Source organism: Abramis brama, assembly GCF_963993115.1.
Source record: "Abramis brama genome assembly, chromosome: 20".
Classification (NCBI taxonomy): domain Eukaryota; kingdom Metazoa; phylum Chordata; class Actinopteri; order Cypriniformes; family Leuciscidae; genus Abramis; species Abramis brama.
Genome location: NC_139982.1, coordinates 8,110,862 through 8,171,809, shown reverse-complemented (window position 1 = coordinate 8,171,809; position 60,948 = coordinate 8,110,862). Strand labels below are relative to the sequence as shown.

Genomic DNA, 60,948 nt, shown 5'->3' with positions numbered 1-60,948 from the left:
AATACATACATTTAAAGTCTTGCACAGTAGAATCACATCACAAGAGTGAACCCAATTTTTTGTCTCCAATACTTTTTTGACACAAGCTTCTAAACTCTATTGTCAGTTGTCACATCACTATTGTGCTGTAACTTCAAGTGGCATGTGCCACCTGCAAATGCCTCAAAACTTAGATTTGAGTAGGCTTAATAAGGTTATTCTTCAATAAAGAACACAGCATGTAAACTCTGTCATGAAAATGCTGTTGCTGTTCTCAGCGAAATCATTGTGCTGCCCAACTAATTTTCTTGATTTTCTGTAACGTATTACAGCAGGAGTTGTTTTGTCACTAGATATGTAGATGTCACCAGAATGTTTCAGGAAGGAAGGACAGTCTCAGATATTGCAAAATTTTAATCAAAACTTTAAAGAGATTGTGAAACATGAAAGAGATATACACTTGTAATCACTGGATATAGAGTTAAGATTAACATGTTGATTGCTTTATCACAGGCAAGTGAATATAGATACAATCTGTGTAAAAAGCTTAATTAAATGCACATTCATTGGTTTCAACAGGGTTCGTACGGGTGCTTGAAATCCTTGAAAGTGCTTGAATTTTGATGTTGTGTTTTCAAGGTTTGAAAAGTGCTTGAATTTTGGATAAAATGCTTGAAAATGCTTGAATTTGTAACTGTATTTCTTTCACAAGAAATATCTTTCTGACGAAATAGTTCTTTATTAAATGGAGAAAAAAAATTAGCCCTTCAGAATCAGATACAGATTGATTTGCGTTACGCTGGCCAGAGCAAAAGTAGGCGGAGTTTTCATTTTGATATCCGCGGTTGTTTGGATGCACCGTTTTTATTGGCCATGCAGCGGCAACTGTTCAACTATTTTAAACTTTGACCGCGGCGTGCGCGCGAGCTCGCTTGAGCTCCGCTTTGGTCCCAGTCGCGCGGCGCAAGCCATTGAAATATATCGGTTTCATTTCATAGCGCAGCGCGATCCGCGTCCTATCTGAAAGGGCCATTAGTGACTGAGAGTACTTGGTGTGATAATGTGATGTAAGTATTGCATGTCCGTTATGTCACGTTCATTTGTGGAATATGCAGTGAACATTGCCAAAATTACAGAACTGTAACGTGCAAATTAACCTGCAAACGTTAGTCCAGTGCATAACAACAGTCGTTGATTGCTGAACTGAAATCAGTCAGTGTCATAAGAAGTATACTGTTACTGTAAGGTTTAGGATGGCCCTATGCAATATTTACACTGCTCTATTCCAGTAACTTAAATGTATTAGCTAACGTTATGTCTTGGCCCAAGACATCTTGGCAATGAAATACATTTATCAGGCAGGTGCCTGTGCACTCAGATATTGTTCAAACCTTGTCTATATCAAGAATGTGTCCCAAAACGGAAAGGCCTGTCAAATATTTCTGAATATTTCTAAGTCTTCATATTTGAAATTAATTCAGTTTTACAGCCTATAAATCACATTATCTGGTAAGCAATATTTGGACATTAATATAAGGAAAAGTATATTATTCATATACTTAGTGATACATTTTGAAGAATAACACTTGTGATTGGCTTAAATATTAGGGCTGCACAATATATCGAAATATTGCAAATGTATATATTACAATATGCATAATTGCATATCGCAAAGGCTTGCAATAACTGGGGTCATGAACAAAAGACAAAGAAAATCACTCACTGCTTTTGGCTGAATAGGCTAACATTTGTAGCTTTAATAAGAATCAGTATATTTAATTCATGCAGTGAAAACTAAGCAGTGTTTATTTTTACATTTGATTAATCAGTTTCTGTTGTTAAATAAACCTAATGTAGGATAACCTGAACCCCTAAACCCCAGTGATGTTAAAATAACACTTCTTATGCTACAGAACACTGATGTTCACTGTCAGAAGTTGTAGGGATATTTTCTTATCACAAAAAGAATGTGAAACACGTATGTGTAAGTTATATAATTTTAAAGATATTTTAAAGATAATTTAAGTTAATTTGACACACTTTAAGCATTATCGTATCGCATATTGAATATCGCATTATTTAATGAGTTATCGCATATCTAATTTTTCTTCAATATCGTGCAGCTCTGCTATTATGAAACATTTGGCTGTTTATCTCTTTTGATGTGATAAAAACACTAAATAATAATTTTAACTATGTATTGGTATGTAATTTACGGTAGTGTAAGGTGCTGGAAAAAGATTTAAAATGGACCTGGAAAGTGCTTGAAAAGTGCTTGAATTTGACCTTGGAAAAAGTGTACGAACCCTGTTTCAAGCACAGGAACATATTCTTTCCATCTTAGCATGGGTTTCCTCTGGGTGTTCAGGTTTTCTCCACAAGACCTCTAGCATTCGTGAATGGGAGACTATAAATTGTCCAAAGGCATGGGTGAAAGAGTGAATGCGTGTGTTAGCCCTGTGATGGACTAGCCATCCATCCAGTGTTTTTCTCTACTTATGACCTGAGATGCTGGGATGAGCTTTAAAGGGATAGGCCATGCAATCCTGAAATGGACAAGTGCCTCAGAAAATGGATGGATGGATTTAATGGAATCATACTCAGAAGGCTGAAGATAGATGCAGTGCTCTGACAATGACTATAACTCTTGTGTAGTCAGACACTGGGTAGTGATTAATAGTGGCTTCTCATGTTTAATTCACCAGGAAAATGAAGCAAAACACCAAAAGGATCATAGAAGAAACAGTCTTGGCACTGGAGTTGCAAAATATGTCCAGACATTCACTAAAAGTAGAGAGAAATACAGATGTGATGATAAATACGATAAATTGAAAACTCTGCCTACACAATGGCCCCTAAATGGAAAACATTAATTTCATCACATTTTTGGAGTGTTCATGCAACGGTTTCATTTTAATAAATGTATCATTATAAAATGGTCCTGGGTTCAAAGCAGTGTGCTGAAATCTACAATACTGCAGCAGCAACTATGATGCAAAACACTTATTCACTATATCACCATTATTAGCCGATTTTTTTTAATTTTTTTATTTATTAGTTATGTTATTTTTGGGGACTGTGGCTGAATTAAGAATAACATACTAGCATACCAATCACTATAAAGATATTGCAGAAAAAGTGAGAGAAGTGTGGTAGTGGGGTATACTACACATTATAGCACAGCCTCCCAATTCTTATTGCTTAAGAATTCAAGTCAAACTAAAGCAGATATTGATAATAGTTGATAATGATAATGAAGTTTTTTTTTCAACATTTTCCATCCACATAACAAATCTGACCATACAGCAAGAGGTTGTGGCTTACCCCTCAGTAGGTTTTGGTGTAGTTGTTGTTGAACTTGTCTGATGAGGTGTGGGAAGAGCTCTAGAAGGGAATATACTGTTAGTGTATCCAATTTCCTTCAGAAAAGTGTTTCTATTCAAGCAACAATTTCCTAAGAATAACAGTTAATGAATTTGATTAATTAATAATAATTGTTTTAAAAGGTATGCTACTGTATGTCTCTTTTTGAAATTTATTTAAAATGCCCCCAAAAAAATTACCCCTTACCAGTCACCCCCAATATTGGCAAGTGATGCATACATGACATACCCAAAATAAAAAGGTTGCTGCTCATAAGTCATTCTGAATAGACACATAATACACACATATTTAGAAAGCCAACCCTTGAGAGTTTATAGTTCAAGACTCAAAATTAACCAAACTGTTATTAATATTGAGATATATAAGCTCAAACATAAAAACAAAAACAACAAATATTAAAAATATATGTATTAAATGTATAAAAATCTGATTTGAATTTAGGATAGCAACTTATAACCACAACTAAAGTGTAGCCACAACTGTGGTCATGCTTCATTTCAAGTCTGAGGATGATATCTCTAAAATTATGCATTTTATGAAGCCTATTGTAAGACCATGTCAGGGGAGGATTTCAGAGAAGTTTTTTTAGAAGGCTACAAGTTTCTCATCACATAGTTTATTGCCCTCTAAACACCCATTTACAGTCTCTGACTAATGTCTGGCGAGGAGAACTGCCCCATTCATGTTCTATTCATTTAAATCGACTAACCTTTCACACCTTCATTATTCTTTTATCCTTATTCTTTTGTTTGAATTCAGCCATTACAGCCTTTCTTCTGGCATAATGCTTGGCCATCGACAGCTATGTAAATCCCACTATACATGAATAATCCACTTATTATCTTAAGTCTTGTTAGAAAACAAACAATAAAAAACTATTATTGAAACTTTAAATGCGAATTATTTTTAAAAAATGATTGTATGGAATAGACAGCTCCTGCAGCAGGTGCATTAGCACAACAGGTAGCCTCAAGCTACATGACACAATTTAATTTATTAATATTACACTTTTATTAAGAGCTCACTTTAAAACACCATCGAGTATTTGTATCATATTCCGGTCGCGGTTTATTATGGTTTCCATTAAAAAAACGATTTTGAAATATGTTATATTTAGCATTTTATGTGAAGCTATGGGCTATGTTTACCTATACCTTTATTCTTTATTCATATAAAAACACCCCGAATCGCACGGAAATCAAACAAAAAACACACATACTTAAATCTTGCGTTTATTATCTTCTAGTTTCAGGTGAAGAGATGTCACTTTCGCTATGTTATCATGGATGTCCAGAATGAGGAAGTGTGGACATGACGCGTCATACAGAAGAGGTCACGATGAACATGCACATGCTGTACAGCTAATCATACTCATTCGAGGTCAAATCTGACGCGAATCAGGAAGAAGAGACACACATCTCGCTGTGTTCGCTGTTTGAGCTCTTCAGATCGCATAATTCAGTGGAAAATGAATAGAAATGTTTTTCTGTATGGCGAAATAATTTACTAACATGTGATAATTAATATTTATTTCTCCAAATATGCGCACTATTGGACTAATAGCCCTGTCGTATGCTGTATATTATAACGTTATGTATTTGAACACAAATAAACCGGAGAAGACGAGAATGAATGTTGTGTGAGTGATTATTTCTATTAAAAATAACGATCGTTACAGATGAATTATTTTGCACTCCTGGCATAAATTAAGAAATTAATGTCACTGCAAACCACTTGAATCATAAACAGTGGTCAAATATCGAAGCTGGAGTCTTAAATCTTTCTTATAATGCTGAGTTTGTCCAGATCAAGTAAGAGTGTGATGTTTTAAAGAGTAATGAATTTTGAACAACAATAATGCGGGATCACCGGTGATCCCTGACGAGCAAGGGTTTTTTTTGCAAGAAAGTGCAAAAAACATCTTCCAAACTATGTCTTTACTTTATACACTATAATACACTTTGATAAAAGAGACATAGTGGTGGAAAGAAAATAGGATAGGAGGAAAAAGTATTTTACAAAGCTTTTGAGTTTGCTCGCAAAACTTTTCTGTTCTCTTGCTAAACCTGTTGTGTTCTCTCATGAAATGTGTGTTCTCATGAGAGACTTCTTTGCGGTGCTTCGTGCTTGTGTTTGCACAGCATCACTTGAGTGATCTACGGAGCCCCTAAAAATATAAGATTGTGAAGAAAAAAAATATGACATTTACGTTCACCTATGAACACCTTTGTGTTCATTTGCAAAAACGTTTGCGTTCCCCAGAGAAACTTTACGTTCGCTCCCAAAACCTTTGTGTCCCCTCGCAAAAACTTTTGGGTTCCCCCCAAAAACATTGCGTTTCTCAAAAGATTTGCGAGTGAATGCAAAGTTTATCGGGGGAATCATTTTATTTTTGATTATTATTTTGATTATATTTTCTCCCATCTAATTCTATATTTTTTTTCAACCACTATGTGCCTTAGGGGCTCTGTACTACGAAACGTCTCGGTTACGTATGTAACCCTCGTTCCCTGAGTAGGGAACGGAGACGTTACGTCGGATGACGACGAATGGGGTTTCGCTTAGAAAGCCTCTCACCTTCGAGTATATAAAACGAGCCAATGGCAATGAAATGCCATGGGTCTGCGGAATTTGCATAGCGTATCTCCGCCCCACGCCGGGGGTATATAAGGAAGTACGCTGGCAACACGCAGATATGTCTTCGCTGAGGAGCCGAGACTGAACTCAGGCGTTCCAGCCGTACAGCGGAAGTGGCAGGGAGACGTAACGTCTCCGTTCCATACTCAGGGAACGAGGGTTGCATACGTAACCGAGATGTTCCCTTTCGTAGTCACTCCGAGTTACGTCGGATGATGACGAATGGGGTTCCCAGTGTAATCACGCCACCTCTCGACTGTCTTCCAGTGCCCTGCGTAAGTCTGAGCTCCCTGTCGTGAGACTGGCACAGACGAAGGACTCCTACTTAACACAGGAATACCAAGGTACACTGGGAAGCATATCTCAATGGAAATATGCAATCATGCCCCATTATTAGCAGATTTTTTTATTTTTTTATTTATTAGTTATGTTATTTTTGGGGACTGTGGCTGAATTAAGAATAACATACTAGCATACCAATCACTATAAAGATATTGCAGAAATAGTGAGAGTAGTGTGGTAGTATGCTATTTTGAATTCAGCGTATGTCTAGCAGAATAATGCAACCATAAATTTGCTTATTAAAATATTTTAGTAAAAATAAGTTTTAACATGTGGTCTCTCTTTAACTTGTGAATGTATGCTACTGTGCATCACTCCTCACAACTCTTTATTCATGATGATATTATATATGACTACTACACATTATAGCACAGCCTCCCTAAACTTATTGCTTAAGAATTGCAGTCAAACTAAAGCAGATATTGATAATGTAGTTGATAATGATAATGGAGGTTTTTTTCAACATTTTCCATCCACATAAAAAATCTGACCATACAGCAAGAGGTTGTGGCTTACCCCTCAGTAGGTTTTGGTGTAGTTGTTGTTGAACTTGTCTGATGAGGTGTGGGAAGAGCTCTAGAAGGGAACATACTGTTAGTGTATCCAATTTCCTTCAGAAAAGTGTTTCTATTCAAGCAACAATTTCCTAAGAATAACATTTAATGAATTTGATTAATTAATAATAATTGTTTTAAAAGGTATGCTACTGTATGTCTCTTTTTGAAATTTATTTAAAATGCCCCAAAAAATATTACCCCTTACCAGTCACCCCCAATTTTGGCAAGTGATGCATACATGACATACCCAAAATAAAAAGGTTGCTGCTCATAAGTCATTCTGAATAGACACATAATACACACATATTTAGAAAGCCAACCCTTGAGAGTTTATAGTTCAAGACTCAAAATTAACCAGACTGTTATTAATATTGAGATATATAAGCTCAAACATAAAACAAAAACAACAAATATTACGAATATATTTATTAAATGTATAAAAATCTGATTTGAATTTAGGATAGCAACTTATAACCACAACTAAAGTATAGCCACAATTGTGGTCATGCTTCATTTCAAGTCTGAGGATGATATCTCGAAAATTATGCATTTTATGAAGCCTATTGTAAGACCATGTCAGGGGAGGATTACAGATAAGTTTTTTTAGAAGGCTACAAGTTTCTCATCACATAGTTTATTGCCCTCTAAACACCCATTTACAGTCTCTGACTAATGTCTGGCGAGGAGAACTGCCCCATTCATATTCTATTCATTTAAATCGACTAACCTTTCACACCTTCATTATTCTTTTATCCTTATTCTTTTGTTTGAATTCAGCCATTACAGCCTTTCTTCTGGCATAATGCTTGGCCATCGACAGCTATGTAAATCCCACTATACATGAATAATCCACTTATTATCTTAAGTCTTGTTAGAAAACAAACAATAAAAAACTATTATTGAAACTTTAAATGCGAATTATTTAAAAAAAAAATGATTGTATGGAATAGAAAGCTCCTGCAGCAGGTGCATTAGCACAACAGGTAGCCTCAAGCTACATGACACAATTTAATTTATTAATATTACACTTTTATTAAGAGCTCACTTTAAAACACCATCGAGTATACATCATATTCCGGTCGCGGTTTATTATGGTTTCCATTAAAAAAACGATTTTGAAATATGTTATATTTAGGATTTTATGTGAAGCTATGGGCTATGTTTACCTATACCTTTATTCTTTATTCATATAAAAACACCCCGAATCGCACGGAAATCGAACAAAAAACACACATACTTAAATCTTGCGTTTATTATCTTCTAGTTTCAGGTGAAGAGATGTCACTTTCGCTATGTTATCATGGATGTCCAGAATGAGGAAGTGTGGACATGACGCGTCATACAGAAGAGGTCACGATGAACATGCACATGCTGTACAGCTAATCATAATCATTCGAGGTCAAATCTGATGCGAATCAGGAAGAAGAGACACACATCTCGCTGTGTTCGCTGTTTGAGCTCTTCAGATCGCATAATTCAGTGGAAAATGAATAGAAATGTTTTTCTGTATGGCGAAATAATTTACTAACATGTGATAATTAATATTTATTTCTCCAAATATGCGCACTATTGGACTAATAGCCCTGTCGTATTGTGGGATTGCAAATTTATTAAAATGTTTAATTTAGGTTTACATTGAATTTAGCATGTTAAGGTTAGGTATAAATTATGATTATCAGAGTTTTCTAGCAAAAGACTCTGGTCAGTCCTGTTTTACTGAAACTCTTGGAGTTTGTGTTTTAGCAAGAAAGTCCAGCCAGTCCTGTACTCGGGTCTCAGCGTTTGAATAGATATGCTGAGTGGATTAGGGTGTTCAATGCTCTCAGTCTAGAACCAGTTCCTAAACCTGTCTTTTTCGGTTCCTGCCCCTAAATGTACAGCGGGGGAAATAAGTATTGAACACGTCACCATTTTTCTCAGTAAATATATTTCCAAAGGTGCTATTGACATGAAATTTTCACCAGATGTTGATAACAACCCAAGGAATCCGTACATACAACGAAACCAAAAAAAAATAAGTTCAGAAATTAAGTTATATGTAATAATGTGAAATGACACAGGGAAAAAGTATTGAACACATGAAGAAAGGGAGGTGCAAAAAGGCATGAAAAGCCAAGACAACAGCTTAAAACTATTAGTAATTAAAAAGCAATCCAGCCCCCTGTCCGTGCAAATTAACAGCTGGTTCAGTCCCAACGGATGGCCTACATGGTCTCATTGCCAAGGTGTCACACAAGACACATCTCATGATGGGTAAAAGCGAAGAGCTGTCTCAAGACCTTCGCAACCTAATTGTTCCAACACATAATGATGGCATTGGTTATAGGCGCCATTCTAAGCTTCTGAATGTTCCAGTGAGCGCTGTTGGGGCCATAATACGGAAGTGGAAAGACAATCATTTCAACACAAATTTGCCTCGACCAGTGTTCCTCGCAAGATTTCTGATAGAGGAGTGAAAAGAATAATCAGAAGAGTTGTCCAAGAGCCAAGGATCACTTGTGGAGAGCTTCAAAAAGACCTGCAGATAGCAGGTACTGTTGTCTCAAGGAAAACAGTAAGTAATGCACTTCACCTTTCATGGCCTGTATGCACGCTCACCACACAAGACTCCATTACTGAAGAAAAAAAGCATGTTGAAGCTCGTTTAAAGTTTGCTGCACAACATTTGGAAAAGCCAGTGAAATACTGGGAGAATTTAGTGTGGTCACATGAGAGCAAAATTGAACTGTTTGGATGCCATAATACACACCATGTTTGGAGGAGAAATGGCATTGCACATTACCCTAAAAACGCCATTACACCTTGGTGTTGGCTCTTGGACAACTCTTCTGATTATTCTTTTCACTCCTCTATCAGAAATCTTGCGAGGAGCACCTGGTCGAGGCAAATTTATGGTGAAATGATTGTCTTTCCACTTCCGTATTATGGCCCCAAAAGTGCTCACTGGAAAATTTAGAAGCTTAGAATGGCGCCTATAACCAATGCCATCATTATGTTTTGCAACAATTAGGTTGCCAAGGTCTTGAGACAGCTCTTTGCTTTTACCCATCATGAGATGTGTCTTGTGTGACACCTTGGCAATGAGACCTTTTCGTAGGCCATCCGTTGGGACTGAACCAGCTGTTATTAATTTGCACGGACAAGGGGCTGGATTGCTTTTTAATTACTGTAAGTTTTCAGCAGTTGTCTTGGCTTTCAATGCCTTTTTGCACCTCCCTTTCTTCATGTGTTCAATACTTTTTCCCTGTGTCATTTCACATTATTACACATAACTTAATTTCTGAACTTATTTTTGTTTCTACGGATTCCTTGGGTTGTTATCAACATCTGGTGAAAATTTCATGTCAATAGCACCTTTGGAAATATATTTACTGAGAAAAATGGTGACGTGTTCAATACTTATTTCACCCGCTGTATATAAACTGTAAGAGAACATTCACGTCAGACTTGGTGACTGCAGCTACCGACAGCTCGTGTTCTCAATAAAGAATCCTGCTGAAGAAACAACCAAGTCTCCTGGTCTTCGAGTCTAAGCTCACAACAACTTGGTGCCGTGAACCCGGATGGAGAAACTGAAACTCAACAAAGAATGAACTTTCCAGACGGAACCTTGAAACTTCAAGAAACAAAAAACGAACTTTTCCAGATCTGAAGATTGAAACTTCAAGCCCAACAAAGATCTCAACAAAGAATGAACTTTCCAGACGGAACCTTGAAAACTTCAAGCTCAAAGATCTCAACAAAGAATGAACTTTTCTGACTGAGTTCCAGACTAAATTTTTCTGTACAACCAACGATTCGGTGAGTTTCACTCCATTCAAAGAACCGCTACAGACCAGTATATGTGTTTTATCCTCTGCACCGTTCAGAGAAGAGTTAACAGACAGCTGCAGGGTTTTGTTAATTAAGTTATCCTCTAAAAAAAAATATTTTAGAGATGAAATTTATCCTCTGTTGTTCAGGCAGGGAAGATTAACATTACATGTTAATATTGTTTATCCTCTGCTTTGCCAGGGAAGTGTTTATCCTTTGCTTTAGGCAGAGAAGAATTAGCTTTACGTGCTAGTTATTTCTGTTTATCCTCTGTTCTTGCAGGCAGGGAAGTTAAGTGTGAAGTGTTGGTCATTTGGAGAGTTAACAATAGCTGATGTGTTAACAAGTGTACCCTCTGTGTAGACACTAGCAGGGGTGCAAACACATGTATGGTCAAAAAAGAGAGAGGTAATCGAAGCCCTCGTCCCGTGGCAAATATCCAGATACTACATTGCCACCATCCCCAACCCACCCCTATAGGCACATAGAGTCAAATGAAATTTAGAAAAACTATCTTGCACTTCTTCTTCTTGCTTTACTGCTACGTCCTGAAAACAATTTCACCTGATGATTTGAATAGCTCTTTTTGTAAAGAATGAATAATTCTAGGATGATTGGGGTAATTGTGTAGGGTAGGCCTAGTGCATTTGCATAGAAACTAATAAACAAAATACAAATATAAATACAATAAAACACAAATACACGAGAAATAAAGCAGTGCTTTATGTTTTTCAGGTAAATTAACTATTAAGTATTAATACAGTTTATCTTTTGACAAAACGTGATTTTTCTCTTTCTCTTTTGTTGTTTGATTAACTTTGGTGACACAAACAGCTGCAGGTATATTGGGTGCTGTCCCTTTAAGACGAATGCACGTATCTAATACCGGTAATGACACGCATCCGTTTTATTTTGACTGCGTTTACGGGGAAACTCGTTGAGACGGACACTGGCTTATTTTTTCGTGCACATGTCTGTTCAAACACAAATAGATAAGAAAGAAAAGGGAATTCGGTGTTCACGAACTTCACGTGCTGTCTGCGACTGCGTGGCTCTGTGCGCCGACAGACCATCTACATTTGGATGTTAAACATAATATGTATAGCCTGATACAGCAAAGACAACGTCGGCAGTATTGACGGCAAAATAGGCTACAGAATATTTCGTTCTGTAGGCCTACAAGGGCAATATTTGAAAATCGATAATTAGGCCTATTTTTTAAATTACAATTATATATGCATTTGTCAAAAACCGAGAGACTTTCAATCATCAAAATGTTATTTATTAATATGTATTTGCGCCTTCTATTTTGTCTGAAAACTTCCAACACTCTTGCGTGTCGCGTGAAAAATAGGCGTCGGTTGCGGTTCTATTTCTAGCACGCGGTTTCGGCGCGGCTCGAGAAGTGTGTGTGTCACGCAGGCATTGTGCTCTAACACAAGCTCTAACCAGTTAACATGAGAGCCGACATAAAAACGGACACTCCACGCCACGCAGAGAGAAATGTGATGCAGTGGCAGATCCAGACTTCCAGAGTGAGAGTGAGACAGAAACACTAGTGGTTCACGCTTGCGCACATACTGCTGGTTTGGCGCGCAGTGTTCTGATTCGCTTATTTCCTATTTACTTGTTGGTGGACGGCCGCGATCCAGAATTACTGTTGGTTAAATTATAATCAGACCCTCTCAAACCACACCCCCCCCCCCCTTCTTAAAAAAAAAACTCTTCGGATCTGCACGATTCACACAAGTCACCCAAACTGACGTGAAAAAAGCGGGAGGCGCCGAAAAGCGCGCTGTTTGCACCCCTGCACTAGAGAGAAGTTTTAGTGTTTTTGATTGTGTGGTAACAAAGAAAACTCACAAAAATGTTTAGGAAAAATGCTAGACTGATCCCCACTACTGAAAAAGATGGTCGTGCAACTCCTTTGAGGTTACAAAGTGAACTCAAAAAAATGTTACGAGAACAAATGGACCTAATAGTCACTGAAAAAGTTAGACAGGAACTAACTCAGAAATATGAAATTCACCCAGACAAAACTTGGTCAGTAGATGAGTGTAAAAAGGTGCTTGGAGCAAGCATCTGCAAAAACAATATGAAGGACATCATTTGTTGTCACAGAGAATTTGTTTTAGCAAAAGCTACAGAACAGTCTAAGCGCAACTCAGAGCTAGAGAAACAGATCAATGAGCTACGTGCTAGAATATCTTCGTTGACTAAGAAATTGAGCCACAACAAAGCTATAGAAAAAACTGATGTAGAAGTTAGTCAGCCAGATAACATTTACCCTGACTTACAAGCTTTCTTTGAAACAGATGTAGCGATCCAATCAGTAACTGATGAGCCTGTAGATTCAGTAAAGGTATGTGGCGCTAGGAGGAGGTCTCAGGGAATTGAGGGAACTGAAAGTGTTCCTCTCAACTCTTCTGTTGTCCAAATACAAACTGTTGCCAAAGCGCTAGGACCCAAAAATATCGAGAGACTATCCCAGAGTTTACCCTCAGCACGCACAAATTTTTTCTGAATTTAGAAGAGCATTGATCAGTAAAATGCGTCTTTACGACATGTTGTTGCCAGAAGTTACACAGCTGATGTCACAAATTCTAACTAAATCTGAATTCAACAATTTTGAGTCTGCTGTTACTTCTGAACTGCAACATGCCAGTAAAGGCGATTTGAGAGAAGGTGTTTTGAAAATCCTAAATAATCTCTTAGGACCTAAAATAGATTGGTCGAAAGTTACTAGATATGTACAAAAGAAAGGAGAGACTATAAGTGAATACACTGAAAGATGTTCTAAGGCAGCTGCAACGTACAGTGGAATAGTGGAGGATTCTGAAAGTGTACTAGATGATAGAGGAGTTTGGGCAGATGGTCTTATAGCTGAGTACAGATCAGCCTTGCCATTCCTACATGTTACGTGGGCTAACGGAACTCTCAGAAGTAACCTAGACAGGTTAGCTACATGGGAAAGAGATGCTGATGTTAAAACCCAAGTGAGAATAGCAGCAGCTACATTTAACCCAACAAAACAAGACAATAGATGGACTAAAAAAGAAAGTACATGCCACTACTGTGGAAAATTAGGGCATTGGGAGAAAGAGTGTAGGAAGAAGTTACAAGATAATAAAAGAAATAGAATGCATAATTCTGTTCCTTCTCAGCCTGCCTACAACCCGGACGTAGTTCCGCCAATGTCCACTGAAACTTTAGGACAGCTCGCTCAGGCTCTTCTAAGAGCACAAAAAGAACAGGAAAAAAACTAATTGTTGGGGCTGTGAGTAGCTACCTTTCCCCTGTAATCCATCATAATGACAAAATAATTTTTGTGAAAGGTAGCATAAAAGAGAAAGAGATTGATGTTTTGCTTGATACAGGTGCAGAGATTACAATAATTCCTACAAAATTGCCTAAAGGTTTAGACATCCCGTACAAGAAAACCAAACTTTCTTTAACTGGCGTAATAGGTAAAGATTCTGTTTTGTATGAAACCCCGCCCATAGAGGTACAATTTGGCCCGAAAACTCTGATGACAAAATTGCTATGTGCTCCATTGAATACAGGTGCAATTTTAGGCATGGATCTCCTGAGACAAGTACATCTAACTTTAGACATGTCCTCAGAATCTGCTAGCATTAAAATTTCCTCAGCACACGTTTCTACCAATAATGCAATCCCTCCAGAGTATGCTTTCTTACTGAATCATCCAATTTGGGCTAATGACAAGGATGATTGTGGTTTATTGACAGGTGTAGAACCAGTCAAACTGACAGGAACTCCACCTCCGGTTACCAAACAGTATCTGATCAGTAAGGAAGCCATACAGGGAATCAAACCTATTGTAGAAAAGTTGCTGACGCAAGGAGTGCTAGTTAAAACCAACAGTCCCTGTAACTCACCCATATGGCCCATCAAGAAATCCAATGGGACATGGAGACTCACCATAGACTACAGTGTAGCCAATAAAAACATTGATAAAATAATTGATATGTCTAATGGATTCTTTTCTGTACCATTGCACTCTGACAGCCAGCCATGGTTAGCTTTCACAGTTGACCATGAACAATATCAGTGGACCCGATTGGCTCAGGGATTTCAAAACTCCCCGACCATATACCATCAGGCTGTCAGACGTGATTTGTGTGACCCGGAATGTCCAGTAAAACAGTCCACTATGATCCAATATGTCGATGATATTTTGATTGCCTCAACAGATCACGAGGTACATCAAACTGAATTGGTAGCATTGTTGGACTATTTGCATAAAAAAGGACACAAATGCAGCTTTCACAAAAGCTCAAATTACTAAAAAGCAAGTCATATTTCTGGGTCAAACAATTGGTGCAGGAAATAGATCTATTACACAGGATCGAACGGCTTCAGTCAAAGCCATACCTCCGCCTACTACCATTAAAACACTACGCTCATTTTTAGGAACAGCAGGTTACTGTAGACCGTGGATTGAAGAATATGCCTCGATTGCTCAGCCTCTCTATGACTTGTTGAAAGGCCATGGTAAAGATTCAGATATTGTTTGTATGGAAGAACTTCACCTCATAGCATTCAATGATTTGAAGAGAGCACTATGTCAAGCACCAGCATTAGGAATTGCCCAATCTGATAGACCCTTTGTGCTTTATGTTCATGAACACTTGGGCTTTATGACTGCATGTCTAATGCAAGATCATGGGGGCAGTTTACGTCCAATTCATTACTATTCTGGTAAACTTGACATAGTAGCTCAAGGTATGGGACCATGCCTCAGAGCAGTACAGGCAGTTCATCTAGCGCTTCAGGCTTCATCAGTAATGGTGTTAGGTCAGACGGTAAATGTAAAATGCCCTCACGCAGTGTCCGCACTAATGAATCAAGCAAAAGTCACTTCTGTCACTTCCTCTCGTTGGGGAAATTGGTTAACTACTCTCACAGCCCCGAACATTGTTTTACAGCGTGCACCAGTCACGAACCCCTCATCATGTATGATGTCTGCAATGACTGAAGTTGTGTTAGAGGATGAAGGCGAAATGACTCATGATTGTGTTACGCTTACATACGCAGCGACAAGTGAAATAGCAGAAACTCCCATAGAAAATTCAGAATTTGAGTTGTTTGTTGATGGTTCAGCTCAAGTAATTGAAGGGAACAGACGAGCAGGTTATGCAGTATCGTCCACCACTGAGGTGGTAGCTTCAGGTCGTCTTCCAGATCATTTTTCAGCTCAGGCTGCAGAACGGGTAGCTTTAACTAGAGCATGCACACTAGCTTCAGGATCAGTTGCACATATCTACACAGATTCCAGGTATGCTTTTGGGGTTATTCATGATTTTGGTGTCATTTGGCAAACCAGACAGTTTCTAGCATGCTGAATTAGTGAAAGATCTTATGTTTGCCATGAAACTTCCAAAGAAATTAGCGGTGATCAAAGTGAAGGCACATCTCACAACTAACACTACAGAAGCTAAAGGTAATGCTCTTGCAGATGTAGCAGCTAAACAGGCGTGTTCCTATGTAACTGTACAAGTGTGTTCAGGTAGTACAGCACAGAAGACAATTCTGCCTCCTGAATCTATCATTGATTTGTACAAAGATGTTCCTCTATATGAAGCATGGACATGGTTAGACAAAGGAGCCACCGTAGATTCATCTGGCTGCTGGACCAAAGGGGGGAAGTATGTAGCTCCCGAATCACTGCTGCCATATTTGGCTCAACAAATACACAATTTGGGTCACAGTGGTCCAGCAACGATGAATCACAGGTTCTCAAATCAATGGTGGAATCCAAAATTCAGAAATGTAGCCACCGAAACAGCCAAGAGGTGTGTTACATGTCAGAAAAATGATGATGTACCAGCAGCCATTACACCAGCAGCACATACCCCAGCTCCACCAGGACCATTTCGTCACCTGCAAGTTGATTACATCTCGTTGCCTCATTGTAAGGGAAAAACTGACGTTTTGGTAATAATAGACAAATTCTCAAGATGGGTAGAAGCTTATCCAACAGGGTGTGCTACCGCTGCACATACTGCTAAATGTCTTGTCACTGATTTCATTCCCAGATGGGGATTACCAGATTGCATTGACTCAGATCAGGGTACGCACTTAACAGGACAGGTAGTTAAATAAGTGTCTAAAATGTTGAAGATTAAGTGGAATCTTCACTGCCCCTACAGGCCACAAGCATCAGGGCAGGCTGAAAGGGCAAACAGAACAATCAAAATCAGGCTAAGCAAAATGCATCAGGAAGGAGTGTCATGGGTTGAAGCATTGCCAGCTGTACTGTGTAGTATGAGAGCGTCACCTAACAGATCAGTAGGACTGAGCCCTCATAAGATTATTACAGGACGCCCAATGCAGATGCCAGGTGTGATTGACCTTAGAAATGCTGATGTTCACATTGCCTCAGATGCTCTGATCTTACTGTGAACACCTTACAAAGGCAGTACAGAGTGCCAGAGAGAGAGTTGAGTCATGTTGGCAGACTCCACCAGAGGGTGGACACACAATCATCCCAGGTCAGTGGGTCATGATACAATCATTCAGACACAAGCCGTTAGAACCTAAGTGGCATGGACCATATCAGGTAATGTTGATTACAGCAGCTGCAGTGTTGTGCCAGGGAAAGAAAACATGGACTCATGTGTCACATTGCAAAGTGGTTCCGCCCCCTACAGGGATAGGATAGGACACATGGACCAGTGAGGAGCCCAGGGAAGAACTGGAAGCAACAGGCTTTCGGGGGCCAACCCTGCGGTGAAGATTCCCTTATAGGCCCTTCCCAACCATAGTCCATCCTCACCTCACTGTTCCTTTTAGGTGTCTCATAAATTAAGAAGTAGGGAAAGAAGGAACCACAATTAGCAGACTCAGATTGAACAGAGGACACAACCCTAATGTTTGCAGTCTTTACAATGAATACTGGTCTGTTGCAGTTGTTTGTTTGTTTGTTTGTTTGTTTGTTTTTTTCTTTCTTAAACTCTGTGCCGACACCACTTGACGGTTAACCCGAGAACCATATGCACTGACCTACACACCTGCATATGAAGACCCAACTACCAGAAAACAACTAGACCAACTGCAGAGACTACAACCAACACAGAAGAAAAATACACAATGCAGAGACTAACGCAAGACTCACCTACGGGAACTTCAGTCATCCAGCAACATGATCAAGATTGCCTTAACCCATTTAAGCCCACCGGCAACTATAGTTGCCGCAGTACATAGTTGTCATTTTCCTTTTGTAAATATTTTTCTAGATGTTCTCCATGTTTTATTTCTCAATGAAATGCAAGCAAACAACCAAATAAAGGATTTCAAGAAAAAAAAAAAGGTATTCACTTCCTCCCTGTCACATGAGGCTGTCAACTTCCTACCCCTATTTCCAGGAAGCAGGGCGAAGGCAAACCCTCCCAAAGAAAAGTCATTTTCATGTTACTAATAAGTATTTTTTGTTGACATATATATATCTACATAATCATGAAGGTCTCTAGAAACAGCCAAACAAAACAAATCTTACAAGAGATATATAGTTTTTTGTATACTTAGTCAAAAGTCCAAGCGGCAACTATAGTTGCCGGTGGGCAAATGCCTTGTAAGTACATATATCATGGGAAAATGGGGTATACTGTGTTAATAGGTTAATAAATCAAGTTTATTGGTCTTGTTTAGTGCATAAACATAACTTAACCCTTTAAATGACATCTCTATATAGATATATTTTTTTCTTCATTCTATTTATTTGTATTTATTTATTTTCATTTACCTTTTTGATACACAATGCCCTGTTATGGCTGCACTTTGTTCTGTACTATGTTCCACAACTTTAACCCTTGTGCGCTGTTCGTTTGCGGTTTACAGTCAGGCTGTTTGGGGTCTGAGCGACCCCAGGCAACAAAATGTTATTTTGTAACAATATATATATTTGAAACAAATGTAATTTTACTCAGTTTATTAATGTTTTTACTCTACATTTGGACATTTTTACTCCACAAAATGTTCAAAAAAAAAGAAAAGAAAAATTAATACAAAATGTGCCTTATAAAATACCCACATTTCTAACTTTCATTAATGGGGATAACATGGATAATTTGACATGGTTTAGTGTAAGATTTTTGGCCAAATCTTGGAAAATGCAGTTTTAAAAGTAAAAAAATAAATAAATCACTTTAACCAGTAGATGGCTGCAGAGCTCTAAAAGTACTAAAAGTTTCAAACTAAAAGACATCTTTTCATAAGTTTTTCGGGTTAGATTCATATCTACATATAATGAAATCACAATTATAACAATAAAAGTTACTTTCTGTCAAAGTTTGGCAGTTTTTGTACTGAAAAAAATCAGTTTTTCAATAATGTTCCATTATGATTAGAATCAAACCTGATCAGGATGTTACAAAGAGAAAAGTTGGAGTTTTTAGAGTTTATCATTTATTTCAAACATCTGTTTTTCATATAATTCTACAAATTTAAAGTGTGCCACTTCATTTCTGTCTGTGTGTTCTGTGTTGTTTCTGATTTTGAGGATGGATTTTGTCCATTGATCAAATTCATTTGATTCTAATCATAATATAACACTACTGAAAAACAGATTTTTTTTTCAGTACAAAAAGTGCCTAAACTTTGACAAAAAGTAACTTTTATTATTATAATTGTGATTTCATTATATGTAGATATGGATACAACTGGAAAAACTTGTGAAAAGATGTCTTTCAGTTAGTCAAAAAGCAAATAGCAAATAGTGGTGCTCTGCAGCCATCTACTGGTTAAAGTGATAAATTGTTACTTTTAGAACAGCATTTTCCAAAAGATGGGCAAAAATCTTTTAAAAACACTTAACCATGTCAAATTATCCATGTTATCCCCATGAATGAAAGTCAGAAATGTGGGTCAAAAAGACCCTGAACAGCGCACAATGGTTAAGGCAAATGGATTTGTTGTTTGTTGTGTTTTCATATTCAAGAGATTATAAGCTAGATGCAGTTTTTTTGGGGTCTGCATCAAATGTTCTTCGACTTTTATACATAATAAATTTGTTTATGAATAAAGATTGATCTGTTGAAAGCAGTTATTTTGAGATAAATGCCAAATGTTCTCCTCCTATTCATATTTTACATTGAAGGGGTGCATACAACATATTTGCCCACTGGCAACTATAGTTGCCGCACATTCAAATATGATTTTCAAGAAAGAAAAAAAAAACCTGGGGAAAATAAATGCAGAACATGTTCACATAGGACACTATTAACAGGATTATATGCATGAAACCATTCAGAAAAATTTGGGCACAAATGGGTTAATACTAACCATCATGGACATAGCGCAAAGTGTAGACCCCAGAAACAACATATTCTTAGAGCTGATGAATATGTCAAGAAATGCCTTGTTTGCTGGAAAGAATGTTTGCATGCCACAGTTACATGATTCAGCTCCTTCTACCAACAAAGATGGCTGCATTCCGGGGGCCAGTTGCACAAACATAGCCATTATGTTAAGACTGTGTCTTAAGAACTAGTATGATCAACTAGAAGTTAGTTAGGGGTAATCAGTCTTACTGTTCGGTGTCAAATAAGATCAATATACATTTTTATGTTACTGACTTTAAAAAGTTATTAACAGTTTTAAAGAATAAAATTGGATGACTAACTTGTAAGACTAGTCTTAACAGTTTATGCAACTGGTCTCACTTGTGTTCAAACGTGGTGGTCAAGAACTCTTGGAGCCTTAATCCCATCGTATGGTGTAATGCAGGCTCTCGATCAAGTCAGAAGCCGGGTTGATCCACCGGTGATCCCTGACGGGCAAGGGTTTTTTTGCAAGAAAGTGCAAAAAACATCTTCCAAACTATGTCTTTACTTTATACACTATAATACACTTTGATAAAAGGGACATAGTGGTGGAAAGAAAATAGGATAGGAGGACAATGTATTTTACAAAGCTTTTGAGTTTGCTCGCAAAACTTTTCTGTTCTCTTGCTAAACCTGTTGTGTTCTCTCATGAAATGTGTGTTCTCATGAGAGACTTCTTTGCGGTGCTTCATGCTTGTGTTTGCACAGCATCACTTGAGTGATCTACGTTGCCCCTAAAAATATAAGATTGTGAAGAAAAAAAATATGACATGTACGTTCACCTATGAACACCTTTGTGTTCATTTGCAAAAACGTTTGCGTTCCCCAGAGAAACTTTACGTTCGCTCCCAAAACCTTTGTGTCCCCTCGCAAAAACTTTTGGGTTCCCCCCAAAAAACATTGCGTTTCTCAAAAGATTTGCGAGTGAATGCAAAGTTTATCGGGGGAATCATTTTATTTTTGATTATTATTTTGATTATATTTTCTCCCATCTAATTTTTTTTCAACCACTATGTGCCTTAGGGGCTCTGTACTATGTTCCATACTCAGGGAACGAGGGTTACATACGTAACCGAGACGTTCCCTTTCGTAGTCACTCCGAGTTACGTCGGATGATGACGAATGGGGTTCCCAGTGTAATCACGCCACCTCTCGACTGTCTTCCAGTGCCCTGCGTAAGTCTGAGCTCCCTGTCGTGAGACTGGCACGGACAAAGGACTCCTACTTAACACAGGAATACCAAGGTACACTGGGAAGCATATCTCAGTGGAAATATGCAATCATGCCCCATTATTAGCAGATTTTTTTATTTATTAGTTATGTTATTTTTGGGGACTGTGGCTGAATTAAGAATAACATACTAGCATACCAATCACTATAAAGATATTGCAGAAATAGTGAGAGTAGTGTGGTAGTATGCTATTTTGAATTCAGCGTATGTCTAGCAGAATAATGCAACCATAAATTTGCTTATTAAAATATTTTAGTAAAAATAAGTTTTAACATGTGGTCTCTCTTTAACTTGTGAATGTATGCTACTGTGCATCACTCCTCACAACTCTTTATTCATGATGATATTATATATGACTACTACACATTATAGCACAGCCTCCCTAAACTTATTGCTTAAGAATTGCAGTCAAACTAAAGCAGATATTGATAATGTAGTTGATAATGATAATGGAGGTTTTTTTCAACATTTTCCATCCACATAAAAAATCTGACCATACAGCAAGAGGTTGTGGCTTACCCCTCAGTAGGTTTTGGTGTAGTTGTTGTTGAACTTGTCTGATGAGGTGTGGGAAGAGCTCTAGAAGGGAATATACTGTTAGTGTATCCAATTTCCTTCAGAAAAGTGTTTCTATTCAAGCAACAATTTCCTAAGAATAACATTTAATGAATTTGATTAATTAATAATAATTGTTTTAAAGGGTATGCTACTGTATGTCTCTTTTTGAAATTTATTTAAAATGCCCCAAAATTATTACCCCTTACCAGTCACCCCCAATTTTGGCAAGTGATGCATACATGACATACCCAAAATAAAAAGGTTGCTGCTCATGAGTCATTCTGAATAGACACATAATACACATATTTAGAAAGCCAACCCTTGAGAGTTTATAGTTCAAGACTCAAAATTAACCAAACTGTTATTAATATTGAGATATATAAGCTCAAACATAAAAACAAAAACAACAAATATTAAGAATATATTTATTAAATGTATAAAAATCTGATTTGAATTTAGGATAGCAACTTATAACCACAACTAAAGTGTAGCCACAACTGTGGTCATGCTTCATTTCAAGTCTGAGGATGATATCTCTAAAATTATGCATTTTATGAAGCCTATTGTAAGACCATGTCAGGGGAGGATTTCAGAGAAGTTTTTTTAGAAGGCTACAAGTTTCTCATCACATAGTTTATTGCCCTCTAAACACCCATTTACAGTCTCTGACTAATGTCTGGCGAGGAGAACTGCCCCATTCATGTTCTATTCATTTAAATCGACTAACCTTTCACACCTTCATTATTCTTTTATCCTTATTCTTTTGTTTGAATTCAGCCATTACAGCCTTTCTTCTGGCATAATGCTTGGCCATCGACAGCTATGTAAATCCCACTATACATGAATAATCCACTTATTATCTTAAGTCTTGTTAGAAAACAAACAATAAAAAACTATTATTGAAACTTTAAATGCGAATTATTTAAAAAAAAAATGATTGTATGGAATAGAAAGCTCCTGCAGCAGGTGCATTAGCACAACAGGTAGCCTCAAGCTACATGACACAATTTAATTTATTAATATTACACTTTTATTAAGAGCTCACTTTAAAACACCATCGAGTATTTGTATCATATTCCGGTCGCGGTTTATTATGGTTTCCATTAAAAAAACGATTTTGAAATATGTTATATTTAGCATTTTATGTGAAGCTATGGGCTATGTTTACCTATACCTTTATTCTTTATTCATATAAAAACACCCCGAATCGCACGGAAATCAAACAAAAAACACACATACTTAAATCTTGCGTTTATTATCTTCTAGTTTCAGGTGAAGAGATGTCACTTTCGCTATGTTATCATGGATGTCCAGAATGAGGAAGTGTGGACATGACGCGTCATACAGAAGAGGTCACGATGAACATGCACATGCTGTACAGCTAATCATAATCATTTGAGGTCAAATCTGATGCGAATCAGGAAGAAGAGACACACATCTCGCTGTGTTCGCTGTTTGAGCTCTTCAGCTCGCATAATTCAGTGGAAAATGAATAGAAATGTTTTTCTGTATGGCGAAATAATTTACTAACATGTGATAATTAATATTTATTTCTCCAAATATGCGCACTATTGGACTAATAGCCCTGTCGTATGCTGTATATTATAACGTTATGTATTTGAACACAAATAAACCGGAGAAGACGAGAATGAATGTTGTGTGAGTGATTATTTCTATTAAAAATAACGATCGTTACAGATGAATTATTTTGCACTCCTGGCATAAATTAAGAAATTAATGTCACTGCAAACCACTTGAATCATAAACAGTGGTCAAATATCGAAGCTGGAGTCTTAAATCTTTCTTATAATGCTGAGTTTGTCCAGATCAAGTAAGAGTGTGATGTTTTAAAGAGTAATGAATTTTGAACCACAATAATGCGGGATCACCGGTGATCCCTGACGAGCAAGGGTTTTTTTTGCAAGAAAGTGCAAAAAACATCTTCCAAACTATGTCTTTACTTTATACACTATAATACACTTTGATAAAAGAGACATAGTGGTGGAAAGAAAATAGGATAGGAGGAAAAAGTATTTTACAAAGCTTTTGAGTTTGCTCGCAAAACTTTTCTGTTCTCTTGCTAAACCTGTTGTGTTCTCTCATGAAATGTGTGTTCTCATGAGAGACTTCTTTGCGGTGCTTCGTGCTTGTGTTTGCACAGCATCACTTGAGTGATCTACGTTGCCCCTAAAAATATAAGATTGTGAAGAAAAAAAATATGACATGTACGTTCACCTATGAACACCTTTGTGTTCATTTGCAAAAACGTTTGCGTTCCCCAGAGAAACTTTACGTTCGCTCCCAAAACCTTTGTGTCCCCTCGCAAAAACTTTTGGGTTCCCCCCAAAAACATTGCGTTTCTCAAAAGATTTGCGAGTGAATGCAAAGTTTATCGGGGGAATCATTTTATTTTTGATTATTATTTTGATTATATTTTCTCCCATCTAATTATATATATTTTTTCAACCACTATGTGCCTTAGGGGCTCTGTACTACGAAACGTCTTGGTTACGTATGTAACCCTCGTTCCCTGAGTAGGGAACGGAGACGTTACGTCGGATGACGACGAATGGGGTTTCGCTTAGAAAGCCTCTCACCTTCGAGTATATAAAACGAGCCAATGGCAATGAAATGCCATGGGTCTGCGGAATTTGCATAGCGTATCTCCGCCCCACGCCGGGGGTATATAAGGAAGTACGCTGGCAACACGCAGATATGTCTTCGCTGAGGAGCCGAGACTGAACTCAGGCGTTCCAGCGGTACAGCAGAAGTGGCAGGGAGACGTAACGTCTCCGTTCCATACTCAGGGAACGAGGGTTGCATACGTAACCGAGACGTTCCCTTTCGTAGTCACTCCGAGTTACGTCGGATGACGACGAATGGGGTTCCCAGTGTAATCACGCCACCTCTCGACTGTCTTCCAGTGCCCTGCGTAAGTCTGAGCTCCCTGTCGTGAGACTGGCACGGACGAAGGACTCCTACTTAACACAGGAATACCAAGGTACACTGGGAAGCATATCTCAGTGGAAATATGCAATCATGCCCAGCCCGAAGGGGGGGACTTGGAATACACATATGACCCGGAGGGGCTGCATATGGAGTATCACTGGGGTGTCCAGCCGCAGGTGGAATATTTCAACCCCAGGGGTGGCAAGGTGGCTTGCCGAGGGAAAGACACATGCTCAGAGAGGCTTACAGTGGAATACACATGTGGGGGTCGCCCGGAGGGGGAACCATGCACATGGAGGCACCTAGCCAAGCGCGAAAGCTGCCGGTGGCATAACTCTGCCGTTGACGTCAACAGTGCTGGAGGAACTCAGGGCTTATGAGGCTCACCTGAGGAGAATATCGCACGTATCCCGTCCGTGGAGAGGAATGGCGAGTAAGCGAAGACACCTGAGCAGAATCTAGTACCGGCTAGTTGAAGCGAGTACATGAGAAGAAACTGGCTCCACTCTGAGATTATAGAATCTCGCGAATGTGTTAGGTGTCGCCCAGCCTGCAGCTCTGCAGATGTCTGTTAGCGAGGCGCCATGCGCTAGAGCCCAAGAGGATGCCACACTCCGAGTGGAGTGGGCTCTCACACCAAGGGGGCATGGTCGACCTTGCTGCTGGTAAGCCAAAGCAATGGCGTCCACTATCCAGTGGGACAACCTTTGCTTGGAGAGAGCCTTTCCCTTCAGCTTCCCACCAAAACAGACAAAGAGCTGGTCTGAGGTCCTGAAACACTGCGTTCTGTCTACGTAAGCGTTCTGTGCATTCTGTCTACGCTTGCAGGTTCACCACCTGACCTTGAAAGGGAGTGGTGGGAACCTTGGGCACATATCCAGGCCGTGGTCTCAGGATCACATGAGAGAAGGCCGGCCCGAATTCCAGGCACGCTTTGTCAACCGAAAATGCCTGCAGGTCCCCTACCCTCTTGATGGAGGCCAGTGCAACCAGGAGCGCTGTCTTCATAGACAGGAACTTAATCCTCTGGGGACCAAAAACGCGCCCGTGCGTTTTGCTCGTTTTTTTTTTTAGTAATGCAAAAATAAACACTAAATGCTCTGTTAATTTTGATCTTTCATTTTCGTGTATACATCAATCGATCCTGTTCAGTTTCTTTTTTTTTCTGTATACTCACAATAAAAATAAAGTGTTTTGCTTTTTGCCAAATAAATAAAAATTAACATGATGCGATTTCTGCACTCTCTCTGTCAGTAAACTCCAATTTGAAACGCGTTCGAAAATGATCTATAACTCCGCGAAAATTCAGTCAAACAGGCAAACAGACCCACGGGCATAAAGCTTGAGATCGCATCTTTTAAATGAAGTAATTTATATAAAAAACAAATATTCTCAGCTTGTGAAATCTGTATTAAAAGAGAGCGATTCCAGTCGAGCTTATTAGAGCTCATTCAAATGTAATGTGACCACACCCCGGAGAGTGCGTGCTATTCAAACGCAAATTCTGAGAACCATTTCAGAGCTGTGAAACGCCCACATCAGCTGTAAACACAGCGCGTCGCGAGTGAGGCATAATAGCCTACCTTATGAAGAAAAGTTTCCTCAGAACAGTGCTGATATGAGGAGGAATAGATCCCGCTGAGGAGTGAGGTAGGCTGTTATCTTTTCTCAAGTGTTAATGTGGAATAACGTTATGGAATAACGTTAGTGTAGGCCTATGTAAACCGCAAAAAGATGAATCGCGTTTCTATAATATGAATCGCGTTTCTGTGAGATGAATGAAGGGTACATATTTGTAAAGACTGTTTAGCCTAAATATGAATCGCGCGTCTGTGTGTGAAATAATAAACTGCTTTAATCAACTAAAATGCTTTGCTATAGCCTACTGAGATGAGTAAAAATCGACTGAAATAAGTTGAAATAAAATGTCTTTATATAAGCAACGTATTAAACTGCAAATTACCATTTATGCCCTAATATGTCATAAAAACAACGTTACAGTCAGGCGAAATATGAAAGACAACATTTTGTTGACTAGATTTGGGTACAGTTTTTACTGTAGAATATACTGCCACATCAAATAAGCTTTTGTTTAGCAATTTCTGCTCAAATGTTATATATATATATATATATATATACATATATATATATATATATATATATATATATATATATATATATATATATATATATATTAGAGCTGGGCGATTTTTTCCCCTAAAAAAATCTGTGATTTTTTTATAAAAAACTCGATTTACGATTCGATTCGATTTTTTTTCCCCCATTTAAAACAAAATAACTGCGAACTGTAAATATATTTTAAAAATATATATTTATTGTATTTAATTAAAGTGCATCAACATAAACAAAATTTTGTTTGTCTGTTACAGTAGTCACTGTCAGATTACACGATTTTGACTCCTAAAAATCTTGTCATGTTGTGGACAAGAAACATGTCAGACTACACGTTGTTTTACGACCAGTCATCGCGAGCCGTCTCACACACTCATTCACTCGCACATATAGGCTACACAAGCTCACTCACATAGCCTACACACACACACACACGCACGCACGCACGCACACACACACACACACACTCAATCACTCACTCGCACACACACACTCACTCACATACACGCTCTCTCTCTCTCTCTCTCTCTCTCTCTCTCTCTCTCTCTCTCTCTCTCTCTCTCTCTCTCACTCACACACACACACACACACTCACTCACTCACTCACTCTCGCGCACACACACAGTCACACTCACTCGCTCACTCACTCACTCGCGAACACACACTCTCACTCACTCACTCACTCGCGCGCCGTCGTCGTCGTGGAGGACCATTAAAAAATTAAACGTAGTCTTTTTGTCGTGATGTCGTGAAGCATCGAGGGCTGCGCCGCAGGGAGCGTTCTAAGGAAACCCTGAAGGAAGATTTGGCGAATGCAAAATGTATGTATTGTACGCTATATAGAAGAGGGGGAGAAAAAAATCTAAAAAATCGATTTTTTGAAAATATGAATCGATTTGACCTACCAACTCGATTTTTAAATCAAATCGATTTTTTTCCCAGCCCTAATATATATATATATATATATATATATATATATATATATATATATATATATATATATATATAAATACTATTTTTGTCAAAAATAAAGTCATAGACTAAGATGTTAGATGTTCCAATGTTGGCTATATTCAAACTAATGAATACATATGATAAAATGTAGGCCTATAATCTTTTTTTTTTTACAAAGAAAGAGTACACTTGAAATATTGTTGAAATTGTAAATATTGTTGTAATTGTAACCTTTTTAATAAAATAGCAAAACATATTTACAAGATGGATGTAAGCAAAATCTTAAATGGTCAATATAAGTCTTCTTCTAAATATATCTTTTGTCCTTGCATTGTGGCTCAGTCAGTGTCACACCTGAATGAATGGCTCATTATGCATAATGGGTGGGACATTGTATTCTCAGGTGTAAACTATTCCTCCTTCACGCCCCCCTCGCATATTGGCTTTCCAAGCAAATCCTGTTTTACACTATTTAAATCAATGTATTTTTTTTTTTTGTGAATGATAAAGCAAGACTATTTTCACATAATTTTGAAGCCAGAACTCGAAGCGACAACATCCATTAGTCAAAAGTCTTGTGGGCACATATTTTGTATGAGTTTTGTGGTCTTATTTCAGCAACTTTCATTTTTATTTTTTTAAATAACCACGCATAAACATTATTCTCTTAAAAATACAAACATCTACATACACGTTGCTCGCATATTATGGTAGGCCTGTTTGTGCTATATAGAGTGAATTTACACCTTTGCCATTAACATGTTTATAAATAACTGAAAAAAGCACAAATGTCAAGGCATGTCAGAACATCTCAAGGGCCCCAAAAACACCTTGGTCCCCAGAGGGTTAAGCTCCACTGATTGCAGAGGCTCAAAGGGAGCACTCTGCAGGGCAGTTAGTACCACTGAGAGGTCCCAAGAGGGTACGAGGGGAGGACGAGGATGATTCAGAACCAGGTGCGGTTGTGCCAATACGGGGCAACCAAAATTACCTGCTCCTCGTCCTCCCTGATCTTGCGCAAGGTCTTCGCAAGAAGGCTCACTGGGGGAAACGCATCCTTGCGGAGGCCCCGCGGCCAGCTGTGCACCAGTGCATCCATGCCGAGCGTGCCCTCGGTCAGGGAATAAAACAGGTCGCAATGGGACGAGTCGTGGGAGGCAAACAGATCTACCTGTGCGTCCCCGAACTGATCCCAAATCAGCTGAACCGACTGGGGATGGAGTCTCCAGCGAGAGACCGAAGCCGAGACAGCTCGTCCGCCGCCTGGTTCAGGTCCCCCGGGATATAAATGGCTCGAAGCAACCTCAGATGCTTCTGACCCCATATGAGGTGGTGGGGAGCGAGTTGCGACATACGGCGAGAGCGTAGACCACCTTGATGGTTGATGTACGCTGCTGTCGCGGTATTGTCTGATCGGACTAGTACGTGCTGACCCTTGAGCAATGCACGGAAGCGGTGCAGGGCGAGACATACAGCCAGCAACTCGAGGCAATTGACATGCCAAAGGCGCTGGGGTCCTGTCCAGGAGCCCGTGGCAGCATGTCCGATGCCACGCCCACCTCGGGACTCGATCGCGAAGCCAAAGCTGAAGTGGTCTCATATGAAGCAATGCGAGCAGCGTTACTGCGGCTGCGGATGCCATATGCCCCAGGAGCCTCTGAAATAGTTTCAGTGGAACCGCACTCTTGCCCTCGAATTGACGAAGACAAGTCAGCAGTGACTGTGCGCGCTCGCTCGTAAGCTGCGCGCACATGGCGACCGAGTCAATTTTCATCCCGAGAAAAGAGATCCTCTGCACGGGGCAGAGTTTGCTCTTCTCCCAGTTGACCCGAAGGCCCAAACGAGCTAGGTGCCGGAGCACTAGGTCCCTGTGTTTGCAAACCTGGTCTCGAGAGTGAGCTAGGATCGGCCAGTCGTCGAGATAATTCAGGATGCGAACCCGTGTTCCCGGATGGGAACAAGGGCTGCCCCGACGACCTTCGTGAAGACGCGAGGAGACAGGGCTAGCCCGAATGGGAGAACTGCGTACTGGTATGCCCGCCCCCCGAAAGCAAACCGTAGAAACGGTCTGTGTCAAGGTAAAATGGAGACATGGAAGTAGGCGTCCTTCAGGTCGATCGCTGCAAACCAATCCTGCGGCCGCACACACTGGAGGATGTGTTTGGCCGTGAGCATCTTGAACGGCAGCCTGTGAAGGGAGCGGTTCAGGACGCGAGGATTGGCCGTAACCCACTGGATTTCTTCGGTATAATGAAGTAGGGGCTGTAGAAGCCGGACTTCATTTCGACTGGAGGGACAATCTCGATCGCACCCTTCGCCAGTAGGGTGGCGACCTCCGCTCGCATGACAGGGGCATTGCCATCGACCAAAGTGAAGCGGACTCCCCTGAAGCGGGGAGGAGATTGCGCGAACTGAATCGCGTAGCCGAGCTTGATGGTCCTCACGACCCAGTGGGACAGCCTGGGAAGCTCTAGCCAGGCTACCAGGAACTGTACCAGCAGGGTCATGCGGACCACAGACGTACCCTCGGTGGTGCAGCGAGGCGGAATGACCGGCCCAGGCGTGGGTGGCGTAGCGGCCCAGTGCGGGGGCACGGTCATAAGCCGCGTCCTGCCAGAGGAGGCCAGGGGAGGACCAGCGTCCCACGGGGGCGTGCTCTGGCAGGGGTCTGGCGACAGAGGGGGATGAGAGGAGCGTGGCCCGTGGGCGGCGCATACTGTCATCCGAGAACTCTGTAACAGAGGGGGACGAGAGTGGCGAGGCTCGTGAGCGGCGCGCACTGTCATCCGAGAACTCTGTGTGGTCAGAGAAGGATATGTCAGTTCTTTACAAGGATTCTCCCCCGGCCCTCCACCGGGGGAAGGAGTGGTCCTGCTAACAGCTCCTGAGAAGAACTGAGTCCTACTTCCAAGCTGCCGTCTCAGGAGTGCTGCTTAGCCTGGCGTTTAGCCGGCTAAGGGGCAGAGACAGGCGGTGCCACCCTCCTGCGACCTCCTCGTGCTCGGGGCCGGTGAAGGCTCGAGGGGAGGAGCCGCAGGGAGGCGGTGTCGGCGGGAAGCAGGCAAAGGAGACCACACGGACAGATGACCGTCGGTGCAGAAGGTCCTCAGCCTGCTTATAGAGTGATCGAAGACTGTTGGGCGCAGTCCTCAACCACACTGCCGACCAGGCTGCCCGTCTCAAGAGTGCTGCTTAGGCTGGCGTGTGACAGTCTAAGGGGCGGAGACGGGCAGCGCCACCCTCCTGCGACTTACTCCTACTCAGGGCCGGTGAAGACCCGAGGGGGAGCAGCTGCATGGAGGGGGCCTTGGCGGGAAGCAGACCAAGGAGACCGCATGGATGGATGACCATCGGTGCAGGACCCGAGTCTGCTTCAGGTGGTCGAAGCCACACCGCCAAAGAGCCCAGCCCGGGACATGGGGGAGCTGAGAAAATGAATTCTCAGACTGCCCCACATCAACCTGGCTAAGCCCATGTCTGGACCACACTAGTGGACATCACCTGACCCAGGATCACGCAGGTACCGATGTCGCCTGAGCGAGGTCAGTAGTGTGCGTGGCGGAACAACCAGGCCGGGCATGGGAGGCATAGCGTCCCAGCATGGGGGCGTGGTTTAAGTTTCCGCGTTCTGCCAGGGTTGGCCAGGGAAGGACTAGCGTTCCACTGCGGCCGGTTCGGACAGAACTCCCAGGACAGCACTGCATCGAAGGCGACACAGCACTACACGACTGTGTCACGATAGTGACAGAGAACCTACAGACCATGATCGCCTCGCGATCGGAAGCAGCGAAGGCGGAGGACGCCCGCGTGCCGCGAAAGTCACGTGGACTCCCGCGGAGCGCAGGCGTCCTGATGCACATCCGGGAGAAGTTTACAGCACTCGGGGGGAGGGCAGGGCCACTCCAACCGATGCTTACAGCCGCCCGGGAAAGCATGGCTGACAGCTCTGGATCAGTCCCGGCAACGATGGCACTCCCGTGGGAGGCAACGCAGCCGAAACTTCATTTCCAGAGGAATCAAGCCCGCCTTGTGATGCTGTGAGTGACATGACACAATCTGCTGGAGCCCCGAATGAAAACACTGGGTCCCCGAGAGGAACCAGGCACACACGGAGGCCCCACGGTTTGCGATGTGGAGGGGGGGCGTGGCCCGAGGAATGCTCGTCGGAAATATGCCACACTAACCCTCAGATCACCCTGGCCACCAGCCAAAGTATCCCCTCTCGAGGAAGAGATAGATTGGGGTGTGGCAAAGGGGACTCTCACTCTTTACAGAGATCATTGAGTCTCGATCTATAAACATCGCGATGGTCATGTTCCCGCAATGAAAACATGACTCATCCGCGAGCGCTGCCGAGCGTGATTAAGCCCAACACGCGAAACAGCGCTCGTGACCGTTAGGCAGATGAATCACGCGCACACATCCAGGAAATACACGGGCGAGCCGTCTTGAAAAAGACGTGCCACGTGCAGCTCTTTTAGAGAGAGGAAAAAGCTCAACAGAGTGCTGAAGCGCCCAGGGAGAAACACACACACACTGTCGGCAGATCACTGCACAGACCACCAGCAGGAAATGCGATCTCGCTGGAACGCGCCGTGACACCAACACTGAAGAGCCGCTCGTCTCGAAGAGTGAAGATGATTCAGAATGGCTTGTAGGAGTGAAGAAATCTCTTGGCTCCGAAGCGAAAACATATCTGCGTTTTGCCAGCGTACTTCCTTATATACCCCCGGCGTGGGGCGGAGATACGCTATGCAAATTCCGCAGACCCATGGCATTTCATTGCCATTGGCTCGTTTTATATACTCGAAGGTGAGAGGCTTTCTAAGCGAAACCCCATTCGTCGTCATCCGACGTAACTCGGAGTTACTACGAAAGGGAACCCTGTTCTTCTGCAGTTTGATTCCCCTGCTGAGGGTCAAAAGTTACATAGTGTAGCTTGAATATTTTGTGGTAACCGTTTTATAAAAGCAATTTGTCACTTGATGGCCTGCTGTATTATGAATATAGTCACAACTTGGGGTTCGGCAGGTTGTGCTTAACGCCATTCATGATTATTTATATTCATACAAATATAGCAAATTCTTTCGTGCCTTATTTCTTAAATGATGTTTCCTTTTTCATTAGGACTAACTTTAAAAACGTTTGTTTTGTACAAAAGTACAAATCAAGCATACGTAGTTCTGGCAAGTCACGTACGTTACTCAAGTGCGCATCAGCTGACCTAGGATTGACCTATGACCAGGGATGTAGTGGAGGCTAAACGCACGTAAACGCCATTTACGCACCTCCCAAAATTTGGAAATAGCGTTTACCCACCTCCAAAGTGCGTTTATCCACCTCTAAATTGCGTTTATCCACCTCTAAATTGCGTTTATCCACCTCTAAATTTCACGTTATTTGAGCGGACTTTGCTTTTCCAGTGCGTGATCGCCGATCGGCACATGATTCGAGCATTTGGGGCGTTAACTACAGAGCAGAACGCGCAGCGCGCAAACACGAAGCAGAGAGCGCAGCGCGCCGACACACACACACACACACACACACACACGGAACAAAGAGAACGGCGCACACACATAGCAGAAAACACACGCTCGTGAAGTTAGTAAACAAGCTGCGCGAGAATGAAACTTGATCGCAGCCGCAACAGGAAATCATTAAAATGATGAAAAAAAAAAAAAAAATAGTGATTTTTTTATTCATTACAGGCAGCCGGTTTAATGTAGGGAGCATGTCAAAACCCAACTGTACAAGAGATTCAGAAGGAATCAAGCCTGCACCAGGTTAAAGACTTTTCCCTCTACAGGGAAACACTGATCCACATTTTTCTGATAGACCAAACAACTAATAAATTAATCGAGTAAATATTCAACAGATTAATCAACTATGAAAATAATCCCAAATCCCTAATCATTATGCATAAGTGCATTGCATTGAAGGCCCTGGATATAAGCCTCCCTCTCTATCTCTCTTAAATATTTTTGTTCTCTCTGTTTTGTCATTTAGTAAACTTTATAGATTTCAACCATATTATTCCTTTTTGAGTCTCTTTAACAAGAACTTAGATTAATGTATGAATTGAATAGTGATTGTGTGACTTATGATGAGGGAACAACCAGTGATACCCTTGGTAGTACCATCAAATGATAGCCTATAGCGATGTCATCAGGAGGATACACATACACCGGTAGGCAGTGGCCCACCTTACCGGGTGACCACGTCGTGGTCCACCAGAATTTATTGTTTACCCACCTCTTTTTTTACCACTACACCTCTGCCTATGACTTCTACCTAGGATCTGAGGCCTATCACAGCATCCTATATATAAGGTCCATTATAGTGTGAGTTTAGTGTGCCATTTTAAAGACATGGGACAGTCTTGCGCACTTTCCTGTTGCGTACACGCGCTCTCAAGTTGCCAAGACCCAAGTGTGGGTATTTGGACAAGGCAAATGTTATCAGCAGCTTAGCTAATTATCTCGTTGCTCAGGAGCTAATTTAATAGCGAGTTCAGCGGGGAAAACCATATCTCAATAATTGTGCAATCGGGAATTTAGCAAGAATGATTTGTTCCCCTCACGGATTTCACCTCAGATTTAAGTTTGTGAACTTGAATACGCGAATTCGACGCATTGATTATAAGCTGCTTGATTTGATTTGGAAGTGACCCGAGTAAGCATTGCTTCTCGAATCACTGCATTATTGATATGGACTCTTTGCCCGCAATCTCTCTGAAGTTATACTAGATGACTGCCTCAAGAACAAAGTTTAGACGAGATCTGCACTCTCCACGCACTGAAGGAGAATGATATCAAGAAGGAGATCAAGCATCCACGTCACAGCTGGCTATTTCACCCTCCATTCATCTCTCAACGTCTTCACGAAGCTAAGCTAAGTTTTCCTTTTTTATGCTCATTGGTTAAAATCTTAAAATCTATCAGGTTATTGGCAACATAAAGTCCTTGTTGCTTAGGCTGGGTATTACCACACAATTGCTTAAGGCTTATAGTTGTTTTCAGTAAAGCTTGCGATTATATTGATAATGCCTTACTTTTTGTTGTCATTAAGGCAACATGCTTGTTGCTGCCAACATGCAACCTATAGGGACACAACACCTATCAAAGCATCTATAATGTTCATTCAGTGTTATCAGCAGCTTTATCGCGTTGCTCAGGAGCTTACCCAGCAAACACATTTACGTTGTGGCAACGTCTGTGGCACGTTGCATTTCTGCTATGGCAACGTCGCTGTCTACGTGCTCGCAACATTGTAACAACGTAGAATTGTAAGACACTACAGGGCTGTAGCAATGCTGTTGCGCGACATTCAGCAACTGAGAGATGACGGTCTGGCCATTTTTTTGTTTTTATGCTAGATAGGCCTATAGATATCCCCCATTTAGCATTTTATGTTTTGAGGTTAATTTTTAATTAGTCATATGTTAGATAATTATATTGTTTTTGTTTAAATATTGTTTATCCTTATTATTATTTAATGGGGCTATCAGTAAATTAGCCTAATTAAAATCAACACCAGCAAGTGTACATTTTGAAGAGTAAAAAAAAACAGAAGGTTACATTAATTCAACTTTATTAAAACTGCATATGGTAATCAAATTGCACTTCCAAAAGTCATACATTTGTGAGAAGAAAAACAAACAAACAAACATATTATACACCCAGCAAATACAGAACGTTGGCGCAACGTACCCAACCTTCTAACAACGTTTTAACAACATGGCCAAAAGGTTGCTATAACTACGTTGTGTAGTGAAGGTTGTTACAGCGTTGTCACAATGTTGACATTGAACTACCGTTCAGGGCCATTGCTTAAGGTTGTGCTTAGGGTGTCTGGACAACCACTGGACGACATATGTACTCGTCACTGTCCTGAAGCGGGAAAATCAGCCTTTTAAATTCCAACCACCTGTTGGGCTCATTGTGTTCTCATTCATCATCGAGCAAGGATACGTGAGTATTGCATTTAGCCTACCTCAGCTATCATACCCAACCTACAACTTTAATTTCTAATGTGATTAATGTAGCCTCGCTTGCACTGTTTAGTTTTTCGTTTGATTTTTCCGCTATTTAGTCTCATTCGTTTCTTTGCTCCTCTGGATTTGTGGATGTTCTACTGTGCGCTATAGACCCGGTTTTGTTCATTAAATTTTCTGATCTGCCTTTGCTTTTTATGTTTTATTTATTATACTTAAAATAAATTTGTATATTCGTTTATTTTTTTAATATTTTTTTTCACAAATGTATGACTTTTGGAAGTGCAATTTGATTATATGCAGTTTTAATAAAGTTGAATTAACGAAACCTTCTGTCATTTTTACTCTTCAAAGTGTAGGCTACACTTGCAGGTGTTGATAACCCCATTAAATAATAATATAGATAAACAATAAACGATAAAAAGTATATAAGGTAACACTTTATAATAACGTCCAGTTGTAAGTCATTTATAAGTGGTTAGTTAATGATGAACTAATCATTTACAGAACATTCATAAATGATTAGCAAGTGATATACTAACATTTTATGTATGTTTTGTAAATTTCCGTTACAAGTCATTTACTAGTGATTAGTAAATGATTATTTAATTATTTACGAAACATGACTATGCATTCATAAATGATTAATAAGTGATATATTCATTATTGTATGTATGTTTTGTAGATTCAGTTAGAAGTCATTTACAATTGATTAGTAAATGATTAACTAATCATATACAAATGTTTAATAAATAATGTATTTTTTGTATGTATGTATGTAGCAATTAGAGGGTGCAGAAAGTGTTGTTAATGCCTTGAATACATGTACAGATCATTTGTAACATATTTATGAGTGATGAATAGTTTACACTTTAGATTAGGGGATGCAGAAAGTGTTGTAAATGATTTATAACACATTCTGCATCCCCTAATCTAAAGTGTAAACTATTCATCACTTGTAAATGTGTTACATATACATTCGTAGATAACATTCGTTGATCTTATGCCTTTTTGATTCTTGAAGTGGTAATCTACGAATGATGTGTAAGACATTTACAAGTGATGAATAGTTTACACTTTAGATTAGGGGATGCAGAAAGGGTTGTAAATTATTTATTCATGCGTTTACTAGGGGTGTAACGGTACGTGTATTCGTACCGAACCGTTTTGGTACAGGGCTTTCGGTTCGGTGCACGTGTGTACCGAATGACTGAACGCAATATTTTGTGTGCGGAACATAGGTACATTTTCGTGTTTCCACACGGACATATTAAGTGGCGGAAGCCTTCGCGTTCAGCGCAAATCCCGCCCTGCAGCTGATTCTAAAGTTTTACCAGAGCCCGTCTGGTTTTAGTTTTACCCGTCGTCACTGTAACCTAAACCAATGAAATCGACTGCTGGGCGAAAAAAAGCTTTTCCGCTCCGTGTGCGCCGCCGCACTCTCCGTTCCGTGTGTGTGTGTGTGTCTGCGCGCTGCGCTCTCTGCTCAATGTTCGACTCCGTGTTTGCGCTGCGCGTTCTGCTCTGTCGTTAACGGCCCAAACACTCCAATCATGTACCGATCATGCACTGGAAAAGCAAAGTCCGCTCAAAGTCCTTCCCCCGGTGTTTCATTTAATTAGGTGATTCTAAGTTTAATTATTGATGATTACAAGCTTGGAGGAATTGCAATTAATTACAGCAAATTGTGCAATTAAAGTTCATTTTTTTCCCAGTCTTAATTTTTAAATATGAGCAGGCCTACAAGCTGGGATTGGTAATGCTGCACTGTAATCATAGTTATTTATTTATATTTTTCATTAAATTTATTATGTGATATTGGTTTGAGACTGAGAGTATTTTATTTAGTGGAGAACTTTGCAGCAGTATTTTATTTCTTATTCTTTTTTTTAATTTTATATATATTTTATTATATTTTATTAAAAAGTGTTTAAAAAAAAGTGCAAACAAATTGTTAAAAAAAGTTTATAGTAATAAACAACCTGCAGTTTAATATTTGCATTTCTTTCCCTTACTGTACCGAAAATAAACCGAACCGTGACTTTAAAACCGAGGTACGTACCGAACCGTGATTTTTGCGTACCGTTACACCCCTATATCATCTACATATCATCTATTACATATCATCTATAACAGGTGTTGAACACTGTAGTGTAGTGTAGTGTAGTGTGTACTGCAGTGTAAGTGCTGACTGGTGAGGGTATAGACAGCTGTCTTCTGTAGTGTGTAGTGTAGTGTAGTGTAGTGTAGTGTGTACTGCAGTGTAAGTGCTGACTGGTGAGGGTATAGACAGCTGTCTTCTGTAGTGTGTAGTGTAGTGTGCACTGCAGTGTAAGTGCTTACTGGTGAGGGTATAGACAGCTGTCTTCTGTAGTGTAGTGTGTAGTGTAGTGTGCACTGCAGTGTAAGTGCTGACTGGTGAGGGTATAGACAGCTGTCTTCTGTAGTGTGTAGTGTAGTGTGTACTGCAGTGTAAGTGCTGACTGGTGAGGGTATAGACAGCTGTCTTCTGTAGTGTGTAGTGTAGTGTGTAGTGTAGTGTGTACTGCAGTGTAAGTGCTGACTGGTGAGGGTATAGACAGCTGTCTTCTGTAGTGTGTAGTGTAGTGTGTAGTGTAGTGTGTACTGCAGTGTAAGTGCTGACTGGTGAGGGTATAGACAGCTGTCTTCTGTAGTGTGTAGTGTAGTGTGTACTGCAGTGTAAGTGCTGACTGGTGAGGGTGTAGACAGTTGTCTTCTCTGAAACACATGTAGTCTTTAACCACTCACTGTGCACCTGATGTGAGCAAAACATACAAAAAAATTTAACATCATTTATTAAACATTTATGAAACGCATAGTCATGTTTTGTAAATGATAGGTTAATCATTAACTAATCAATTGTAAATGACTTGTAACGAAATTTACAAAACATACATAAAATACTAGTATATCATTTGCTAATCATTTATGAATGTTCTGTAAATGATTAGTTCAACATTAACCAACCACTTATAAATGACTTACAACTGAACATTATCATAAAGTGTTACCGTATAGGATTATATAACAAAATACACCATATAAAAATATTGTCAGACCGTCATCTCTCAGTTGCTGAATGTCGCGCAACAACGTTGCTACAGCCCTGTGAGGTCTTACAATTCTACGTTGTTACAATGTTGCGAGCAAGTAGACAGCGACGTTGCCATAGCAGAAATGCAACGTGCCACAGACGTTGCCACAACGTAAATGTGTTTGCTGGGCAGGGAGTGGACTAACTAGCATGAGCAAACATGCAAAAATCTGGCAAATAAACGAATGAGACGACAAATCAAAGGAAAATATAAACAGGTGTGCGAGCAGTTACAAACTTTTTTTTTCTCTGTGCGTTTCCCCCCCCCCCCCCCCCCCCCAAAAAGTAAAAAACATTGATGTGCAACAAGTAGGCTAAGCGCTGTTGCTGAATCAATTACTCATCATTAAAGTAATTTTTGCTTCATACTTTTGGCATAAAGTTATTAAATATTTGTCATACCTGACCAGAAGATGTTCAAATAAATGTCACATTAGACAAGGAAGTTGTAGGTTGTTTGAATTACGTATCTTATTTAGCTGAGGTAAATTAAACGCAATTCTCGCGTATGGATTGCTTGATGAAGAATGAGAGACGGCCCAATGGTCAGTTGAAATTTAAAAGTCTGATTTTCGCGCTTCAGGGCAGTGACGAGTACATATGTCGTCCAGTGGTTGTCCAGGCACAACCTTAAGCAATGGCCCTGAACGGTGGTTCAATGTCAACATTGTGACAACGCTGTAACAACCTTCACCACGCAACGTAGTTATAGCAACCTTTTGGCCATGTTGTTAAAACTTTGTTAGAAGGTTGGTTACGTTGTGCCAACGTTCTGTGTTTGCTGGGTATTACCCTTCTCTATCCCCAGCTCCTCCTCTCGTCCATTCAGGACTTGGCCTTTTGATATTCCTCTTTGAATCAGACTCCATTCTTCTTGAATTATATTGTTTCATTTAATTATTGTCATTAAGAACATTAATGATTGATATCGCATTACCTTGTTTCTGTTCTGTTACCCTAAGGCGCCGTTCACATATCGCGCCTAAAAACGCGCAGAAAACGCTAGGCGCGCCGCATTCTCCTTTTTCCAATGCGCTAGGGCGGTTGTGCTCCGGAGGCGTCTGTCGTTGCTAAGCAACCATCAGCTGCGCTCTCCGGCAGCAAGGAAATTTCAGCAATGGATTTCCACCACCGAAAAACCCTTGCTGTAACTCTGTTACAAGATTTATTTACTAAGAAAAGTAAAAAACGCAGCAGTGTTTGGGTGCACCCGATACTACAAAAACGCAAAAACGTGACGAAGCTGATTAGTTGGTTCTTGTCACGTGACCTACGGTGCGCTTGCGGCATTCTGAAAAGTTGAGATGTTTTTATCTCGATGCGGCGCGGAAGCGCTTGGAAAAAACGAGCGCGTCGCTTCCATTATGAGCGTGCATACCGCGCGCCTACATTTGAAATAACGAACTTGAGCGCGTAAAAGACGCGATATGTGAACAGGCCCTAAGGGGCTTATCACTACTCTCCCTGTGCTTATCCTTGCTAGGCTGCAATAGTTGCGCAGGGAGTTCTTGCCCAGAACAGAACTAGGCTATACCATCAATCCAAACTGTATGCTAATTCTTAATCATCTTGACGATAGTGGTCCTAACAAACAACAGTTAAATGGTTATTTACCTTGTAGCACATGGTCCCTGCTGGGCACTTGCATCAGGAGAAATGTTGATATTCTTCACTGTCACTTTAGAGCAGGGTAGAGAGTCATTATGAAGGAGCCCTGAGATATCTATGAAAAAATATCCAGGATTAGTACAACATTTAGTAGGTGAGACGAGAAGATACACGTTATTTTGTTCGCTATTTTTAAGAAATCTTCAATGACAGAATATGTGACTGAAAGTCACAAAATGCAAAACAATGCAGGTGCATTTTGAAATGTTTTAACTAATCTAGAGCTGTCACAAACGATTGTTTTAGTAATCGAGTAATCAGTCGATTATTTTGATTGAGGAATTGGATAATATTTTTGTGGTAATAAAAATAGAGCTAAGTGAACAATAGCATTTAAAATGTTTTAAAATAGGCTACATATATAATAACAATGAGTCAATGATAATTGGTTCAAATAAAGTATCGAAAGCAAGGAATCATATGGTTTTATTGAACACCACTGTTAAAATACATAGGCTAATGTAATATAGTACAGACTACAGTATAATCAACTTCGGTACATTACGCATTATAACAAATGCCTGCAGAGGGCGCCAACAGCCTGGTGATTGTTGTTGTTACAACTTACAGGATGATCAAATCTTTGTTTAATATTGGCCAATGAAAAAGTACACTTAATCTTTAATATTTGGCCACTTCTTTAAGATAGTTAGAATTGTTACGACATGTGCCCATCCAAACATGCAAACTCAGAGCGAGGGTTTAAACTTTTTATTAAAATAGCGATGAATAACAAATCATTCCGAAACCCGCAGCTAATATATTTTTTTATTGAATCACAGCCTTTGTGATTTCACAAATGGTTTTAATGTCATTCAGCGGCTGCAGCCTTAGAAAACGGTCTAATAATGTAGTCTACTGATTCTCGTCTGTGGAATGTGCCACTTCAGTTATTTTGCTGGTTAATAACATGGGTAAATTGCAATTGAGGATTTTTAAGTCGAGTACTCAAATTCAATCGAGGAATCGTTACAGCCCTATCTTGTAACGAATGTCACTTCAGTTATTTCTGAGTATGAGACAGAACAACATAATGCAAAAGAGATTTTGCCACAAACTCAACGAAGTCACTTGAAGGCTATCCTGCAACCCTTAATGCCTGTAACGCTGTGGTACGCAGGGGAGGAGACAAGAGGCCATTTCTTTAAATAGATGTCAATGGAGGAGAGGCTTTATTACACTGTATTAACCGTTTTTTGAGGAAATGGCTTATCATTTAATGAATCGACAGCCCAGCGGCTAATCTTGAACATGTTTGCTCTTAAACACTAGTTCACTAGCGTGAAATCGCAGTGGGAACGCCTCCAGCGTAGTGCGTCTGAAGCATGAATGAAATCAGTCAATGGCGAGACAGAACGTAGTAGGCGGGTGATGTCACCGACCAGGAAACTATAAAGCACCCCTGAAAACACAAGCGAACAGCCTTTTGTTACTTCAGCATCGATCTGTGTGTGTGTCTGAAATCTGTCTATATATATATATATATATATATATATATATATATATTACTGTGAGAAATGACGAGTGAGCAGCAGTTTAAGCAGTGTGCTCCCCCTTGTACTCGATTTATAACGGGTGGGGATTCACACGATTTATGTGTTGCTTGTTTGGGGATACAGCATGCCCAGTCAGCTCTCGAGGGGGCTGATTGCGTGCATTGCGAGCGTCTGCCTTTGAGAACACTGCGCTTGCGGCGATCGCTCTTTGAGGAGAGCGGCTCGGTGCGCGCTCCCCAGGGCTCGGGTCCCACTTCTGTCGAGGCAGAGCGGCGGCGCTTGACCTGGGGATCGCAGATGGATCTCACCGCGGGGTTTGAGACGGGCTCCGCCCTATCTCAGCCTTCTCCGGTGAGACTCAGTACCTCTATCCCGGCTCTGGAAGCCCGCGCTGCGGTTACTTCTGCCCGGGAAGAGGTACATGTTGTTCAGGAACTTCAACTATCCAGTTCTGAGGAGCTGGATGTTGAAAGTATTGCAACAGATGAGACACGTGAATCGTCATTTCTATATAATAATGAAGATGAGCTTATGGAGGTTTTATCTCGTGCTGTTGAAAAGCTCAGCATTGAGTGGCCAGCTGACAGGCAGGAGTCTAAGCAAAAAAGTAAGCTTGATGAGAGATTTCTGCCCTCACGTGCCCAACCTTCTCGCCGGTGCTTGCCGTTTTTCCCGGATCTTCACACTGAGGTGTCGAAGACCTGGGCTAGACCTGTGTCTAGTAGAGTTTACACTAACACTTCTAATGCATATGGTAACATCATGGGAGCTAAGATCTCTGGTTATGTGACGATGCCAAGGGCGGAGGAGACGCTCGCTAGTTATCTTTCGCCTGAATCGGCATCGTCACTCAAAGCACCGGCCCTTCCCACCAGACCTCTCAAAAATACATCTAAGCTGGTGGGGAAGGCTTACTCGGCGGCGGGCCAGGCAGCTGCATGTTTACACACGATGGCGAACATGCAGGCTTATCAGGCCAACCTGCTAAAGGAAGCTAGTGAGGGGGGGGGGGATTTCTGCTGACACTATCAAAGAGCTCAGGCAGACAGCTGATCTCACTCTCCGGGCCACCAAGGAGACCGCGAAATCAATCGGTCGGTCTATGGCAGCCCTGGTGGCCACGGAGAGGCATTTGTGGTTGAGCCAGACTTCCATGAAAGAGAAAGATAAGTCACTTATTTTGGATACCCCTATTTCGCCTGCTGGTCTCTTTGGTGATGCATTACATTCAGTCACAGAGAGGTTCCAGGAAGAAAAGAAACAGGCGGCAGCTTTTCATAAATTTATTCCCCTCAAAATAAGGGTTCAAAGTGGGGCTGCTGAGCGAGGGCAGTCACACCCGCCGAGTAGCTCATCAAGGCAGAGAGCGCAGCAGATACAGAGCGTTGCGTCTCGTGCCCCCCCCGCAGAGAGGCTGGAGGGATGAGACGGGGCACTCTCAGACGAGGTCTTCGCGGGGCAGGGCTGATTTGAGGACAGTCATTGTCGCCAAGAAGGCCGTGTCTAAACGGTCCTGACGTCCGCAGCGTCAGGATTAAATCTGAGGGTGGCCCCCATCGAGAGAGACCTGTGTTCACCTCCCGTAAGGGTGCCTTGTCTCTCCCGCTACCCTCAGGGGTCTGTACTACTAACCCTGCCAGAACAGGGCGTAGTGAGATCCGGCGAGCTTTTTCCCGAGGGTCGCTCGCCCCCTCCTTTGAGGGCTCTGGGGTGCACAGACCAGTTGTTCCCTACAGGTGCGCCGTTACAGGGTACTGTGTCTGTCACACAGAACATTCAACCAGAGGCCAGCCTCGAGAGGCTGGTTCCCTTAGTAGATTTTCTAGTGGAATGGAAAAATCTTCCCAATGTGTCTCAGTGGGTCCTGCACACAATCGAAAGAGGTTACGCTATACAGTTCAGGTCTCGTCCGCCTCGGTTCAGCGGGGTTCTTCCCACTGTGGTGGGCCCCAAGCAGGCTCTGGTAATGGAACAGGAAGTTATGACTTTTCTTCAAAAAGGAGCTATAGAACGGGTTCCTCCTCCCAGCAGGGAGTCAGGCTATTACAGCCAATACTTCATTGTTCCAAAGAAAGACGGGGGGTTGCGTCCGATTTTAGATCTGCGTTTCTTAAATCGCACTGTAGGGAAACTCAAGTTCAAGATGCTTACTCTCAAACAGATCGTGTCACAAATCAGGTCCGAGGACTGGTTTGTCACGATAGATCTAAAGGACGCCTACTTCCATGTGTCTATTCTTCCTCAACATCGGAAGTTCCTGAGGTTCGCTTTCGGGGGCGAAGCGTACCAGTATCGGCTCTTACATAAACCATCAGGGGGGTCTGCGGTCGCGTCCATTATGCAAGCTAGCCAGTCAGATCCTTCTATGGTCCCAGGGGAAACTTCTGTCTTTGAGAGCGATTTATCTCCCGGGGTATCTGAATCGAGGGGCAGACATCCTATCGAGGCAGGGGCCGAGGCCCGGGGAATGGAGACTTCACCCCGAGGTGGTGGAGCTCCTTTGGGGACATTTCGGTCGTGCCGAGGTAGACCTTTTTGCTTCCAGAGAGACATCACACTGTCCACTGTGGTTCTCTCTCAGCCATCCAGCCCCGCTGGGGTTGGACGCTATGGTACAGGCGTGGCCGAGGTCGAGGTCGCCTGTATGCTTTTCCACCGATCGCTCTGCTCCCAGGAGTTCTGGAAAGGGTTCGCCGGGATGGAGTCAGCCTACTCCTGATAGCCCCGTTCTGGCCGGCCCGAGTATGGTTCTCGGACCTTGTGTCCCTCCTCGACGGCTCTCCCCTGGAGATTCCAATCAGGAGGGACCTACTCTCTCAGGCGTGTGGGTCGATCCTTCACCCCCGCCCAGAGCTATGGAGACTATGGGCTTGGCCTCTGAGGGGGCTCAGCTCATAGAATCCGGTCTCTCGACTGAGGTCGTTGAGACCATTCTCCAATCCAGAGCTCCCGCTACGAGGAGGTTATATGCCGCGAGGTGGAAACTTTTCACCTCCTGGTATGGAGAGCGCCAACAGGACCCAGTTAACTGCCCGGTTGGTACAGTGCTGGAGTTCCTGCAGGCCCGTCTCTCCACGGGGTTATCCCACTCCACACTGAAGGTGTACGTGGCGGCCCTGGCTGCTTACCACGCCCCTTTGAGTGGAGTTTCTCTTGGGAGACACCCACTTATATCTCGCTTCCTTCGTGGCACTTTGAGGCTGAGGCCAGCAGTACGCACGAGGGTGCCATCATGGGACTTGGCCATCGTCCTAGAGGGTCTCTCCCTGGCTCCCTTCGAGCCCCTTAAAGAGGTTTCCGAGAAGTTCCTTACTCTCAAAACTATTTTTCTGCTTGCTATTTCGTCTCTCAAGAGGATTGGAGACATTCAAGCACTCTCGGTTGCTCCCTCGTGCCTGGAATTCTCACCTGGCATGGCTAAGGCCTTCCTCTATCCTAGGCCAGGTTATGTTCCAAAGGTTCCGACTACTGTAGTTAGACCTGTCATACTGCAGGCTTTTTGTCCTCCTCCGTTTCTGACGTCGGACCAGGAGAAACTTAATTTGCTCTGCCCAGTTAGGGCTCTAGATGCGTATGTCCACAGAGCTGCCCTGTGGAGGAAGTCTGAACAGCTGTTCGTTTGTTTTGGGCTGCCCAACATGGGGTGCCCGGCATCTAAGCAAAGGATGAGCAAGTGGGTGGTCGAGGCCATCTCACTTGTTTACGAGTCGGCCGGTCAGCCTTCACCTTTGGCTGTACGGGCTCACTCCACCCGGAGTATGGCTGCTTCTAAAGCTCTCCTTTCAGGAGCTTCTCTTCAGGACGTCTGTGATGCGGCAGGCTGGTCCTCACCGCACACATTCGTCAGGTTCTATAGTCTCGATTTTAGCTCCACTCCTGGGGCGCAAGTTCTTTCGTCAGCCTGTGCGCCTTGATTTCACACGACGGAGACTTGCTCGCAATACGTGGGTATTGCGTTCCCACTGCGATTTCACGCAGCGGTAGTCCCTGATGGGGAACGTCCCGGGTTACGTATGTAACCCTAGTTCCCCGAAGGGACGGACGCTGCGTGTCCTGCCATACTCCCGGCATCCCCGTGGATCGTTTGCTTCAGTAACATTTAGGCTGTTCACTTGTGTTTTCAGGGGTGCTTTATAGTTTCCTGGTCGGTGACGTCACCCGCCTACTACGTTCCGTCTCGCCATTGACTGATTTAATTCATGCTTCAGACGCACTACGCTGGAGGCGTTCCCACTGCGATTTCACGCAGCGTCCGTCCCTTCGGGGAACTAGGGTTACATACGTAACCCGGGACGTTTTGGATTGATCTATTTTTAGAGTTTACATTAAAAAAAAACTACGTATGGCATCAAAGTACCTCAAGAGCAATTTGAGAGTAGACGGAGCACCTCGTTGCAGCTTTTGTTGCTGAAAAAACAAACAAACTTGAAAACTCCTGAGAGTGCTTTATATTTAAAGATTGCTTTATATTTGCACATTTACAGCGGCAAGCTTTAAAACTTTTTATATGTTCTTGTTATTCTTATGGTTTCTATTATTATTTAAGTTGCTCTTTCATGCTGTAGTTTTTTCTTTTTTCCTTCAATGCAAATGACTGCAAGCGGCAACTCTCGCCGATCGGTTACACCCAGCCGCAGCCGTCGAACACACTTATGTAACCTACCAGCATCAGTTGTTGCATCACCGCCATTCATGGCATAGTAAAGTGTCCATAGTATGCACATTTCAGAATCTTGGCGGAAGAAGTAGGTCTTATAGGTTACTTTTTGACTACTATTTTAGGAGTACTGCGCATTCAGACATATGTCTTTTGTTACCGTAGCCCATCTCTGACTCAGCTCCTTCATGCTGATATCGCGAGACAGCTTTCACCTCAACAAGAAATATCAGGTGCTTTTGACTTCGGGTGCGGCTGGATGTAACTGATCGGTGAGAGCTGCCGCTTGCAGTCAGGAAGAAGCTGAAAACGGAGACGCGAAGTCGGACACTTTCTGCTTCCCATAGTGATGCTTGTGCTGTGTTTGCATACTTTCACAGCTGAAGTGAAATAAATGCAATATTTGTCAAATACAGATATTTCAGAGACATTTTCATTCAATACATTATGTAGCCTACTTCTTAATACAGCATCTGTTTGTACAAGAATAAGTTCACCATAAGCCTACTCTATTTAAATAGCCTACCCAATGAAGTCGGGTCTACGTTATAACATCGCGGTGACATTAAAATAGCTTTTACTGTTATAAAAACAGATTTGTGAGCTTTGGTGGAACTGAAGGTCAGAATAAACACGAAACGCACGTGACCGTTGTCATGGGGTGAATCTGGTCAATTGTGGAAAAGCTGTGTCATCATCAGAGCTTGTGCAGCCGCTCTTGAGAAGCTGCGCTGGCTGAGTCAGCTGTCTGCTCTCAAATCGCTCTCACGGTACTATGCCATACATCACAGTCATGTGGCATCAGCGATGTTTCAAGTCGGAAAACATTTCTAACTGGCATACACTGCTTCAAGTCAACCGCCAATTGGCCTGCGCAACACTGCACGAAGTCAAACAAGCCTATCGTTACATTTTAATATCGTGAGATCTCAGCACACAAGATCTGGTCACACCCCTAACATCTAGCTAAATGTTCTCAGAACATTTCAGCTGTAGAATATTGCAGCCGCCCATTAGAATTATTGCCATCATAGCCTCACACAGAACTTGTTCGCAAAATAAATGGAAAAGAATTCAGGGGTGTAAAACCAGAAGTTTAATTTCTTTAAGTTGACACAGTGTGGCATTATTGCACAAGGTGTGAAAAAGCAGTGAGACGCAGTGGTCACAGACATTTGTCTAGCTAGCACATGCTGTTCTAAGTGCTGAGGTGGACAGTAACAAAGTAAATGTAGGCCTACTTGAGTACTGTACTTCAAATCAAATCAAATAAAGTATATTTGTATAGCGCTTTTCACAATACAGATTGTATCAAAGCAGCTTTACAGTATTAAATTAAAATAAAATAATACAACAGGGTTTGTCTCTAGTGGAATTTATTGATTGATAAGATAAAATTAAATATCCCCAAAATATCCCCAAGTACTTAAGTACACTTTTTGAGTATCTGTACTTGTTACTTTAACTTCACTACATTTGAAAGACAAATATCATACTTTTTACTCCACTACATTTCTGTCAAGGTCCTTGAGGAAAAAAGTAGTTATGTTAGTTAGGGCATGATTTTTTTGTCTCTAAAACATGATTGGATTTTTGCGGGTGACAGACAGCCTATCAGTAATCACTATTGTAGGGTCATGTGTCTTGAAGTTCAGTGATCAATACGATTTCTCTCTACTAGTGATCTGTGAGAGACAGTATCTTTGTCATAACTAACGGTTTGAAAGTTTTGTTTTCATAGCAAAATAAGTATTTCTGTTTTACTCTTTGTTAAAGCAGTATTGCTGTTGGGCAGTTATACAGCTATGGTTGTGTAGCTGTTTTTTTTTTCTGATCAGTTTGTATTTACAGACCACTTGATTGTGCATGAATGGATACACCACATAGATGTGTACTTCTTTTGTGGGGGTGGTAGGAGTGTTAAAAAAATGCAGATGATTATGGCTGTTTTTTTTTTGTCAATTCACTTGTTTAATTCCTATAGGTTTTGTAACATTCTAAAAGCTCTGAATTCCTCAGATACTTCAAACGTGTCAGTGTATTCACGACGTTGCTTCAGAGGCAGTAATAATTGACCAGTTGTATCAGTACTTTTACTCAAGTAAGGAAGTTGTGTACTTTGTCCACCTCTGTCTATGTGAACCAGGCCTTATTCTGCCCGTTCTGTACTTAAAACATGGTTTCTCTCAGGTAACCTACCTTGCATGCTGAAGAGAAATATGATGTCACCACCCTTGATAAACTCTCTTCTAGTCAGATCATCGTTCACTATGATATATGGATATATCAAAAATGGCCCCACATATACTGTCTCATTGCCAATGGTGACTCGAGTTCCATTCTTTCCAGGATTGTCCCAGTAATATATGCCATCTGTTACAACAAAAATAACAAAATAATTTATTTGATCTTTAGCTAAGTAAAATGCTGCATATGAACACAGATGTGATAGAAAAATAATAGGATCCTCACTTGAAGATGCCAAAGCAGGGTCAGTGGTGATGCTTTGTTCTAAGGACATGCGCTTCTGCAAGTGTGGATTCTGGTCAAGCATCTGGAAGGTTATTTGTCTCCATGGACAAGGCCACTGCAACTGGTCATCATATGCACCAGATACCAGACGAACATACATATAAGAGTAATTAATCTGATTCAATAATACAGCCTGAAAGCGATAACCATCACTGGAGTAATACAATGGACTGTAATGTGTTGAATATTTCTCTTTTGAAAAGTCCTTTATCTGCCATGTGTGGGGACACTCAGTCTCTGAAATATTGATATCATCCAGTGAGAAGCCTCCACTGGAGTTTCCAGCTCCTTTACGGGCTTCAAATACAACTTGGAAGGTTTTATTTGCATTCAGTGACACATGATGCAGTTTCCAGTAATTACCAGGGAGTTCTGCAAGAAATTAAAAGGTAAAATTCAACATTTTTGGAACATTTTAAAAGCATAGGTCGACACGTGTTTTTTCCCCTGTAATTACATCATACTTGAAGAAGAGACAGACCTGTGATCTGATCCATAAGTCTCAGAGTTCCTCTGTTGTCTGCTTCATTCTGGTACTCTCGGATCCAGATGTTGAGCTGGTCAGACTCATTACCACTGTGATAGTAGTAGAACTGCAGGCACTGGACTTTGCAGTCTCTTTTAGGGGTCATTGTCTTGCTGTCCATTCTGGCTGTGTCCCCTTCCTTTCTCCCCTCAGTGCTGAAGTGCATGAAAAAAGACATCCCTGCAAACATGAAAACAGGTTTATAGTTGTGTGGAACTGGGTGCTACAGTGACTGCTTCTGTGGATGGTAGTGAAGCATTTATTTTTGGGCAACTGAAATAAAATAAAGTCTCTTGCTGTAGGGGTGCAACGGATCACAGTTGATCCTTGATCCGTACAGACCAGAATCGGCACGCATGTGATTCACGGATTAACTGCCAAGTTTAACCAAGTTTAGAAAGTTTAGCATTTGGACTTGTTTTGTCTTGCCAATTTACACATTAAAACTATTTTAAATGCTGAAGAAGAGGCGTGAAAATTGGGACTCGCACATTATCTATAAATGAAAATCAAAGTCCCCCCCCCCCATATATATATATATATATACTCTGTGTGTTTTGTGATCCTTGCACCACTATCTTCCTGTGATATCAAAACAGACACTTTCTACTGACTGACTGTAACGGATCTCACCATTTTGTTCTTTGCTTGAGTAGGTGTGGTCAGTCACATTGATGCCACTCACTGACTCCACTCTCTGCCAGCCATAATCCACAGCAGAACAGACACTCATCTGACACAGAGATTCATCATCAAAACTGCAGTGGTCAAGGAAAGAGATGGAGGAATCTGTAATCCAAACAGACAAACAGTTAGGCAAAATAAATTGCACATCCATTTTTTGCTCAGTTAGACATGTCCCTGGGTCAACATATTTTTGTAATTGATGTTGATCCAGGAACATGTTGCACTTCAATTCTGCAAATCAATTCCTTACAACTTCCAATTCATGAATCATGACGTGTGTTGTCCTTTTAGGAATTTAACTTTAATATTTGTCACATAACCCATATCGCACTGTCAGAGAGTTTATTCACACATAACGTACGTATACACATAAAACATGATATCAAAGTTTTAAAATCAAATCAAGAGAGCATTACATCACAGTTGTTTAAACCAATGAGCACTAACTGTGTCGTCAGCAAGTCGTTTCCCATGGTGCTTTTGATCAGCGCAGTCGGTGGAGAGCAACTGCGCCCGACTGCAGGATCCGACACGTGCGCCTTGCGGTCGCGAGAGTTTTTTGACATACGTCAGCATGACATCAGAGCAAGGCGGACCGCACTCGGACACATTTCTAACCGGCATGCGTCTCGCGGTGATCACCGGTGATCAGTTCTGCGCAGATTTTGCTCGTCTCAAACAAGCCTATTTTTTTTTACAAACGAGGTAGGTAAAGAGAAAAGTTATTATAAACTTCACATTTTTACCTGAGAATGTATGTAGGCCTATATATATGTACAGACAATATTTAAAAGAAATATTCTAAAGTTAAATTCCTTAAATTCCACTCTAGTTGAACGCTTGAACATTTTGAATCCACTCGCGCATCCAAAGCGAATTGGACGCGCATAGAACAATTTCGAGCCAACGTCACGGTTACGTCATGGCGTTAGCTGGTGGCAAAACAATGGGAAAACTGGGGGCGGCCAATACAAACCAGCACAGATTCGGCTACTTAATAAGGAGCTTAAATTATTATAATTGTTATTAAATGTCATCTTGTTGTGTTGTTGGGTGCAAGAATCGCCAGAGTACAGGCTCCAATTTGAAATTTTATGGCGTAATGTTTTCTAAATGATTGTGATTATTTGTGAATCATCTATGTACATTGGGTCTCATTCATGAAACACGAGCAGAACAAATTTTTGTGTAAATCGTGTGTAAAGTGGTTCTGGCGTAAATTTTCGGATTCATTAAAATGTTCGTATTTTCCAAATGTTAGTTGGTACGAAAGAAATCTACACCTGCTCCCAGCCACGCGTAAATAGTGCGTTTAACATCCGAACGTTTTGCTCATTAATAAGGCTGCCTTTTAATTCACCGTAATCGGGTACATATTTACACAGCATTTTGAAAAAATATTATATAGTAATTACATACGGTTTTTCTTTTTACTTTTATTACGAGAGCCAGTAATAGCATCTGCAAACGGAACACAAGTCCGCAAGTCTTTTTTTATTTTTTATTCTTTTATTTATTTTTTATATTCAAGCTATTTATTCTTTTTTTTTTTTTTTTTTTTTTTTTTACAAGTCCGCATGTTAAAAGTGTTGCAGTCAAGCTTCATGTCGAACCATTTTCTTTTCACTTCTGGGACTGTTCGATTAACAGATGAAACTCCATTGACTGCATCTGCTGCCAAGCATTTTTAGGTAAAAGCATTATTACCAAAAAAATCTTTTTTTTTAGGACCTGGTACGCCACTATGTACGCTTGAAAATAAAATGTGGCGTTTTGAATTAACTTCTGATAATAAAACTTCAATTTCTGCATCTGAGAAATTTCTCTTCTTCATTCGCTTTTGAGAAGACATGTTGAAATCCTTCGTTTCGTGTCATAATATGATGCCCATATATAGTTGTCAGTCGGTTTTAATGGGCGGGATTTATGGTAATTAAGAATGAGCGTGCACGCGCGTCCCATTTACGACTGATTGGAATTCATTAACCCACACACACATTTCACTATCAAATCTGACGTTTACGAAGTATTTGTGAATCAGGAGAAGAATTTTCGGGAATGTCTCTTTACACGCAAATCACTCACATATTTACTCGTATATTTACGAATGTTTCATGAATGAGACCCAATGTGTTGATTGATTGTGACTAGACTTTTTGAAGAACCTGGTAAGAAAGTGTAATCAAATCCATAGTTAAAAAATTAATATGTTGTATGTGGAAGTTTTGTTTCTAGAAAATATCAGCAGCCAATGACACTGACCCATTCAAACTGTTTTTTAAGTGTATTTCATGCGTTAAATATGCGTTTAATACGTGTTTTCAATGTGTTGATTTGTCACACGTATTCAACACGTGAAATATGCATTGTTGACGTGTTAAAATTCATGTTTTTTTGGCCCTCTTGTCTTGGCTTTCCATAATCGCACCGCAGGACCTCCAGGCGTGCGTCAACACGTTACATTGACTTAACATGGAAATCACTCGCTCCACACCAGCGTTTCCCAACCGAGGTCCCAACCTATTTTTCATTGTTGCGCTTACGGTCAAATTCACAAAACATTTGTATTACACAAAATACGAAAACATTGTCACAACGTCCGTCTTGCTGCGTATTCACATAAACACATCGGTTATGTCCGTTGCTGCTGTCAACGGTAACGCGTGCGATTAATGTTTTTCAGTTTAACGCGTTAAAAATATTTAACGCAATTAATCCGTTTTTTTTCTGTCATCCTTTGGCTAGCGTTACATTATATAATCACGTTCTTCTTCATGCAAATGCTTTTAAACCATGCAAGCGAGAAAATACAAAAGAGAATGCGCTGTCTGTGATGCTGACACACACACGCACAGCACGATGCGCGCCAGAATCGACTTCTCTTTCGCACTTTCGCGATACTTTGAGGATAGGCCTACTCAAAGGAGTGTCCTCATGAGAGCAGTCTTAAATTAGTTAAATAAAGTTTTAAATGAACATCAACAGTTGTGAGAAAATGGGACTTTAAAAAGATGCCATTAAACAATTATTTGAAATATACTGTCTTTATGTTGTTTCTACATTAATTTGGAGATTAACTGTGAAATTATTACATAAAATATATTAAAAACAAGCTATCTTGTGCAATTATAACCAAATTATCCCAATATAAAAACACAAATACACTGAGTGAGCAAACATTTAGGTGAGATTTGCAATGGTAATTGAGCAGTGTTTATATATGAATACAAGCCTTAATTAAATATGTCATCATGTAAAGTGATCTCTTCAGAAGAAATTAATGATTTCCTAGAAATTTGATAATATTAAAAATACCTATATGACAATAGGCCTATACGGCAGTTCTTCCCTGTGGTACATTTCAAGGTATAATATCGAAGTAGTATCGTGACAATAGTGTAGGGTGCCACACATTTTTTTTCATTTTCAAAGGGTGCCTTGACTGAAAAAAGGTTGGGAAACACTGCTCCAGACGCTCAATTCGCGTTCGGTGTGAACGCAGAATAGGACAACACATGTTTTCCCTTGTCTACCACATCAGACTTCAAATTCTACTAAAATGTTTAACATCCACAAACTGCAAAATGAAAACAATGTGTGTAAAATACTCACTGCATTTATAGAGTTTGTTGAGCTCAATCGCATCATATTCACTGATGTCCAGGCGTTGACCAATCACATCTTGGAATTCAGGAAGCTTGGTGATGATCGTGGGTCCATTACCGTTACTGAAGGCATTTTTATCATAATGCATCACAGAGTAATAGTCATATGGGGTGCCTTGAGTGGTGGTCACATTCTCGCTGTATTTAATAAAATTTCTCTCACGGCCTGAAAATAAAGACTATGGAGTTATTAAGGTGATTATTCATAAAGAATGGCTTATTAAAGTGCTGATTAGTTAAATGGGCACTGCAATCAGTATGTCAGTGAACATCTGTATTTCACTGTTTTACTCTTTTCCTAAAAATAATAAAAGTTCAGAGCAACCTGTTATGATGTTTTCAAATTTGATGGTCAAATAATCATCTCTGTCATATCTTGACTGCTCATGCCAAAATCCTAGTGCATGGAGAAACTCATGCTCAACAATGGCTTTTATTCCACAGCCATTTCCAATGGAAAGAGTCTGGCGTCCAGGAAATATGCGGCCGACATATGACCAACACCTGCAAAATAAGAGAGAGATAACGGCACATTCACGCAGAACATAGGTGCATTAATATTTTGGCTGGTATAGTGTAAACTAATTTGTTAACTCATGAATGTTTTAAGGCCCTTTCACACCAAGATCGATAACTATAACAATAATTATAGTCTTATTATAGCATCCACACCAGCGGACAATAATGTTCTGTTTTTTATAAGTGCACACTGAGTTTTGTCATCTGCCACTTTCTTCCATTAGCTGAAAAAAAAAAGTGTCTGAAAGCAATTGTAACGATATCGTTCAGTGAGAAGCCTCCACTGGAGTTTCCAGCTCCTTTACTCACTTCAAATACAGTTATATCAGTTATCGATATAGTTGCGGTGTGGACTCTGCTATGAGCGTTATAGTTATTGCTCTAGGTGTGAACGGGCCTTTATACTATACATTCAGTATAGCATAATTTAGGCTGTATCGGAATAGTCTATAATACCACATATTACTAATATTGTGGATTACTAACTGGAAGCATACTGTACCCTTCAAGACTCTCCACAGAGATGTAAAAATCTTCAGCTGCTCGGGGCTTAAAGTCAATACATGATTTCAGTCTGAACTGCTCAAAAGCTCTCAAAATGACTCCTTTATAGTTAATTCCTATAATCACAATCAAAAATACATGATGGATGAAAAACATATAACAGTAAAACTACTTTAAAAAATGACTTTTTTTTGTTTTTGTTTTTTGTAAGTGAAAAATCCATGTTTTCTTACCGAGATTCACATTCAGCTCATAGGGGACGGGAATATCCCACCGGTACTCATTCCCAAGAATGGCACTCCTTTGCTTATGCTTTAAAGCAAATTGTTACCCTTAGAAATTTCATATTGATGTATTTCTGAATTATCTAATATTCAATGTACTTTGAGAATTTCTTAGAACTGAACTCACCACCATGATGTCTCCTTCTCTAAGATTTAAACCTAGCATTCAGTTTAAAGTAAATATGCTTGTGTTCAGTTTACAGTAAATATGCTTGTGTTCAGTTTACAGTAAATATGCTTGTGTTCAGTTTACAGTAAATATGCTTGTGTTCAGTTTACAGTAAATATGCTTGAATAAAATAGGAGTATAAATAATGATTTATGAACAAAAACAGATATGTTAGCTTACTGGTAATATAAATGTACTTTAGTTCTTGAGATAATATAGTAGTTTTACCTTTGTTTATATCTGGAATGTCCTTCCATTCCTCAGTGCCTTTGAGGAGAATATAATGTAGGAAACAAAATAAGACAAACAGGTTATGTCGGAAAATAGAATATTCGGTAACACTTTAGAATACTGTTCCTTCATTAATGAATAATTACACAGGAACAAACGAGTAACGAATTATTAACATTCTAGTAACTACTATTAACTAACAAGAAACTCTGATTAACAAATTAGTAAGTAATAGCGCTCAGATGAATGTAGTAGTTCACTATTAGCTAATCAATAACTACTATTTTTTTCATACCTCCCAGAGAACTACTATCTACAGGTTCATAATTAACATGAATAATGCATAATTTATAATAAAAGGTAATGGTAACCCACTAGTAATGACTCAAGTATTACTACATCATTCTAAAGGAACTACTAATTATTTGGATCAGTATCTAAAGTGAAAAACATGATAACTACCTAATATTGACTGAAGTCATTGTAAGCTTTTGAGATTTTTGTAAGATTTTGAATAGCAATTCCTTCCAATGGATTTGGTAACACTTTAGTCATTACTAGTGTGTTCCCATGATCTTCACTTTAGAATACTGATCCAAATAATTAGTAGTTCCTTTATAAAGATGTAGTAACACTTGAGTCATTACTATCCAAAACCTTACAAAAGCCTCAAAAGCTTACAATGACTTCAGTCAATATTAGGTATTTATCATGTTTTTCACTTTAGATACTGATCCAAATTATTAGTAGTTCCTTTAGAAGGATGTAGTAACACTTAATTCATTACTAATGGGCTACCATTACCTTATATTAAACATTGTGCATTATAAATATGTATTAACCTGTATATAGTAGTTCTTATAGTCTTCAGTGAGGTGTGAAAATAGTAGTTACTGATTAGCTAATAGTGAACTACCACATCCGACTGAGCGCTATTACTTACTAATTCGTTACTCAGAGTTTCTTGTTAGTTAATAGTAGTTACTAGAGTGTTACTAATGCATTACTCATTTGTTCCTGTGTAGTTATTCATTAATGAAGGAACAGTATTCTAAAGTGTTACCGAATTGAGTGCTAGTCAACAAAATTTAGTGAAACAATCTGAAAGTAAAATGAGAAAAAAAGAGCAATCAAAATTTCAGACAGTAATAATAACACTATATTTTACACTGTGCAAGTGAGACATATTACAATAACATTACAACAGATTCACGTCAGTGACTGAGCTGTACTTACCATTTATATCAGGCTGTGGCTGAGAACATGAGATATGAAAACAATAGTCAGACATCAAAAATATTTTTAAAAATCAACAAATGTATCACCTTTACAACGACAATGTATTATGACATAAACCTTTTACTATCCAACTTACCATTGGTGATGCAAGACAAAGTGCCCAAGCCAAACTCAGCAGAAAAGCACATAACTGCATTTTTACTGGGAATCATAATGATTACATTTTATGAATGATGTTTTATTATTTGCATTAATTTTGCATTGGAAGCAAAATGCAAGGAATACAGCAAAAATTGAATAATGTTACTAATGTTACTAGTAAAAAAAATACTATCTTAATTACATTTAAGACCATGAAAATATGTGATTAAAAAGAAAAGTGGGATACATACCAGTTCAGTCATTAACAGCTAAAGTTAAAACATAAAACTGCTTGACCACCGAGCTTGGCAGGTAATAACCAAGTGAGAGTCCCTTAAAGTCTGACAGGTTATTTAAATATGCAGTTAGTACAGTTTTATTTTTTTTTTACTTCCTTATGAGCTTCCATTGGAAACAATGACACACACACACACACACACACACACACACACACACACACACACACACACACACACACACACACTAAATGGGATGTGCAATTGAGACATATTACAATAACATTACAACAGATTTCCGTCAGTGACAGAGCTGTACTTATCATTTATATCAGGTTGTGGCTGAGAACATGAGATATGAAAACAATACTCAGACATAACTTAATATAACTCTTAATATAACATAACTGTTTATCACCTTTACAACAACAATGTATTATAACATAAACCTTTTACTTCTACTTTTAAGATGCAAACATTATTTTTATGTGTTCTGGTAATATTTTGTATAATTTAAACTTGAATTTTTATGTTTTTGATGAAACTGTCTTGATAATTTTGAAAACTGGGCAGTGGCTATCTAGTTCCCAGCATGCACTCAAAAAAATGATTCAAGCCCTTCTTAGAGGTGACACATTTAAATATAATTTTCTTTATTTAAATATATCTATTTAAGATCATATGTATATATATTTAAGTGGTTTAACTAAAAATGTATTAATAGCTCCACCTATGAGATTGATTTACGTTGGATCGCCAAAAAAAAAAAAGTGTCATACGGGACCGCCCTTTGCGCATGTGCGGGACAGCGCGCTCTTTTCGCCCATCTCTCCATCCTCTGGGTACAACGCCAAGGCAACGTTTGGTGGACGAGACTACATAAAAGGCGAATATCCACTACTTGGTAAGTATTCATTTGTTGTAGTTGATTAGAAAGTATCTTACTGTCAAATATCGTTAATACAGTAATATTGACCGAAATGTGTGCAACAGTTAAGCGAGCCTAATTTCACTCTTCAAAGTTGAAGGGAGTTGGCTGGCTAACGTTAACATATGGTGGTTAGCTAGTACTACTTTTGTACTTTTAACGTTAGTCACGTTGACTGCTTTGGTTAACTTATTGCTTATTGCTCTTCGTCGCCGCAATTTTGGACCGGGCAAAACTGGCCTGTAGACAAATAAAAGTAAAAGAAGAGATGCCGAATTTATGTTGTGCGTGTCCAAAATGGCGGGATTGGCGGCGACAAGCGTTAGCAGCCAAGGACCGAAGCGGTCAATACCACAACGATAACGTTAGTTTAAATATCCATGGCTCGTTCGGTATTTATGCATTTAAGCTGTAGGTGGACTAGTTATGACGGCCTGCCGAGACCGGGCTACACACTGGGTAGCTAACGTTAGCTGCGTTGTTTCTGCCATGTGTCATTAATGGCGGCCAGTGTTATTTGTCATTATTTTCGTCAACGACATTTTTTCACAGACGAAAACGAGATGATAACTAAATAAAACCTAGTTTTGAATGACAAAAACTATGACGAAAATCTATGGACATCTTCGTCAACTAATAAAAACTAGACGAAAATGTTAAACAGTGACTATTTGGGAAGCGATCCAGTCAGAACTGATGTCCTGCTTTTGTGCTAGATGCGCACATTTGTACTGTAATGTGCTGATCTACCCAGCGGTCTCATAAAACTTTGAAAAGTGTAAACGTCTGGGAGAATGAGTATAGCAGACATATAGATCTGAATAAGGACGATGGACAAATACACACAACATTATGTCTAAATGTCCGTTTTGGAGAGTATTCACGTAAACTATGTTGGTTATGTCTTAAACGGTTGTGAGTGTATCGGATGTGCATGATGCATCAGTGCAATTGGATCCGCATGTCATTGGACATGATCCGATGTCTTAAAGTGACAGTGGGTAATAGACCTAATGTGGTCTGTGTCCTTAACTTTGATCAAGCAACAAAAGAAAATGGGTAACGCTTTAGATTACAGCCCGGAAAGTACTGTGTAATTACGCCGAAATTACAGCGTACCTTTCGGTAATTATAGTGTACTTATAAAGTACGCATGTGTAATTATAAGGGAACAATTTATAATATTTGGGGAATAAAGGGGTAACAACCAGGAAAAATACTATGCAGTATTTCATAACTAAGGGCTAACTATTTTAATATTACATGGTATGTATGACCTATTTGCTAAAAACGTGGAAAATTACAAATGATTTATACAGTAAGTAATTCATAACTTCGGGCTAACTATTCAAATATTAGGCCTACCTGATATGGCCTATAAGCTACATGCAAAACAACAATCTTATGTTTGAGAGCAATTTAGCGAGAACACACATTCACTGAATTGGCTCGATCACACTCCTCACACATATAGCTGGTGTGTTCAAATATTAGGCCTCAAATATTAGGTTCAAATATTAGGCAAATACTATTCAAATATTAGGCCTACCTGATATGGCCTATAAGCTACATGCAAAACAACAATCTTATGTTTGAGAGCAATTTAGCGAGAACACACATTCACTGAATTGGCTCGATCACACTCCTCTCCACATATAGCTGTGTGTGGTGATCGCACTGGCGTCATAGTACCAAGGTTGACAAAACTACCTTGGCTTTGTCAAGCATCTTTGCTGAGGTATGTATCAGTAAATATGTAATCATAATCGTTCTGTAACTTCTGTTATTGTTACACAGCTTGCTGTCATGTATTGGTGTGACCACTTTACTACTATTACAATGTTAATATTAGTTACACTTAGTAAAAACTAATGCTGTCTAAAAAAAATAAATTAGTTTTAAAACTAATGTAGTCCTGGAATAAATCCTCCTTCATGAAGGTGATAATTTTTAGTTTTTGTTCAGATCATTTTTGAGATATCTTGATTTAAAGGGCACCTATTATGCCCCTCTTCACAAGATGTAAAATAAGTCTCTGAGTGTGTACGTGAAGTTTTAGCTCAAAATACCTCACAGATAATTTTTTACAGCATGTTTAAATTGTCATTTTTTGGGGGCTGAGAAAAACGCACCGTTTTAGCGCGTCTCCTTTAAATGATAATAAGATGCGGTTCCACGCACAGGGGGCGGAGCCTAACCAGCTCACGCTCAGAGCCAGAACAATCATCTCACGGAAGATGATAATAACAAAACAGAAACTCACAGTAACAGTGTTTATTTCGACTCGGAGTAGGACAATAATGCCCACAGAGCTAGAGAATATATGCTGTATGGAGATAGAACAGGTATGCTTATTTGAATTACATTTATAACTTATATGCCATCTGCTCCACTATTAATACAAGCCTGCTGTAACTTAGACCCCATCTGAATGATGACCAAAATATACTGATGAGTTCAATTAAGTTTATTGTACA

General features: G+C 40.3%; 1 protein-coding gene across 2 annotated transcripts; it reads right to left on the bottom strand.

The window, feature by feature from the left end:
• Positions 1 to 376: 376 nt before the first annotated feature.
• LOC311070641 (meprin A subunit beta-like) lies at positions 377 to 57,650 on the bottom strand. 2 transcript variants are annotated; one of them, XM_084094635.1, is made up of 18 exons: positions 57,559 to 57,650; positions 57,303 to 57,367; positions 57,164 to 57,182; positions 55,925 to 55,963; positions 55,655 to 55,686; positions 55,477 to 55,555; positions 55,242 to 55,359; positions 54,546 to 54,724; positions 54,168 to 54,386; positions 50,502 to 50,657; positions 49,824 to 50,048; positions 49,283 to 49,714; positions 49,010 to 49,183; positions 40,604 to 40,712; positions 21,807 to 21,866; positions 6,859 to 6,918; positions 3,304 to 3,363; positions 377 to 2,763 (listed from the first exon to the last, which is right to left on the bottom strand). In XM_084094635.1, exons 2-18 carry the CDS (start codon positions 57,360 to 57,362, stop codon positions 2,673 to 2,675), a joined length of 2,112 nt encoding a protein of 703 aa, XP_083950761.1. In that variant the 5' UTR covers positions 57,363 to 57,367; positions 57,559 to 57,650; the 3' UTR covers positions 377 to 2,672. The 2 variants fall into 2 exon arrangements, with proteins under 2 accessions (XP_083950761.1, XP_083950762.1); XM_084094636.1 differs by lacking the exons at positions 57,164 to 57,182; positions 57,559 to 57,650 and having other exon boundaries at positions 57,284 to 57,354.
• Between the last annotated feature and the right edge of the window lie 3,298 nt (positions 57,651 to 60,948).

What these genes read in the sequence shown, in the direction of transcription:
- LOC311070641 (XM_084094635.1), bottom strand. Translation starts at nt 57,362, where the DNA reads ATGCAGTTATGTGCTTTTCTGCTGAGTTTGGCTTGGGCACTTTGTCTT. An exon ending in CTCAAGCAAAGAACAAAATG is followed by an intron (nt 50,049 to 50,501) that starts GTGAGATCCGTT and finishes TCATGTTTGCAG; the next exon opens with GGATGTCTTTTTTCATGCAC. An exon ending in ACACCAAAACCTACTGAGGG is followed by an intron (nt 3,364 to 6,858) that starts GTAAGCCACAAC and finishes ATTCCCTTCTAG; the next exon opens with AGCTCTTCCCACACCTCATC.